This window comes from Papaver somniferum, chromosome 2, assembly GCF_003573695.1.
Source record: "Papaver somniferum cultivar HN1 chromosome 2, ASM357369v1, whole genome shotgun sequence".
NCBI lineage: Eukaryota > Viridiplantae > Streptophyta > Magnoliopsida > Ranunculales > Papaveraceae > Papaver > Papaver somniferum.
This window is the reverse complement of record NC_039359.1, coordinates 189,130,634-189,202,722: the sequence shown is the minus strand read 5'-3', so window position 1 is coordinate 189,202,722 and position 72,089 is coordinate 189,130,634. Positions and strand designations below refer to the sequence as shown.

The 72,089-nt window shown below is 36.1% G+C and overlaps 1 protein-coding gene across 5 annotated transcripts; it reads left to right on the top strand.

The window, feature by feature from the left end:
- Positions 1-51,467: 51,467 nt before the first annotated feature.
- On the top strand, positions 51,468-58,656 carry LOC113350044. 5 transcript variants are annotated; one of them, XR_003360580.1, is made up of 7 exons: positions 51,468-51,593; positions 51,715-51,811; positions 52,226-52,406; positions 56,228-56,377; positions 57,195-57,313; positions 57,532-57,611; positions 58,320-58,656. XR_003360580.1 is itself a non-coding variant. In XM_026594115.1 (4 exons), the coding sequence occupies exons 2-4, from the start codon at positions 51,740-51,742 to the stop codon at positions 58,412-58,414; spliced, it is 348 nt and encodes a 115-aa protein (XP_026449900.1). In that variant the 5' UTR covers positions 51,468-51,593; positions 51,715-51,739; the 3' UTR covers positions 58,415-58,656. The 5 variants fall into 5 exon arrangements, 1 of the variants encoding a protein (XP_026449900.1); XR_003360578.1 differs by lacking the exon at positions 57,532-57,611; XR_003360579.1 differs by having other exon boundaries at positions 57,195-57,611.
- The last annotated feature ends 13,433 nt before the right edge of the window (positions 58,657-72,089 follow it).

Here is a 72,089-nt window from a genome sequence, read left to right as displayed (position 1 = left end):
AATGTTTGGGACCGGCTCTTTGAAAGTCTTAGGTCCGGCCTTGGTCAGTCAAGGCAGCATGCCCGTGTCACCACGGTGTCCGTGTCTCAGTCATGAGAGTTTTGGTATTTTCTGACGAGCGTTCGAGCAATATTTTGAATTTTCAGAAGAGTTTGATCTTGACTGAAACTCTTAATTTTGCTCGAGTGAGAAAAAAGAACTTTGCTCGTGCGACAGTTAACTTTGAAAATATTAAAATAATATTATAATTTTTACATGGGAAGCCTGTGGTCGTTCGTATGACCGTTTGACCTTTTGGCTTTTCCATGGTTTGAGCAATATTTGAGAAAATATTGAAAAACTAGGGTTTTCGGTCAAACGATGGAGTTCCATGGGATGATGGAAATAATAATATGTGAAAATAAGGAATTGTGAGGTGTGGGACCGTCCAAGGTTGGGGCATGGACGTCTAGGTAGCCAGGTCCCGTGACACCTTTTCCCTATTTTTGTTCGATGAAAGCATGGAAACCCAAGAGTTTCTCACAAACGAGGGAGTTTGCTCAAGTGATGGAATCTCTGTGAGATGAGGGAATCTCTGTGAGATGAGAGAGAAAATAAAAATATCAGTGAAAATAAAATAAAGGAAGGACCGGCATGGCATGACTGGCCGACCGACCGGTGGGCCCGCCCCCACGCCTTTCCTTATTTTAGTAATCATTGTTTTATTTCCATGGGTCGCTCGTTCGTCTATACTTTTATAGTTCTTTCGTGTGTCTGGGTGCTCGTTTGTGCATTATTTGTCGAGTACACATGCACCATTTTTTCAGGACTTACTCGATGACGGTCAGACGCCCAGTTGTTGAGTATTTATTACTAATTTATGAAATTCAGTGGAGAATGATTCATGAAACTGAGTAATAAAGATGAATAGTTATTTATTATCAACCCATAGGATCAGCCGTGGATTCGACTATGGATTCAGAATAATAAAAGTATCTATTACCATTCCATGGGATCGTCCATGGATTCGACCATGGAATCGGAGTAATGAGATAAAATAGATTATCTTCTAGGAATTCAATGGTGAATGTCACGGTAGAATTAATTTATTGCAGAATCGAGATATGAGATAGTTGAAGCATCATACTCATTCTGAAAGGTGTATAGTCAGGGAACAAAGTGCAGCGTTGTTAACGTCCTGAAGGCGTTTTGCCCTCACAACAAACAATTATGTATGGAGAACCACCTGAATATATACACGGTCTCTCTACATAGTCAGGGAATAGCGAATGAGTGTCACCGACGTCCTGAAGGCGTTTTTCCCTCTCAACAAACAATTATGTATGGAGGACCGCCAATCGTTCTTATATGTAGAGGAAGGTCTCTCTATGTAGTCAGGGAACAACAAGTGTCACCGACGTCCTGAAGGCGTTTTTCCCTCTCAACAAACAATTATGTATGGAGGACCGCCCAATATTTCTTCTACATAGAGAAGCACGATGAAATGCGCAGCATCGAACGCTCAGCAAGTGGGAGGCCTTTCGAGAATCATATTCATCGTGGCTCTGAGAGGTACTCGATCAGAGATCGTGAAAACGGTTCACGAATCGTAAAAACACAAATCGTCACATGCGTTCCTGAAGCCGAGTCAGAAACATGCAGTATCATGATTTTACGATTTTATCCCTTGCTGAAAATCCACCATCAACATTAAGTCCCCTGCTTAGTGAGGGACAGTCATGTTCCGCGGTAAGCATTAGATGGTGATTTTCCAGTTAAACGAGATAATCAGTCAGACTTAGTCGTATAAAGGCATTTCAGAATCCTCAGTTTGCTCCAATGGTGTCATGTACGAACAAAACATAGGTGAGGACCTGAATTGTGATAGAGCGTCGTCTCGTGGTTACGGAGAAACGAAGCACTGCTGATTCGGACGGTCAGACGTTCAGTTTTGGTCGGTTTAGTGTTTGCAGGTCCAGGCCCAAAAGGGAAATCCTTGTTTTAGGAATAGACGTTTGTTCGTTAGTTTAAGAAACAAACAATGATCCCTAGCATAAGAGATATTTTTTTTTTTAACAAAAAATTTGTGAGATTTCACAAAATGGAATAAACTCTCGTTTCAAAGGTGGATGCTTGCACGAGAAAGTTTTTTTTTTCTTAATAGACGCGTGTATGTTAGTAATAAAAAATTTTGTCTATGAGCTTTCATGAAAAAACTTATTTTCGATACATGATCCTTTACAAATTTTTGAAAATATACTCTTATTTCAAAGACGTATGCTCACGTGAGGGAGCAGAAATGTATATTCTCACGTTAAAATACATTTTTGTAAAATCAATGTTTTTATTTTGAACAATTGTTGAAAGTAGACAATTATACAAGGTGAGATAATGTCTGTATGTGAGTTTTCACAATTCTAGAATGAACGTCTGTCCAATTTTTGAAAACCCAGTGAATGTTCGCACAAATTTATGTGAAATAAAATTTTGATTTTCAACAATTGCTAGAAGTAAACAATTTTTGATAAAATATTGTTTGTATGGATTTTGTGATCTGATAGCGTATGCACAAAAACCAATGAGTGTTCACCTAGTGGAGTCGCTCACAGGGTTAAAATTATGTGAATTGTTCACATGACAGGAGTTTCGTGAATTGCTCACAGTTTTGTGAAAATCATGTTATGATTTCAAATAATGAATTTTTTATTCTTCTCTGTAGGTTTGAAGAGACGAACAAATTATAGGGATTTTGCATCGTAATCACTACATCTAGTGAAACTGTAAGCAGGTAAGAGTCCGAGAGTTACCATTTTAACGCATATTGTGGCCTGTTTGTTTTGACTCCGCGTTTTTGGAAGCAGATAATGGCAGCTCCTGGTGATGACTATGTCTATGAATCTTCCGGGAAATGTTCGAGAAACATTAAACCACAGATGAAGAATTCAGCGGACGCTCGTGTGGAAGCAGATCAACCTTTTAGAGATGCTAGAAATCACATACGTGGTATGTCTCTTGATGCTAAGGATGAGGTTCGACTGCGTCCTGATGGTGTAGCTTCCGATTCCGATGCTGAGGGAGTTGAATCTATCTGGAAGCTTTCATAACATAGAGTTAAGACATATCTACCGGGTATGAGAGTTGATCGGTTGGCCAAGGAGGATCTTCGAGCATAGTATAAAGAATATGAATATTTAGATGAAATGTATGGCGATCCCGAAGACCAATTGGAAGAAGTCCCCAGTAAGGGTTCTGACTTTGAGGGAGAGCTTGAAGAGAATTCCATGGAGGATGATGATCGTGAATCCGATGACTCTGATGATTAGTCTTACTCGCAATCATTCTGAAGATTGATTGTTTTGTTTCACATTGAAGTAGATATCATTGTGATCGTTTGAGCAATTTAATTTCATGTGTAGAAATTATAATTCCTCAGCGGGCTATCGTCTGTTCGCCCTTTCGACTGCAGACATTGAGAACGTGTGAAGTGCACGAATGACCGTCTTTAATTAGGTATTGTTGACCATATCTACATAGCCACAGATTATCAGTTCCCAAATGGATTAGAAACCCTTCAAGTAAGTATGAAATTGCTGAATTGTGAATGAATGAATGAGAATCCATGTGAATGCACGAGAAATTTTGCTGTCCCCAGAAAATCCAGAATTCAGCCTCTTAGCAAAAACGCTGTAGAATCTTCGTCTGATGTCGGATTTTCACGATCTAACCATGTATCCTTATGCCCAGGAAACTTCCAAGCTTTAGCAAAGAATATTTTTGAGTTTCGAGCACGTTTAAGGGGAGAAATCAGTGAAACAGTAAACTTCCAGGAGACCTTCAGAAAATTTTCAACTGGCATGTATTTCAATGTTTTGGCGACATCCTTTTGATCGTTCATCCAATTGCTGTGAATTTTGGATATGTTGTAGAGGACATCTATATGAAGAGAATGACATATGAATCAACCTTATATTCTTCACCAATTGCTCCTAGATTACTTCTTTGTACATGGAAGTGTAAAATCGTCTCAGACGAGCTTGTTGTAAAGCGCCCCGGTTGTGTCTTTAGACCATTTTCTTTTGTCTCGAACGCTTGATGAAGGATTTCAATGTCATTTATTAATTTGAAATATGAGACCCTTGGTTGATACATGATCCTGGTGCTTGCAGTACCAATTTTTGTTTCTGTCAGTCGTAGAAACATCACTTCCGAAACCCACGGGACCATAACTGAGGTTGCTCTCAAGAAGGGATGATGTAATAACCATGGTTGCATGTCTCAGTTGTAGCATTCGTTTTATGATGAATGATTAGCACAGGTGAGTCCGGTGCCACGTGTCATGGACTTGACGATGGACTTAGTGGAGAGTCCTAGTGAACACCGATCGACTGTGGAGCTTATGAATCCCGTCTAAGAATTGCTGCTTGCATGTTGTATGCTCTGGAAGTTGTTGGAACCTCATACGATGTCGGAGTTCGGTGCTTGACCCAAACTTTTGAAACTAAGAGACTGAGTTATCATATGAGAAAATAATCACTCAATTTGGAGTTGTGTAGGTCACCCAACGAAGCTTGGACATTTGTAATTTGTAATCCCGTACAAAACTTTCAGATTTCATGAACCTGACAGTAAAGGCCATATCTTTCAGCTCGTATGCCCAATTGATGCGCCCTTTTGGTATGTTGTATAAGTGACATAGACGAACATCTTTAGTTGAGGAAGTATTGTCCCATTACTCACACATTGGTACGTTTTTGTAAACCCATGGCCTGAAGTGTGTTGTACCTCATTTGTAGAGGTGATGAGAACATCTTGTAGAAGACTTTGGATTGTTCCCGCCAGTCGTACAAGCTTTGAGAAGAATTTCATGTGAAAATGTTATCATGTCTACAGATCTTGATATGAATCATTAGTTCTTGGAGAAGTCCGTTTCACGTGTAACACTTCATAGAATGGTTAGTTGATAAAGCCCTGTCATGAGGATGTTGCTCCTGAGACCGTTGTTGATGCTGATATCACGATTGAATTTTCTCCATACATTCTTGTTGATACTGATACTATTGACGAAGTTCGAAAAAGCTAGAACCATGATTTATCGACATAGTCTTTGCTCCTCCATCCAATGAGCCTTTACATTCACGAACTAGTTGAGGGGTTGAGCATTCTTAAGATGAAGTTGTATTGGGAGTTCAACCCAAATTCTCCTGAATATGACTTTACTGTGAAGTGGCTTCATCAGGGAATTATGTTATTGTGGCAGATAGGAGCAGCAGTCTCCATTATGGATGTGATTGGTGAAGATAGGAAATTCCTCAGTCGCGCAGAGGATTGTGATGTAGAGAGGTTCCGTTGATGATGTTTCATGGAATCACATCAGATCATAATGACTTTTTATGTCTTGAATCTTGTCCAATAATACCAAATCCCCGGTGTATGTTAAAGGGGTTTGTGCCATCCATGGATGAATGAAGTTGCATCTGATTCAGAAGTCTTATCATGGGATAATGAATACTTATCGATTATAGTTCAGTTACACTCTGATCGTGTTGTTGTTGAATCAGTGTGTCGTCGAGATATTTGTGCTAAAGTCAGATGCGCCATTATTGAAGGTGTACTATTTGATTGTGAGTAAAATTTGAAGGCTTCTTAGATGCTTGAGAGTTGAAGCGTCATATCCGTTAAGCTTCGAATGTCTTAGGCTTGATCGTCTCAGCCCCAAGTATCTTCTGTTTATTCGGTATTTCTTTCGTTGCTGTAGTGGGATTCAACACTTGTGCTAACATCAGAGCTTTCTAATTTTGTGGCACACAAGGACACTCCTTCAAGGCTATGGAGAAACGCCCAAAGTGTTATTTGACATGCTTGGAATCATCTCAGTAATGAATGTCTCAGTGTGATGCTCGATTCGGAGAGGTGTCAGATTCAACCACTTGGTAAAATATTAATGTAGTGAAGCTACCCATTCATAACATCTTGCAATAGCAGAGTTGCTGGCAGAATTGAGTCCCCATGCTAGGATAGCATGTGAGGAAATAAACGACATAGAAATGCGAGGAATGAAACTTGCCTGAGTGTCGAACCTCTTGATGAGTGTCTATGTATATTTTTTAGGTTCTTGCTTTGACCTCGTCAAAGTTCGAAATTCCTCCAAGTGCTCTGATGATGGAATGTCCGCCAAATCTTCTGGATCAGAACTTTCTTCATTGGAGAGATGTACAACCAAAGGCGCTTTGTCAGTACCCATCTTTTTAGCATGGATCCACGCTCGTATGAAGAGCATGTCATATCCTGGATCTTCCTGATTATGTGAAACTTGATTTCTGTCCAGGTTGAACTTATGTTGAGAGTGATGTATCCATAAGTATTTCCCAACGTTCCCTCAAGGTATCTGATTGAGATGGGATTACTAGTAGTTTCTTGTCGAGTGGTGCCTGCGGCTCTGAGAGTTTTCAGTTGAATGATGTGAATAGCAATGCATCGATCAACATTCTTCTGAATTCAATTCCTCTGAGATGGACTATGGTTAGCAGTCCCCAATCGTGTATCTCCTTGTATGTGGATGAAGGTTCAAGGAGTATTTCTGGGATAGAAAGATGCCTGACACAATGTAGTTCGGTGTTGTGAACATGTATTTCCTTTGTGCCTTAGGCAGATAGAGCAATTCACAGATATGCTCGATCAACGATTGAACTGCTTCTTTGACTGGTTTTTCAGAGAGTGTAAAGGTTCTGACTGGGAGATGATTCTTGTGTACTCCTTCAGTCCCCAGTTGAAGCTATTATGGATCAACCTTCTCTTTGAAGATGTGCTTCAAAATATTGCAGTTACTTGTTGGATGATCGATGAACCTATGAAGGCGACCTGGGATTCTTCATTTCTTCTTCAGTTGGCTCTCTCCTGAAAAACGACAACTTGATTACACCATCTTGAACCCAGGCTTCCAGTAACTCGATCACTCCTTCATGAGAAGAGAGAAGTTGAGTTTGTTTGATCATTTCCCCGTTCGTTGATGCCGGGTCGAGGTTGATGAGCACGCAAGTGTGACGCATTTTCACCCATAACTACATTCGCTATGACTAATTTAATCACTAATAATCTTGTTTTAAGTCTTTTTAAGGAAATAATCTCTTTTGGAAAAAATAGCTCGAAAAAGTGTTAAAGGCAACCATAGGAACTGATAAAGGCACCCATCATTTCAGATACAGGCACCCAACAAATGGATAGAGGCACCCTCTTCTTCTTCTTCATTTGAAACAGATTCACATAATTTATGGGAGATCTCAAAGATTTAAGAGATATCTTCTTGCCTATTATACATGAAGTTTTCGTATCTTGAAGTGAAAACAGATAATATGTTGATGAGTTTGTTTTTATAGAAAAGGAGAAAGAAAATCTGTGGTTTTATTTATAAATAAAAAAAGATAATATCCCCAGGATTTTATTCTAGCAAATAGAGGAAGATGTGTGATAAATGGAGAAATAAATTATTCCTGAGATATCTTTCATTAAAGAGAGGATCTGGTGGAGTTATGGAAGAATATTTTGAAAAGATCTTTGAGTAATGGGTTGTTGTGTATAAATAGAGTGCTAATAGGACCAAACAGGCATCCGGAGAGGGGGGAGTTTTGGAAGAGAAAAATAGTTGCGTTTAATTTTTCTTCATTTTCACCATTGTAAACACTTTTCGAGCAATAAAATAATCTTTTAAGAGTGTCTACAACATGATGATCTAGACCCCAACACTGGGTCGACGGAGGAATCCGAATTTCATACATGCGTAAATTTATTTTATTTTTCTATTTGATTTTTGCACTAACTAAAATAGAATTATGATTTGAATTAATTAGTTATCATTTTATTTGATGGGTCATGCTTGCTTAGATGTTTGATGTCCCATGCTTACAATTTATAACTAATATTTTGAGAATCTACTTTGGCAAAAATAAGAGTCCATGTTATTTTATTTATTAAACGATAACTGTTGAGAATAAATAATTGAGCCTTATGATATGAATTCGGTGGAATCCTAGTCCCAGTAACTCTCGCCTTTGTTTATTATTTTCGTTAAATCTTTAAATTTAATCTTCACAAGTCTTAGATTTCGAATCCTTATTACTACAACAACTTCAAAAATCACATCATTTTGGCGCGGCCGACGCGGATTTGTTTTTAGATTAATTTTTTAGGTTTATTATTATTTATTTTGTATAGTATTTTCATTCCATTTTAGATTTTATTTTTTCCTTTTTATGCATTTCTTTTTGTATTTGTTTTCAGGGACTTTTTGAGGATGATGACCTCTTCCGAGGAGACGTCACCTAAGATGACGCTTGCGGAATATAAGCTTAGAAAGTCAAATTATCAGGAAACCTCATCTGAGATGACGCTTGCTGAATATAAGCATAGCAACGGTATGGAGTTTCTTCTCCACATGAGGTAAGTGAAGAATCACCTTTAACAATATATGAGAAGTATTACAAACACACACCGCCTAGTTTGGAGCAAATATTGAGAGTTCTTGAATGTCAAAGATTATATGCTGATGAGGATGAATCTTGTAGTGACTCTCTGTTCCAAACAGAACATATAGATGACCCTGTGGATGATTGTGTGGATGATTTGCATGATTCCATAGATGAATCCATCTCACAAGATAATTCACCCAACTTAGAGGTTGTTTCTAGACCCCTAAACTTCCAAAAGTTGCCTAATTTAGGGTTAGAATTGCGTGCTTCTAAAGTGTTGTTGTATTACTTTGCATCTAAGTACCCAGAGGACTTGCTTATTCCTGATATCGTGCATGAACCAATTGATATTTCCCCAGTCCCAATAGTATCCCCATATTTTTTCTATACTCACTTCAATGTGAAGTAAAAAATAGGTTTGGGGGTAATCTTCTATTTCAGACAGTTCCAATGTCACCATTTTTTCATAGCATAATTGTGAAGCTGTCGTTTGTAAGTACTGTATTTTGGGTTGATCACCAAATTTTCAGGCTGTTAATTTCTGGGGATCCATTTCTGTACATTCCAATAAGTATATCTATTTTATTTTATTTTTATTTTGGTTTACTTTTTACATTTCCCAACTTAATATTTGCGTTGGATGACTCAATTACATTGAGGACAATGTAATGTTTAAGTGTGGGGAGAGGTTAACTTTTTACTTTATTTTTTTTCTAGGAACTTCCTTGCAAATCATGACCAGCTGTGTAGCGGGTCTGTTCCTTTTTCTTGCATGTTATGACCAGCTGTGTAGCGGGTCTAAAAAAAAATAAAATAAAAAAATAAAAAAATATAAAATCAAATAAAATAAAATAATAATAATTTGATTGTTAGGGTTATGACTAGCTGTGTAGCGGGTCTTTTCTTTTTTTTCTTGCATTATATGACCATCTGTGTAGCGGGTCTAAAAATATATATAAAAAAAATATATGACCAACTATGTAGCGGGTCTCTTTCTCTCTATCTTATTATATGACCAGCTGTGTAGCGGGTCAATTTTATATTTTCCTCGAGGACTAGCAAAATGTAAGTGTGGGAGAATTTGATGAGCACGCAAGTGTGACGCATTTTCACCCATAACTACATTCGCTATGACTAATTTAATCATTAATAATCTTGTTTAAGTCTTTTCAAGGAAATAAGCTCTTTTGGAAAAATAGCTCGAAAAAGTGTTAAAGGCAACAAAAGAAACTGATAAATGCACCCATCATTTCAGACGCGGGGACCCAACAAATGGATAGAGGCACCCTCTTCTTCTTCATTTGAAACAGATTCACATAATTTATGGGAGATCTCAAAGATTTAAGGAAAAGATATCTTCTTTCCTATTATACAAGAAGTTTTCATATCTCGAAGTTAAAAGAGATAATATATTGATGAGTTTGTTTTTATTGAAAAGGTGCAAGAAAATCTTTGGTTTTATTTATAAATAAAAAAAGATAATATTCCCAGGATTTTATTCTAGCAAATAGAGGAAGATGTGTGATAAATGGAGAAAGAAATTATTCCTGAGATATCTTTCATTAAAGAGAGGATCTGGTGGAGTTATGGAAGAATATTTTGAAAAGATGTTTGAGTAATGGGTTGTTGTGTATAAATAGGGGTGCTAATAGGACCAAACAGGCATCGGAGAGGGGGGAGTTTTGAAAGAGCAAAATAGTTGCGTTTAATTTTTCTTCATTTTCACCATTGTAAACACTTTTCGAGCAATAAAATAATCTTTTAAGAGTGTCTACAACATGATGAGCTAGACCCCTACACTGGGTCGGCGGAGGAATCCGAATTTCATACATGGGTAAATTTATTTTATTTTTCTATTTGACTTTTGCACTAACTAAAATAGAATTACGATTTGAATTAATTAGTTATCATTTTATTTGATGGGTCGTGCTTGCTTAGATGTTTGATGTCCCATGCTTACAATTTATAACTAATATTTTGAGAATCTACTTTGGCAAAAATAAGAGTCCATGTTATTTTATTTATTAAGCGATAATTGTTGAGAATAAATAATTGAGCCTTATGATATGAATTCAGTGGAATCCTAGTCCCAGTAACTCTCGCCTTTGTTTATTATTTTCATTGAATCTTTAAATTTAATCTTCACAAGTCTTAGAGTTCGAATCCTTATTACTACAACAACTTCAAAAATCACATCATTTTGGCGCGGCCGACGCGGATTTGTTTTTAGATTAATTTTTTAGGTTTATTATTATTTATTTTGTATAGTATTTTCATTCCATTTTAGATTTTATTTTTTCCTTTTTATGCATTTCTTTTTGTATTTGTTTTCAGGGACTTTTTGAGGATGATGACCTCTTCCGAGGAGACGTCACCTAAGATGACGCTTGCGGAATATAAGCTTAGAAAGTCAAATTATCAGGAAACCTCATCTGAGATGACGCTTGCTGAATATAAGCATAGCAACGGTATGGAGTTTCTTCTCCACATGAGGTAAGTGAAGAATCACCTTTAACAATATATGAGAAGTATTACAAACACACACCGCCTAGTTTGGAGCAAATATTGAGAGTTCTTGAATGTCAAAGATTATATGCTGATGAGGATGAATCTTGTAGTGACTCTCTGTTCAAAACAGAACATATAGATGACCCTGTGGATGATTGTGTGGATGATTTGCATGATTCCATAGATGAATCCATCTCACAAGATAATTCACCCAACTTAGAGGTTGTTTCTAGACCCCTAAACTTCCAAAAGTTGCCTAATTTAGGGTTAGAATTGCGTGCTTCTAAAGTGTTGTTGTATTACTTTGCATCTAAGTACCCAGAGGACTTGCTTATTCCTGATATCGTGCATGAACCAATTGATATTTCCCCAGTCCCAATAGTATCCCCATATTTTTTCTATACTCACTTCAATGTGAAGTAAAAAATAGGTTTGGGGGTAATCTTCTATTTCAGACAGTTCCAATGTCACCATTTTTTCATAGCATAATTGTGAAGCTGTCGTTTGTAAGTACTGTATTTTGGGTTGATCACCAAATTTTCAGGCTGTTAATTTCTGGGGATCCATTTCTGTACATTCCAATAAGTATATCTATTTTATTTTATTTTTATTTTGGTTTACTTTTTACATTTCCCAACTTAATATTTGCGTTGGATGACTCAATTACATTGAGGACAATGTAATGTTTAAGTGTGGGGAGAGGTTAACTTTTTACTTTATTTTTTTTCTAGGAACTTCCTTGCAAATCATGACCAGCTGTGTAGCGGGTCTGTTCCTTTTTCTTGCATGTTATGACCAGCTGTGTAGCGGGTCTAAAAAAAAATAAAATAAAAAAATAAAAAAATATAAAATCAAATAAAATAAAATAATAATAATTTGATTGTTAGGGTTATGACTAGCTGTGTAGCGGGTCTTTTCTTTTTTTTCTTGCATTATATGACCATCTGTGTAGCGGGTCTAAAAATATATATAAAAAAAATATATGACCAACTATGTAGCGGGTCTCTTTCTCTCTATCTTATTATATGACCAGCTGTGTAGCGGGTCAATTTTATATTTTCCTCGAGGACTAGCAAAATGTAAGTGTGGGAGAATTTGATGAGCACGCAAGTGTGACGCATTTTCACCCATAACTACATTCGCTATGACTAATTTAATCATTAATAATCTTGTTTAAGTCTTTTCAAGGAAATAAGCTCTTTTGGAAAAATAGCTCGAAAAAGTGTTAAAGGCAACAAAAGAAACTGATAAATGCACCCATCATTTCAGACGCGGGGACCCAACAAATGGATAGAGGCACCCTCTTCTTCTTCATTTGAAACAGATTCACATAATTTATGGGAGATCTCAAAGATTTAAGGAAAAGATATCTTCTTTCCTATTATACAAGAAGTTTTCATATCTCGAAGTTAAAAGAGATAATATATGATGAGTTTGTTTTTATTGAAAAGGTGCAAGAAAATCTTTGGTTTTATTTATAAATAAAAAAAGATAATATTCCCAGGATTTTATTCTAGCAAATAGAGGAAGATGTGTGATAAATGAGAGAAGAAATTATTCCTGAGATATCTTTCATTAAAGAGAGGATCTGGTGGAGTTATGGAAGAATATTTTGAAAAGATGTTTGAGTAATGGGTTGTTGTGTATAAATAGGGGTGCTAATAGGACCAAACAGGCATCGGAGAGGGGGGGAGTTTTGAAAGAGCAAATAGTTGCGTTTAATTTTTCTTCATTTTCACCATTGTAAACACTTTTCGAGCAATAAAATAATCTTTAAGAGTGTCTACAACATGATGAGCTAGACCCCTACACTGGGTCGGCGGGGAGGAATCCGAATTTCATACATGGGTAAATTTATTTTATTTTTCTATTTGACTTTTGCACTAACTAAAATAGAATTACGATTTGAATTAATTAGTTATCATTTTATTTGATGGGTCGTGCTTGCTTAGATGTTTGATGTCCCATGCTTACAATTTATAACTAATATTTTGAGAATCTACTTTGGCAAAAATAAGAGTCCATGTTATTTTATTTATTAAGCGATAATTGTTGAGAATAAATAATTGAGCCTTATGATATGAATTCAGTGGAATCCTAGTCCCAGTAACTCGCCTTTGTTTATTATTTTCATTGAATCTTTAAATTTAATCTTCACAAGTCTTAGAGTTCGAATCCTTATTACTACAACAACTTCAAAATCACATCATTTTGGCGCGGCCGACGCGGATTTGTTTTTAGATTAATTTTTTAGGTTTATTATTTATTTTGTATAGTATTTTCATTCCATTTTAGATTTTATTTTTTCCTTTTATGCATTTCTTTTTGTATTTGTTTTCAGGGACTTTTTGAGGATGATGACCTCTTCCGAGGAGACGTCACCTAAGATGACGCTTGCGGAATATAAGCTTAGAAAGTCAAATTATCAGGAAACCTCATCTGAGATGACGCTTGCTGAATATAAGCATAGCAACGGTATGGAGTTTCTTCTCCACATGAGGTAAGTGAAGAATCACCTTTAACAATATATGAGAAGTATTACAAACACACACCGCCTAGTTTGGAGCAAATATTGAGAGTTCTTGAATGTCAAAGATTATATGCTGATGAGGATGAATCTTGTAGTGACTCTCTGTTCAAAACAGAACATATAGATGACCCTGTGGATGATTGTGTGGATGATTGCATGATTCCATAGATGATCCATCTCACAAGATAATTCACCCAACTTAGAGGTTGTTTCTAGACCCCTAAACTTCCAAAGTTGCCTAATTTAGGGTTAGAATTGCGTGCTTCTAAAGTGTTGTTGTATTACTTTGCATCTAAGTACCCAGAGGACTTGCTTATTCCTGATATCGTGCATGAACCAATTGATATTTCCCCAGTCCCAATAGTATCCCCATATTTTTCTATACTCACTTCAATGTGAAGTAAAAATAGGTTTGGGGTAATCTTCTATTTCAGACAGTTCCAATGTCACCATTTTTCATAGCATAATTGTGAAGCTGTCGTTTGTAAGTACTGTATTTTGGGTTGATCACCAAATTTTCAGGCTGTTAATTTCTGGGGATCCATTTCTGTACATTCCAATAAGTATATCTATTTTATTTTATTTTTATTTGGTTTACTTTTTACATTTCCCAACTTAATATTTGCGTTGGATGACTCAATTACATTGAGGACAATGTAATGTTTAAGTGTGGGGAGAGGTTAACTTTTTACTTTTTTTTTCTAGGAACTTCCTTGCAAATCATGACCAGCTGTGTAGCGGGTCTGTTCCTTTTTCTGCATGTTATGACCAGCTGTGTAGCGGGTCTAAAAAAATAATAAAAAAAAAAATATAAAATCAAATAAAATAAATAATAATAATTTGATTGTTAGGGTTATGACTAGCTGTGTAGTGCGGTCTTTTCTTTTTTTTCTTCATTATATGACCATCTGTGTAGCGGGTCTAAAAATATATATAAAAAAAATATATGACCAACTATGTAGCGGGTCTCTTTCTCTCTATCTTATTATATGACCAGCTGTGTAGCGGGTCAATTTTATATTTTCCTCGAGGACTAGCAAAATGTAAGTGTGGGAGAATTTGATGAGCACGCAAGTGTGACGCATTTTCACCCATAACTACATTCGCTATGACTAATTTAATCATTAATAATCTTGTTTAAGTCTTTTCAAGGAAATAAGCTCTTTTGGAAAAATAGCTCGAAAAAGTGTTAAAGGCAACAAAAGAAACTGATAAATGCACCCATCATTTCAGACGCGGGGACCCAACAAATGGATAGAGGCACCCTCTTCTTCTTCATTTGAAACAGATTCACATAATTTATGGGAGATCTCAAAGATTTAAGGAAAAGATATCTTCTTTCCTATTATACAAGAAGTTTTCATATCTCGAAGTTAAAAGAGATAATATATTGATGAGTTTGTTTTTATTGAAAAGGTGCAAGAAAATCTTTGGTTTTATTTATAAATAAAAAAAGATAATATTCCCAGGATTTTATTCTAGCAAATAGAGGAAGATGTGTGATAAATGGAGAAAGAAATTATTCCTGAGATATCTTTCATTAAAGAGAGGATCTGGTGGAGTTATGGAAGAATATTTTGAAAAGATGTTTGAGTAATGGGTTGTTGTGTATAAATAGGGGTGCTAATAGGACCAAACAGGCATCGGAGAGGGGGGAGTTTTGAAAGAGCAAAATAGTTGCGTTTAATTTTTCTTCATTTTCACCATTGTAAACACTTTTCGAGCAATAAAATAATCTTTTAAGAGTGTCTACAACATGATGAGCTAGACCCCTACACTGGGTCGGCGGAGGAATCCGAATTTCATACATGGGTAAATTTATTTTATTTTTCTATTTGACTTTTGCACTAACTAAAATAGAATTACGATTTGAATTAATTAGTTATCATTTTATTTGATGGGTCGTGCTTGCTTAGATGTTTGATGTCCCATGCTTACAATTTATAACTAATATTTTGAGAATCTACTTTGGCAAAAATAAGAGTCCATGTTATTTTATTTATTAAGCGATAATTGTTGAGAATAAATAATTGAGCCTTATGATATGAATTCAGTGGAATCCTAGTCCCAGTAACTCTCGCCTTTGTTTATTATTTTCATTGAATCTTTAAATTTAATCTTCACAAGTCTTAGAGTTCGAATCCTTATTACTACAACAACTTCAAAAATCACATCATTTTGGCGCCGTCGACGCGGATTTGTTTTTAGATTCATTTTTTAGGTTTATTTTTATTTATTTTGTATAGTATTTTCATTTCATTTTAGATTTTATTTTTTCCTTTTTATGCGTTTCTTTTTGTATTTTTTTTCAGGGACTTTTTGAGGATGATGACCTCTTCTGAGGAGACGTCACCTAAGATGACGCTGGCGGAATATAAGCTTAGAAAGTCAAATTATCAGGAAACCTCATCTGAGATGACGCTTGCTGAATATAAGCGTAGGAAACGGTATGGAGTTTCTGCTCCAGATGAGGTAAGTGAAGAATCACCTTGAACAATATATGAAAAGTATTACAAACACACACCGCCTAGTTTAGAGCAAAGATTGAGAGTTCTTGAATGTCAAAGATTAAATGTTGATGAGGATGAATCTTGTAGTGACTCTCTGTTCCAAATAAAACATATAGATGACCCTGTGGATGATTATGTGGATGATTTTCCTAATTCCATAAATGAATCCATCTCACAAGATAATTCACCCAACTTAGAGGTTGTTTATAGACCCCTAAACTTCCAAAAGTTGCCTAATTTAGGGTTAGAATTGCGTGCTTCTAAAGTGTTGTTGGATTACTTTGCATCTAAGTACCCAAAGGACTTGCCTATTCCTGATATCGTGCATGAACCAATTGATATTTTCCCAGTCCCAATAGTATCCCCATACTTTGTTCTATACTCACTTCCATGTGAAGTAAAAACTTGGTTTGGGGGTAATCCTCTATTTCAAACAGTTTCAATGTCACCAGTTTTTCATAGCATAATTGTGAAGCTGTCGTTTGTAAGTACTGTATTTTGGGTTGATCCCCAAATTTTCAGGCTGTTAATTTTTGGGGATCCATTTCTTTACATTCCAGTAGGTATATTTATTTTATTTTATTTTTATTTTGGTTTACTTTTTACATTTCCCATCTCAATATTTGCGTTGGATGACTCAATTACATTGAGGACAATGTAATGTTTAAGTGCGGGGGAAAGGTTAACTTTTTACTTTATTTTTTTCCAGGAAATTCCTTGCAAATCATGACCAGCTGTGTAGCGGGTCTGTTCCTTTTTCTTGCATGTTATGACCAGCTGTGTAGCGGGTCTGAAAAAAAATGAAAAAAAAAATGAAAAAATATAAAATGAAAATAATAATAATAATAATTTGATTGTTAGGGTTATGACCAGCTGTGTAGCGGGTCTTTTATTTTTTCTTGCATTGTATGACCAGTTGCGTAGCGGGTCTAAATAAATATATAAAAAAATATATGACCAGCTATGTAGCGGGTCTCTTTCTCTCTATCTTATTATATGACCAGCTGTGTAGCGGGTCAATTTTCTGTTTTGCTCGAGGACTAGAAAAATGTAAGTGTGGGGGAATTTGATGAGCACGCAAGTGTGACGCATTTTCACCCATAACTACATTCGCTATGACTAATTTAATCACTAATAATCTTGTTTTAAGTCTTTTCAAGGAAATGAGCTCTTTTGGAAAAATAGCTCGAAAAAGTGTTAAAGGCAACCAGAGGAACTGATAAAGGCACCCATCATTTCAGATACGGGCACCCAACAAATGGATAGAGGCGCACTCTTCTTCTTCATTTGAAACAGATTCACATAATTTATGGGAGATCTCAAAGATTTAAGGAAAAGATATCTTCTTTCCTATTATACAAGAAGTTTTCATATCTTGAAGTTAAAAGAGATAATATATTGATGAGTTTGTTTTTATTGAAAAGGAGAAATAAAATCTGTGGTTTTATTTATAAATAAAAAAAGATAATATCCCCAGGATTTTATTCTAGCAAATAGAGGAATATGTGTGATAAATGGAGAAAGAAATTATTCCTGAGATATCTTTCATTAAAGAGAAGATCTGGTGGAGTTATGGAAGAATATTTTGAAAAGATGTTTGAGTAGTGGGTTGTTGTTTATAAATAGGGTGCTAATAGGACCAAACAGGCATCCGGAGAGGGGGGAGTTTTGGAAGAGCAAAATAGTTGTGTTTAATTTTTCTTTATTTTCACAATTGTAAACAATTTTCGAGCAATAAAATAATCTTTTAAGAGTGTATACAACATGATGAGCTAGACCCCTACACTGGGCGACGGAGGAATCCGAATTTCATACATGCGTAAATTTATTTTATTTTTCTATTTGACTTTTGCACTAACTAAAATAGAATTATGATTTGATGGGTCATGCTTGCTTAGATGTTTGATGTCTCATGCTTACAATTAATAACTAATATTTTGAGAATCTACTTTGGCAAAAATAAGAGTCCATGTTATTTTATTTATTAAGTGATAATTGTTGAGAATAAATAATTGAGCCTTATGATATGAATTCGGTGGAATCCTAGTCCCAGTAACTCTCGCCTTTGTTTATTATTTTCATTAAATCTTTAAATTTAATCTTCACGAGTCTTAGAGTTCGAATCCTTATTACTACAACAACTTCAAAAATCACATCAGAGGTTTGTGAATTTCAGGATTGGTTATCTTTTCTTTGCGCCTTCAGAGGAGCCTGGGATTTTGGAGAAGCGCTCTGATGTTGTGTCTCGGCTTTCCTTTCATTCTTTTCAGCAACAATGTTTGTTGAAAGCTGGAGACTGTACTGTTTTTTTATTAGGCGTCTGACACTTCCTCAAGCTTCTCGCGGTTCCTCGACTTTTGTAGCTCTGGTTCTTTCCAGTAAGGCCGGAGAAGTAATTGCTGATCGCTTGGCTGCTTCATGGACTTCTGAGAAAGTTTGGAACCAGAGGTTTCCAGCAAGGCTCTGTAGACCGGATAATTCCGTCGGTACACAAGTCCACCAGTTGTTGTTCAGTGACATTCGGGTCATGACAATACAAAGCTTGGAATATGAACCACTTCACATAATCGTTCGAATGTTCATTGTTCTTCTGAGACATTCTTCCTAAATCATAGAGAGTGATATGCTCTGAGACGAAGAAGTATTTCCGGTAGAAGACGTTAACCATTTTTCCCCAGCCAGTGATGCTACCTGGTGCAATGTTGTTGTACCAAGTATATGCTCGGCCTTTCAGAGACTTTGAGAACTCCTTCAAACGGACGACATGATTGTGTTCATGTTCTCCTAGCGCTTCCAAGAATCGAGAAACATGTTCTCGAGCGTTCCCCGTTCCGTTGTACAGTGTGAACATTGGAGAGGTGTAACCCTTCAGAAGAGGAATTCTTTGAGTAGCAGCAGGATATGGAGGTTGATGACGGTGGACAGATTGATAAGTGCATAATTCACATGATTTTAGCGTCAATTCCATGTTTGTAATTGCATCTATTCTTGAAAATTGTTGTATATTACGTTGTTTTCTCTTATTTGTGTTTCATTAGGAGAATTGTCCAAAAAAGAAGTGAATTTGCACTTAATTGTGCAATAAAAGAAGCAAGCTACAAGTGGAGAAAGAACCAAATACTAAGAGAAACTCGTTCAAACCCGGGAGTTCTTGCTATCACGTTGAAGATGGTGAAAATACAAAATCAACAGCGAAAGAACGGAGTCATTTTGAATTCGTATGAAGAAGCTATGAGCAAAACCAGAATTTGGAAGGACAAAGGGAAAAATGGTCATATTACATGAAAGTATTATTGACAGACTCATATGCTACTCGTGGAACCAAATTTGTTCTGGTTATTTATCGAACATTGGGACAAAAATGAAGTGGCACCACCTTAATTAATCAAAAAACAAAATGTAAATGGAATCTACTGATTTCTTTTACACTTGAAACAAGGTGGGACCATGCCAAGACACAATGAGCAAGAGAAGTGTTTGGCGCATGCAAAACTTAAGTGGAGTCCATGGAGTAACCTTTCATGCAAAAACAACAAAAAAGGGATATTTTCTCATGTGATACACTTATTCTCTCATGCGATGACGGATGCACTTATTCTCTCATGCAGAAACGTTCTGAATTTGGCAAACAATCGGATAAATAAGAAATAACGTGGCATTTGTTTATTGGACCATGAGGTAAATGGAGATGGTTATGGATGCTATAAATATCAAAGAAAAATTCATTCTTCGACACACATTCTTTTACTATTCAGTTTTTGGGAGGAGAAAAATAGAGAGAAAGAGAGAATAGAAGACGATTTAGAGAGAAGTTTCCGACTTTCATTTGGTTTGCAAATTTTACACTAAGTGTTTCTCTTTTATTTAAATATTGAAAACTCCATAGTTATGTCTAGCTAAAATTCTAATTGATAAGGGATGATTTCAAATTCCTGAACCATGAAGCATTATTTTCTTTAACCACGTTTATTCCAACTTTTATTTTATTGTTGATTATCTTTATTATTTTTATTATCTAAGCATATTGAGGGGTTATTTAAAATGATCAATTAAATTAACCAATCAATATTTCTTCTACTATTTTAGGGTTGTGTGATGAAAAAGCGGGGGTCTAACAACACCACCCAATATTTCGATTAGCAATCTGTATGGACTAACTCCAATATACTTTGCTAGAGAATCAACTAGACAGTCAGACTCAATCTAGCTTAAAGTATATAAAGGAGTTAATATCTCTCTCTTGTTTTGATTTACTCGAGCTAATAAAAATCAGCGAGTCTTTAATCAAACACAAGGAATAACTTGGATGGTACCAAAGACCAATATCCAAGGATCAATCAATGACAATCAAAAACCAAAGGTTGGATTACTCTAATTTATAATCTAACGCACAACCTGTATTATTTCAATTATAAATATAAAACAATATAATGCGGAAATTGAAATAACACAGACACCAGAAATTTTGTTAACGAGGAAACCGCAAATGCAGAAACACCCCGGGACCTAGTCCATATTGAACACACATTGTACTAAGCCGCTACAGACACTAGAATTACTCCAAGCTAACTTCGGACTGGACTGTAGTCGAACCTAAATCAGTCTCCCACTGATCCAAGATACAGTTATGCTCCTATGCCTTTGATCCCAGCAGGATACTGCGCACTTGATTCACTTAGCTGATCTCACCCACAACTAAGAGTTGCTACGACCCAAAATCGCAGACTTTGATAATAAACGAATCTGTCTCACACATACAAGTCTATCAAAGGATCAATCTGTCTTCCACAGATAAACCCTAAAGGTTTTGTTCTGTATTTTGATAATAATCAAGGTGAACAGGAACCAATTGATAATCTGGTCTTATATTCCCGAAGAACAGCCTAGAGTTATCAATCACCTCACAACAATCATAAACGTATGGTAGCGAAACAAGATGTTGTGGAATCACAAACAATGAGACGAAGATGTTTGTGATTACTTTTTATATCTTGCCTATCGGAGATATCAATCTTAAGCCAATCAATATGATTGTACTCGTACGATAGAAGATGCAAGATCAGATCACACAACTACGATAAAAGTATTATCGGTCTGGATTCACAATCCCAATGAAGTCTTTAAGTCGTTAACCTGGTTTTAGAAGAAGAAAACTAAAGGTTAAAGGAGAATCGACTCTAGCACGCAAACTAGTATCACACGTAAGGTGTGGGGATTAGTTTTGTACAATACTAGATGTCTCCTTTATATAATCTTTCAAATCAGGGTTTGCGATCAATGTTAGCTTAGTAACAAAGCATTCAATATTCACTGTGAGATGAAAACCTGATTTAGATTCAAGCTGATTTTCTCAACCGTTAGATCGAAAACTTAGCTTGTTACACACACTTGACAATGCACGCTTCTAGGTTTTTTAAACGTACCCAAACGTATGCACTTGTTGGTTCAACAATAGTTAACCAAATGGTTAGCCATATGAGCATTTCATATCAACCATGTTCTTCTTCACCATAACTAGTTCAAATGACTTCAAATTATCTAGTTAGAGAGTTGTTTAATTGCAAGAAAATCTTATGTACTACACAAGACACAATTGAAGCAAAGATGATTTGATTCACTTTAATCGGTTTATGAACTTTTATAGCCACGGTTTGAAAACTGCATTCCTTAGTCTTTTTAAGTTGAAGTTCAGAAATCATCTTCAGATATATAACCTTCTCAAGTTCGCAGACTAGGTTCACGGACATAAGTTACCGGGCAGAGTTTACAAACTCCAACAGAAATTCTCGGGTATGAGAATTTCGCCGGTTCGTGGACTGGGTTCGCGGACTTAGATTCATGCAAGTAGTTTGTCAACTCCAGCAGAAATTCTCGAGTTTGAGAACTTTGGCAGTTCGCAGACTTGGCTCACGCCATTCTTCCGGTTCTCTTGATCAACAAAGTTCCCAAACTTTGGTTCAAGGAATTGGACTTATACATAAATGTGTTTCCACAACAATGCTTATGTCCACCATTGGTTATGTAATCTAAACTCTCATTTCAATTTCAAACATTCTTAGAGGAAGTTATATAGTTGTTACACCATTTCTCGTCAATGCAATTTTCAAGATGATTGAAACATATCATGACTTTCGTCACTAGGTAAAGATAAACTTGATAGAAGTGGAAAGCTTACCAACACATATTTCGAGATATAGATAGGAGAGGTATACTCGGCTCGAAATACCAAATATGTATAATCCAAGTCTATATATATAGCATACGACTTCTAGTCTCAAAGAGTAGGAGATAGAGTAGATAGACTTTTGAGTGATAAATAAGTTCAATTCTTCACATACCGTTTTGTCAAGAAGTTCCACCAGTTCCTTGAGTAGTTCTTCTACTTGTATGATGAATCACCATGAATTCCTCTAGATCAACTACACTTTCTACCCTAGTCTGAGACTTAGATATAATAGATTAGAAATCAAGACTTATAGTTTTGATCACTAACATTGACAAACATGCTTGAGATAGCAACGCATGCGAGTTCGACCGAGAAATGCTCTAACAATCTCCCCCTTTGTCAATTTTAGTGACAAAACTATCAATACATATGGAATACAAAAAAGATAAAGAAACTTTAGTAGCTCCTATTCCACATGTCTAATCTTCACCATTCCTCAAAATCTTCGTCACTTCCAAGTACTCCAATGATCCCAAAGGTTGTAAATTTAGCATCACCGCTGTTGAGGATCCGTAGCTATAACAATGAGAAAACATAGTTCTCGATCATTTTTATACAGTGTCATAGTATTATTACACAGCGTCAGAGTTCAATTGTATCACAACTTCAATAATAATACTATGGTGATATGTATCACTCCCCCTTAGTCAATACTCCATCTCACATGGAAACCACTCCCCCTTACACAATGGTCCGAAAACCATATGTATTTGTAGTGTGAACCACATATTAATTCTCCCCCTTATTGTCAATAAAATTGGCAAAGGTACAAGAACGGGATCATAATGAAATTTCCGAGAGAGACATTTCATGACAAAAGGAAAAAAAATACATACCAACTAATTTAGATGCAATCATAAAGCCAAAGCTAAATGCATTCATCAAGGAGTTTAAAGATACAAGATAACCCCTCTAAAATTCTACAGCCGCACACCCCTCAAGATATGACCATTAAGCACAAGTTCAAAAGAACTCTCCCCCATTAGATGTCATTCCCGAAAGAACAACAAGAGCGACCTTAATTTCAAAAGGAAAGAAGGATTTTTGGAACAAAAATGACACTAACAAGACAAAAACAACTCTTCAGAAACTGAACTGGAGTAAACCTACTGGAGTTTCAAACTCAATTTCCCAAAAGATAAAGATAAGCATAGGGGCAAGAGTTATAGAGATGTTTTAATGAACCAAAACAACACCAATAGACTGCCGCAAGTGTTGAAACGTAGCAGTGTCTATTGGTTGGGTAAGAATATCAGCCAATTATTGTTCGGAAGGCAGAAATTCCATACTTATGATACCATTTTCATAGAGATCAAGAATAAAATGGTACCTTATGTCAATGTGCTTTGTTCTTGAGTGCTCAACGGGATTCTCAGTGATTCGAATCACACTAGAGTTATCACAAAAAATCTTCATTATTCCAGTACCAACTCCATAATCAGCTAGCATTTGTTTCATCCATAGGAGTTGAGTACAACATGATCCAACAACAATATATTCTGCCTCACATGTAGACAGGTATTGAGAATTTTGCTTCTTGCTATGACAAGCTACAAGATTTAGTCCTACATAGTAGAAACCCCCTGATGTACTTTTTCTGTCTTCTACATATCTTTCCCAATCAACATTTGAATAAGAATATAGATCAATGTTAATATCAAAAGTGTAAGATAAACCATACCCGATAGTTTGATTAATATATCGAATGATCCTTTTTACAGCTGCAAGATGAGATTCCTTTGGATTTGCCTGAAACCTGGCACAACAATCAACACTGAAACAAATATCAGGTCTAGTGGATATAAGATACAAAAGGCTACCAATAATAGATCGATACAACTTTTGATCCTTTCTCGTATCTATGTAGTTTACCAGTAGTGGGCATCGGTGTCAATTTTGGTGAAGATTTATTCAGACCGAACATTGTCACAAGGTCTCGAGCATACTTCTCTTGGGATAAGTAGATTATATCCTTATGTTGTTGAATTTTTAATCCTACTAATAATTTTAGTTCACCAACATTGCTCATTTCAAATTCCTTATCAAGAGAGACTTGGAAGTCCTTTGCAAATTTTTAAGAAGTTGATCCATAGATGATATCATCTACATAGATTTGAGCAATAACCACATCTTTCCCACTCCATTTGGTAAACAAAGTTTTATCAGCTCCGCCTCTTGAAAAAAAAATTTCTAATGAGAGAAGTGGTAAGTTTTTCAAACCAGGCTCTAGGTGCTTGTTTCAACCCATACAATGCCTTTTTGAGTTTTAGCACATGATCTGGGAAATCAGGGTTTTCAAACCCCTTAGGTTGAGCGACATAGACTTCCTCCTTTAAAATTCCGTTTAGGAATACGGATTTTATGTCCATTTGAAACATCTTAACCTTAAGAAAACAAGCATGAGATAACAAAAGACGAATGGACTCAAGGCGTTCCACAGGAGAAAAGGTCTCTTCAAAGTCAATCCCTTCAATCTGTGAATACCCTTGAGCGACAAGTCTAGCTTTGTTTCTGACAATCGTGCCAAATTCATCAGACTTATTCTTGAATATCCATTTGGTACCAACAATTTTGATATTGGAGGGACAAGGTTCAAGTTCCCACACATCTTGTCTTTGAATTGATTTAACTCTTCATGCATTGCATTCACCCAAAAGGGATCATTCAGAGCTTCATCAATATTCCTTGGTTCTACTTGTGAAAGATAACAACCAAAATTGCACATATATTGAAGTTGTCCTCTTGTTTTGGATGTAGAATCTCTTCCTCCAATAATATTGTTGGGATCATGATTCCTTTGAACCCAGAGATGTCATAGAGGGACATGTTCTTATTCGCCAGGAATGGCTTGATCAGTGCTCTTCTCCTCGTCACTAGAAATGTCAGGATCAGTAACCGTTGGGATAACTTCGACTGATTCTGGAATTTCTTTGACTTTCTCAATTGTCTCGGTTGGAGGCAATTCAGCAGGAGGATTATCCTGAAGAAATTTACTAATGTCGTCGATGATAACATTAGAAGATTCCATCATGACTTGTGTTCTGAGATTAAACACTCGAAAACCACGACTATCAGAAGCATAGCCAAGAAAGATACATTCATCACTTTTGGTGTCGAATTTCCCTTTCTGTTCTCGATCTTTCATAATATAACACTTACTTCCAAACACCCTGAGATAGTGTAGGTTGGGTTTTCTTCCGTACCACAACTCATAAGGAGTGTTAAGGGTTTTAGACCGTAAATACACACGGTTGATCAAGTAACATGCTGTAAAAATAACTTCTCCCAAAAATATTAATGGTAAGTTTTTGTTATGGAGCATTATCCTGGCCATTTCCTGAATATTCATATTCTTTATTTCAGCAACTCCATTAGCTTGAGGTGTGATAGGTAGTGAGTATTGTTGAATGATCCCCAGTTCGTCACAGAATTCAAATACCTTGGTGTCTTTGAATTCAGTTCCACGATCGCTTCTAATTTTCTTTAGTTTGCGACCTTGTTCGTTCTGGATCCTTTTACAATAATCTGGAATTCACCAAGAGTTTCATTCTTATGAGATAGAAATGCAACCCAAGTGAATCTGGTGTAAAAATATACCATAACTAAAGCATACTTCTTACCAGTAACAGTGGGTTGTTGAATTGGTCCAAAGAGATCCATATGAATTAAATCAAGTGGAGCTTTAGTGAGAATATCTCGAGATGATTTGTGGTGAACTTTCGTTTGCTTACCCTTTTGACAGGCACCACATACACCTTCAATCTTTGCATTGATTTTGGGAATGCCTCTAACAAGTTTTTTGTTAATGATCTTAGTTAGAAGACGATAATTGATGTGACCAAAATGCTCGTGCCAAAGATGCGTAGATTCCACCTTAGTCAAATTGCAACAGTTGCTAAACTGAGTATCAAGTAGATAGCAGTTGTTTTTACCACGAATTCCTTGAAAAAATCCTTTCCCAATTTTGTCTACAATGTCACATCCATTTGCATTGAAGACAACTCGATGGCCTTTGTCACAAATTTGACTAATAGAAAGAAGATTAGCAGTCATACCTTTTATGTATACTACATCATGGATTTATGGAACACCGGGAAGTTTGATCGTTCCCTTCTTTCTGATGTAGCAACAAATCCCATCTCCAAACGTTACAGGACCTTCTTCATAGACAATAGACGAAACAAACCATGTGAGATCACCTGTCATATGTCTACTACATCCACTATCAAGAAACCATTGAAAAGGAGACATAGATCTTAAAGCAAAGGCACCCATACTATTAGTACTTCTCTGTTTAGAGTTTCCTGATAGTTTTGTATGTCCTTTCAGAGTATCAAAAAGTTGTTCAGTTTTCTTACAAAGATTACTTGCAATATTCAGACTCTTTTGAAACGACATACAAACTTGTTGAAGGTGATTGGAGGAATCATAAAAACAATACGGGCCAAAACCTTGAACTTTGTCTGAGTGGTTCCTAGTCATATCAGTTTTCACAACAACCGGTCGTTGATTACTATCTGATTTACGACTATTCTTTAAAGAAGAACAACTGGAGCTTCTCAGATTCACCAAGGGACTATTACCAGATATCAAATCCTTAAGAATTGCAATTTCTACAACAAGACCATAGTTGATCTGGATATGTTCATCCAACCCTTTTTGAAGAGTAGCCAGTTTATCAGACTTTTTTCTACGGTTGGTTTTTAAACCTGGTGAAGCTTCAATTGAGATTTATGGTCCATATAGTCAGATCGCTACGAACACAGACTTTTTAAGGTCTTGAACGAGTTTTCCAGCTTTGATACCAATTGAAAAAGAGGGGGTCTAACAACACCACCCAATACTTCGATTAGCAATCCGTATGGACTAACTCCAATATACTTTGCTAGAGAATCAACTAGATAGTCAGACTCAATCTAGCTTAAAGTATATCAAGGAGTTAATATCTCTCTCTTGTTTTGATTTACTCGAGCTAATAGAAATCAGCGAGTCTTTAATCAAACACAAGGAATAACTTGGATGGTACCAAAGAACAATGTCCAAGGATCAATCAATGACAATCAACAACCAAAGGTTGGATTACTCTAATTGATGATCTAACGCACAACCTGTATTATTTAAATTATAAAGATATAACAATATAATGCAGAAATTGAAATAACACAGACACCAGAAATTTTATTAACGAGGAAACCGCAAATGCAGAAAAACCCCGGGACCTAGTCCAGATTGAACACACACTATATTAAGCCGCTATAAACACTAGCCTACTCCAAGCTAACTTCGGACTGTACTGTATTTGAACCCCAATCAATCTCCCACTGATCCAAGGTACAGTTATGATCCTACGCCTCTGATCCCAGCAGGATACTGCGCACTTGATTCCCTTAGCTGATCTCACCCACAACTAAGAGTTGCTACCACCAAAAATCGCAGGCTTTGACAATAAACAAATTTGTATTACAAAGACAAGTCTATCAAAGGATCATTCTGTCTCCCAAAGATAAACCCTAAAGGTTTTGTTCCGTCTTTTGATAATAATCAAGGTGAACAGGAACCAATTGATAATCCGGTCTTATATTCCCGAAGAACAGCCTAGAGTTATCAATCACCTCACAACAATCTTAATTGTATGGTACCGAAACAAGATGTTACAGAATCACAAACAATGAGATGAAGATGTTTGTGATTACTTTTTATATCTTGCCTATCGGAGATATCAATCTCAAGCCAATCAATCTGATTTTACTCGTACGATAGAAGATGCAAGATCAGATCACACAACTACGATAAAAGTAGTATCGGTCTGGCTTCACAATCCCAATGAAGTCTTTAAGTCGTTAACCTGGTTTTAGAAGAAGAAAACTAAAGGTTAATGGAGAATCGACTCTAGCACGCAAACTAGTATCACACGTAAGGTGTGGGGATTAGTTTTGTACAATACTAGATGTTTCCTTTATATAGTCTTTCAAAATCAGGGTTTATAATCAATGTTAGCTTAGAAACAAAGCATTCAATATTCATCGTTAGATGAAAACCTGATTTAGATTCAAACTAATGTTTCTCAACCGTTAGATAGAGTACTTAGCTTGTTGCATACACTTGACAATGCACGCTTCTAGGTTTGTTAACCGTACCCAAACGTATGCACTTGTTGGTTCTACAATAGTTAACCAAATGGTTAGACATATGAGCATTTCATATCAACCATGTTCTTCTTCACCATAACTAGTTCAAATGACTTCAAATGAACTAGTTCGAGAGTTGTTCAATTGCAAGAAAATCTTATGTACTACACAAGACACAATTGAAGCAAAGATGATTTGATTCACTTGAATCGGTTCATGAACTTTTATAGCCACGGTTTGCAAACTGTATTCCTTAGTCATTTTAAGTTTAAGTTCAGAAATCATCTTCAGATATATAACCTTCTCAAGTTCGCAGACTAGGTTCGCGGACTTAAGTTACCGGGCAGAGTTTACAAACTCCAACAGAAATTTTCGGGTATGAGAACTTCGCCAGTTCACGGACATAGCTTCACGCAAGTAGTTTGTCAACTCCAGCAAAAATTATCGGGTTTGATAACTTCGGCAGTTCGCGGACATGGCTCACGTCATTCTTCCGTTTCTCTTGATCAAAAAGTTCACAAACTTTGTTTCAAGGAATAAGACTTATACATAAATGTGTTTCCATAACAATGCTTATGTCCACCATTGGTTATATAATCTAAAATCTCATTTCAATTATTGAAACATTCTTAGAGGGCGTTATACGGTTGTTACACCATTTCTCGTCAAAGAAATTTTCAAGATGATTGAAACATATCATGACTTTCGTCACTAGGTAAAGATAAACTTGATCGAAGCGAAAAGCTTACCAACACATATTTCGAGATATAGATAAGCGAGGTATACTCGGCTCGAAATACCAAATGTGTATAATCCAAGTCTATATATATAGCATACGACTTCTTGTCTCAAAGAGTAGGAGATAGAGTAGATAAACTTTTGAGTGATAGATAAGTTCAAGTCTTCACATACATTTTTGTCGAGAAGTTCCACCGGTTCCTTGAGTAGTTCTGCTACTTTTATGATGAATCGCCATGAAGTCCTTAAGCTCAACTACACTTTCTATCCTAGTCCGAGACTTAGTTATAATAGACTAGAAATCAAGACTTATAGTTTTGATTACTAACATTGACAAACATGCTTGAGATAGCAACGCATGCGAGTTCGACCGAACAATGCTCTAACATGTGCTACGAGTAATTGTCACATCAACTTTATAAGCAAGTAGTAAATTGCAAGAGCTGACAGAGGGATTTTGTTAAACAATTGTGTGTAAAGATAACACTAATAAGCAGGCCGAGCCTATGCTTATGATGCTGGGATCAACCTGATTCACATAGTGTAAAGCATCGACTAACTTACACCTGGAGAGATTATTCTTGTTGGGTTAGTTGGATAGAAGCTGGTAGTCGAGCGCTTCCGTATCCAGTGACAGTAGGAATCCGGGGGATAGCAGAGCTTATTGATATTCTACGGTTGGTAACAATATAAATTTAAAAAGAGATAAACTTCTATTTAATTAAGCTTCGGTTCAGTGACGGTGAATGATTTCCTAATCATCTTTCTCCTTATTAATTTAAACCAATATTTATTATTTTCGTTTTATTAGTTACTTTGATTAACATCTAAAAAAAAAACTTTCAGTTACTTTTTGACAGCTAAAATCTCCCTGCTCTTCGTGGGAACGAACTCCTTGCCATTATATTACCAGTTAATTGTGTGAAAAGAAGTAATTAATTTGTCGCGTAAACGACGAGCACCACAGATGGTGTCTTGTCTTTTCCTCGATCCTCCATGAAGCATTCCAGGTCTCATGAGTGATGAAGCCTGCAGGTTCCTTTGTTGGTGGGTTATCTGCATCCTTGTAGACTTCATCATCGTCTACTACACTGATTTGAGTGACTTAGATGAAGTTGTTTCTTTGGCTTTTGCTTTCTCTTGAGTTTTCTCTGACATCTTTTCGGTGAGAGTTTTGAGATAATTACACAGCTCTTTCTGTGTTGCAGCCATGTCAACCTGAATTTTGGCGAGAGTCTCTTGCAACTTCATGAGATCCGCTATGGTGGGTGGATTTTCTCTGACTTCCTCAAGGTAGCGAACGAACATGGGATGGCCTTCGATGTTGGTTTGAGGAGGAGTGATATCACCACCATTATTGGAAGCAGGAATGGTTTCCAGGATACCATCATTGGTGTTGTTGCTAGTGCTAGCATCGTTTGTATTGGGACTTGTGACTAACCCAGACCTAAGACCAGCCATATTTGTGAAATTTGAGATTGCAACCGAGAGATTAATGTCCCACTGTGGACGCCAATCTGTAGATGGGGGAAAACGGTTCGCTGGTTTTTTAGTGAATGAAGAGACGATCGAGCGATCGAAGACTCCTCAATCGAGAAAACTGCCTATCCTCAAACAGATGCATTGCACGGGAGTGCTTTTAAGTTCGAGATATCAATCTATAGGACTCCGTCCTAAACCAAGTCAATGGCCGTTCCAGAGTTAATTCGGTCACAAAGAGGGAAGAGGGTTGATCGGTAGGAGGGAATCTGAGAAGTGTGTGAGATCAATGGTGATTTGTGAATGTGTTGTGGGTTTCTGAAAATGATGAATAAGTCTGAGTGATTGACATAGTGTTTCTCACATGATGATTCTTGGTTAGACGATGGATTGTCTGTTCAGTATCTCGTGGATTTTCTATGTGTTTTTCGTACTTGTCGTATCATGGACTCAGAGACTTATTTATATTGTCGGAAAGTGTAAAATCGTGGTTTCACTAATTCCTCCTACGTGAGAGGGTTGATTAATTGTCAACCCACTACTTTACTAACTACCTCAACTGCTTGCACGACTTACTCACATTTCTCATCGTGGATCAACACATGTGTTGTAGGCCGTCAGTCCAAACCCTAATGGATATCCCCCATGTGACGTGATTGATTGTTTCATGAACGTGGATTTGACTAGTCAGTCATTTGATTTATTTAGACGACGGGTCTAAGTTTTGTTTAGTGGACCATGATAATCGAATGCTCTATGACTCATGGATCGTGCGTCTGCTAGGACAAATGAATGTGATAGTCTGAGTAAATATTACTCCAGTAACTAATCGATAAATTACTAAATATAAATATATGAATCAAGCGTCTGAGCAAGTATTGCTCAGTCGATTGATAGATGGATCAAGATTTGAGAAATCGAGCGAGTATTGCTTGTTCAGTGAATTACTGAATATTGATAGTTGGATCAATATTCAAGCAATTAAGCAAGTATTCCTCATTCGATATTATTAGTAGTATGACCAAATAATAATTAATTAAAATATTGGCAGGGCCGAATATTATATAATTAATTTAGATGTTGATTGCTGAATCAATCATAAAATTATTAGTGTTTGAACTACTCAGAATTATGATTCAACGAGCGTTTGTTCGAAACCCTTATTTTTCGATCAATTGTTCGTCAATTGATGAATTACTGAAAACAGGCTATTGAGTAAAGGAGGGACCGACCACATGGGATGATGGACGACCATGTGGTTCCCAAGTGCTCGACTGAGAATGCTCCAGGGTCCTTTGTTGACCGGCTGGTGAAAGAATGATAAAATGCTAGTGTTGATTATTTATTAGAATAGTGCTCGAGTGAGTGTTAGGCAGTAAAACCTAACTGTGGAGAGATGAGACACCGACCAAGGAGGCATGGGACCGAACCTTGGTATTTGTAGGACCGGCTGCCAGTCGTTTGAGCGAGTCCCAAGTTGGTTGAAGAGAGTTTGGACCCAATTTGAGCAAGCAAATTAGGTCAAAACCGTAAGAATGTGTGGGACCGGCTCCTTGCAAGCCTTAGGGATGACCTTGGTCGGTCAAGGCATCATGCTTGTGTCACCACGGTGTCCGTGTCTCAGTCATGAGAGTTTTGTTATCTTCTGACGAGCGTTCGAGCAATATTTTGAATTTTCAGAAGAGTTTGATCTTGACTGAAACTCTTAAATTTTGCTCGAGTGAGCAAAAGAACTTTGCTCGTGCGACAGATAAATTTGAAAATATTAAAATAATATTTTAATTTTGACGTGGGAAGCATGTGGTAGGTCGTATGACCGTTTGACCTTTTGGCTTTTCCATGGTTTGAGCAATATTTGAGAAAATATTGAAAAACTAGGGTTTTCGGTCAAACGATAGAGTTCCATGAGATGATGGAAATAATAATATGTGAAAATAAGGAATTGGGAGGTGTGGGACCGGTCAAGGCTAGGGCATGGCCGGCCGGCTAGGTAGCCCGGTCCCGTGACACCTTTTCCCTATTTTTGTTCGATGAAAGCATGGAAACCCAAGAGTTTCTCACAAACGAGGGAGTTTGCTCAAGTGACGGAAACTATGTGAGATGAGGGAATCTCTGTGAGATGAGAGAGAAAATAAAAATATTAGTGAAAATAAAATAAGGGAGGGACCGTCCACGGCATGACCAGCCGTCCGGTGGGCCCGGCCTCACGCCTTTCCTTATTTTATTAATTATTGTTTTATTTCCATGGGTCGCTCGTTCGTCCATTTTTTGATAGTTCGTTCGTGTGTTTGGGTGCTCGTTTGTGCATTATTTTTCGAGTACACACGCACCATTTTCTCAGGACTTACTCGATGACGGTCAGACTCTCAGTTGTTGAGTATTCATTACTAATTTATGAAATCCAGTGGAGAATTATTCATGAAACTGAGTAATAAAGATGAATAGTTATTTATTATCAATCCACAAGATCAGCCGTGCATTCAACTATGGATTCGGAATAATAAAATTAGCTATTACCATTCCATGGGATCGGCCATGGATTCGACCATGGAATCGGAGTAATGAGATAAAATAGATTATCTTCTAGGAATTCAATAGTGAATGTCACAATAGAATTAATCTATTATAGAATCGAGATATGAGATAGTTGAAGCATCATACTCGTTCTGAAAGGTGCATAGTCAGGGAACAACGTGCAGCGTTGTTAACGTCCTGAAGGCGTTTTTCCCTCACAACAAACAATTATGTATGGAGAACCGCCTGAATCTATACACGGTCTCTCTACATAGTCAGGGAACATCGAATGAGTGTCGTCGACTTCCTGAAGGCGTTTTTCCCTCTCAACAAACAATTATGTATGGAGGACCGCCCAATCTTTCTTCTATGTAGAGGCAGGTCTCTCTATGTAGTCAGGGAACAACAAGTGTCGCCGACGTCTTGATGGCGTTTTACCATCTCAACAAACAATTATGTATGGAGGACCTCCCAATCATTCTTCTATATAGAGAGGCACGATGAAATGCGCAGCATCGAACACTCAGCAAGTGGGAGGCCTTTCGAGAATCATATTCATTGTGGCTCTGAGAGGTACTCGAACAGAGATCGTGAAAACGGTTCACGAATCGTAAAAACACAAATCATCACATGCGTTCCTGAAGTCGAGTCAGAAACATGCAGTATCATGATCAGGGGTCTAACAACCTCACCCAATATTTCGATTAGCAATCTGTATGGACTAACTCCAATATACTTTTGTTGATGGTGGTTTTTAGTTCGGGGTCAAAATCGTAAAACCCTATATTTAGCACCATGATCCTGCAAAGGAATAAAGGCCATTTGAAAGTGATGAGTGCTAAAACCTCTTTACTTACACATGTACTGAACAAACTCAGTATATATGAGATTCATTCAGAATGGTGCGCACAGTAGTAACCCCAAGTATTATGTGAATCCTATTTTATGCCAGCATTATTAACTAATGCATGACTCGCCTGATATTTTGTCGTGCTATGTTCCCATTATAACTCTCAATGCTGACATGACATGACGATCAATGCTCACTCTCAGAAGAGTAGCATGAATCTCCCGAAGTGTTAGTATTGAGATCTGTACAAAAAATACTCATACGAGTTACATCTCTCTGACAAAGAGATCGATATGTGTTCATGCACTTTAATTAAAGTTAGTGTTATTAAACACACATTTATTCTTAAAGAAAATCTAGAATGTTAATGTCAGTCTCAGAAACAATCACGACCACACAAATTGGTCGCATGATTTAACAAACATAGCTTACTCCTAGCAGGATCGGGCGATCACCGTAGCAACCACCGACAGGCCCACCCATCCTCTAGTTTATCGATCCCCATGTTGCTCATTTAAGAGCACTTCAAACGTTGATCCGAACGTGAGCGACTGCGCTGCGTAAAACCAAGCTCGAATGAGCCAAGACCGTAGAAAACGGTCTCAAAAGCTATCATACCCTTCCAACTTCGCCAGCCTAGTTGGACGGATTAGATCATCCCATGAATGATTGGCGAAGCGCTAATACACAAGTTGGCAGGACCACTCTACCCTTACTCAATCGATTTGCTCACTACATGGTCATGGAGCAATGAACGTTTGCTCAAAACATGGCAAGCATGATGCTTTCAAGGGTCGCAGAAGTCCACTAGTGTCTTAAATCGATCACAACCATCCAACTTAGCCAGCATATTTGGATGGCTTAGATCGCGCCTAAGACCATCAGGAAGGTGCACATATGTTCACGGTCAGCCCGATGTGGACCCCACACGATCGGTCTCTCCAAAGGAGAAGCATAGCTCGCCAAACCGTTTGGCCAAAGTCACGTGTACGTGACTGTTTCAAAACCCTAATTAGGGTTTTGCGGTGATGCATATCTGTCGTAGTTCGATCACGACCATCCATCTTTGACATCCTGGACGGAGGGTGTAGATATAGACTTAAGAGGTCCCAAGAGTGTCAACGTGATCACTGTGGGCCCACCTTTGAATATGGCCAACCGGCTTAGGCATACTAGGACCTGGCACCTAGAAACGCACGCCCCAAAGTGGCATTCCACGCGGCCTTTTATTCTTTTGCGGCAACACGTTTATGTCGCAAATCAATCACGACCACTCATCTTTTCCGGTCAAATTGAGTGGCCAAGATCGAATATTCATGGGATCAAGAAGGGGAGACATGCACGATGGAGAGCCATATTCACGCATGCCCAAACGATTCACCCAAAATCGGCACCCATGTGTGGATTCGGTTAAGCCAAAGAGGGATGCTTGCGCACCTATTAAAAACGCTAAAATTCCATTAACGGTCGCAAATATATGCCGTAAACCATCTCATCCTTCCAACTTTTCCAGCTTGGTCGGACAGACTAGGTTAAAAACTAGGCAACCAGTGAAGCACCTCGATGATCATCATCCACCACTCTGCCACAGGGAGTAATCGACCAGGGGATGGCTCGCCCATGCGGCCCCCAAACGATCACTCGGAGATGGTTGGACATGATGCTTTTTTAAGACGCTTAATCCGCGACTTATTGAGTCAAGCTTTAAAACAACGATGCTTCATGTATATCGATTGTTTTGAGTTGCTTGCGTGAAAACGATGCATTACATGCATCGAGCATACACGATATTTCATGAATATCGATTTCTTAAATAACGTAGTTATTTAACTTAATAGCGTCGTATGCTATTCCCTGCGGTGGGTCCCACGATCCGCTCATTCGAGACATCAAGCATGTCACAAGCTGGGGGATACTTACTGGGGTATTTTTCTGGCGGCTTACAGCGTGCAGCGTACAACGCGCCATTACAAGAACGTGTCAGGAAAGGGTGGACGGTTAATAGTGATGAGGGAAGTGGGAAAATATGTGATCGTGTGACAATCACCACCCATACACGACCCCACTACTCAATCACTTCACCTCCTCCACTTCCTACGATATGAGGATTGCGCTCAATGAATTGTATAAATAGGTTCTCCGACCTATTTTCAAACACAGAAAAACCAAGTGTTGTCACAGTATTCAGAAAACACCCAGAACTGATAGCTTACATTGTGCAAGCCAGTTCAACATTCTGATACAAGTCATAAACTGCCAACACCTTCACAATCTCAACACCTTCTTCGCTTCCCTTCCTAAGATCAACCCTTCTCCTTGACCTTGTGACCGAATTGAATCTGGAATGGCCATTTCTTGGTTTAGTCCAGAGTCTTATAGATTGATTTATCGAACCTAAAATCACTCCCGTGCAGTGCATTTGTTTAGGTCTTGAACTCGTTTCTCATCAACACACCCCAAATTACCAAAAACAGCAGAATCAGTTTTCACCCATAAACAACAGGCGACCATAGCGGGAGATTAATCTCTCGGTTGCAAGATCAATTTTCAATTTCATATCAATCTTCTCAGGGTGGATTTTAGGTTTAAACACATTTTGTTAATCCAATTTCATTTCAATCACAAAGTGAACAGGTGAACAGGAACCAACCGATAACCCACATTTATATTCCCGAAAAACAGCCTAGAATTATCAATCACCTCACAATAATCTAAATCGTATGGTATCTGATAAGTGCATAATTCATATGATTTTAGTGTCCATTCCATACTTGCTTTAGCTATTATTCTTGCATGTATTCGTATTATTACTCTTGTTTTCTCTTATTTGTCTCAATTAGGTGAATCATCCAAAAATTAGCTACAAAGTGCTGAAAAGAGCTAGGAAGATAAGTATTCCAAGTATCCAAGTGCCCAAGTCCAAGAGAAGTTGAAGAAGTGCGACAAAAAGAAGCAAAACGCTCAAAATCAAGAGAAGGGCCAAAGACGGATCTTAACTCATTCAAATTAAGGATTTCTCATCATCATCTTGAATCGAATTGAAAGATAAAAAGAATGCAAAAATAATAAGGTCATTTCGATTTTGGATGAAGAAGTTGTGGTCAAAACAGTTTATATCAAATACCGAGGACAGTGAAGTCCGCGAACTAGGTTTGCAGACTTAATTCCAAAACTTTCTGCTGGATTTTGAAGTTTGCGGACTGGGCTCGCGCACTTATCAAATTGGAAACGTGTATTCACACTTTGGAAGACCTAAGGGCACTTTTGTATTCGTTAGTTCGTTATTTCGGGTTGGGTTCTTGAACCCAACTAAATACTTGGACGCCAAGTAATGTAAACCTATAAAAATGTATTAGGTTATGTAAAAGAGATGATAGAATCGAGTCTCATATCACAAGTTCTATAACAAAACCTAGGGTTTACCCCTTTTGGGGGAAGCCACCATTATTCATCTTCTTTGTAATATGAGTAGCTAATTCCTTTGTTGATTAAGGATGAATTCAATGTTCTAAGCGTGAAGCTTTATTATTAATAGAAATTTATTGAGAGTTTTTATCATCATCGTTTGTCTTTGCCATATCTAGGGTTTATGAGTGATTCTTATATTGATTTGGGAGGCCTACTAGATCAGTATAAAGATTGTTCTATTGCTAGTGGAAGTTATGAGATAAGTAATCGTCGATTAACTCTCTACACAAGTAGAAAACGCGAGACCTTAAAGAGGGATTCTGTGTAGCAATCGTGTGTGAAAACAACACCAGCAAGTAAACCTTGAGCTAAGAGTTTAACTACTGGGATCAACCTAATTCACAAAGCTTAAAGCATTCGATTGGATTACACCTTGAGTGAGCTACTACTTGGTGGTTTGGTTGAATAGAATCTGATATTGAAGAGCTTTCGTATCCGTGGTAAAAGGAGTTTTGGGGATAACACTGAGCTAGATGATATTCTACGGTTGGTGATGAATGGTTCTTACGAATGATAGATAAGTTTACTAATCCAGATATCGCTTGGTAACGGAGAAGGATTCCCTAATCATTCCTTTTCTTTATTATTGTCTTTATATTTCTTAAAACCAAAACCCCCTTTGTGTTTTACTTTATTTTGCTAATACAAATAACCTATCAATTACACAGCTCTTTGTGGGAACGATCTCTTACTACCCCTATATTACCAGTTAATTAGTGGGAAATATATTTATTAATTTGTTGAGCCTACGACAGCCCATACAAATTTTGGCGCCGTTTCCGGGGAGCAGTTGCTAATTGATTTTTTATTTGTTTATCTTGTTTTTATTTTATTTTTAGATTTTTGTTTTGATTTTCTTTTTTTTTGTGAGTCGTCATGTTTCCTTACGGAAATAACATGTACGGAGCACAAGATTACACATATAACAGTGGTGATCAATATGGTTTTCAATCTCACTCATATGACAACTACCAACCATCCTATGGGTATAATCAAAACCAATCTTTTGGCTATGATCAATATCCTACGGAACCTTACGGATATTCTCATACATATCAACAGCCTTATGACGGGCATGTAAGTGAACAATCACAAGGATGGGAGGATAGTTATGCTTCTAATCCTATTTCTTCAATTGTTACAGAACAAAGGTGTACCAGGATGCAAGATCTTTATGTGCAAATAGAAAAATATTATGAAGGATTAAAGCAACATCAACAAAGGTTTCTTACAATTGGACAGAAACAGTACGAGCAACTTCTGGAAATTCAAACGAATGTGGACAACTTAAAAATACAAATTGCTCAACTCAAGGAGACAAGGAATGAAGAAAAAATATGGTTCCAAAACCAAAACAATTCTGAAATTCCTATGGAGGATGAAGATTCTGATGAAGATGAGCACCCTTTTGAAAGTCCTTTCAATAATGATACGATTATCCCAACTCCAGATTATAGTAACGATCATTCACCTATTCAAAAGGAGGAGATTGGGTATGACATATCTATTGTTATAAATGGTGCAACGTACTCAAACGGAGAAATTAGGAGTTGCACCAATGAACTAGACTTTTGGGGGGAAGATTTTGATTCCGAAAAATAGGTTGACGAAAAGATAGAGATTGAGAATGAAACCAAATTGATTCAAGTCGTGGAAGACCCAATTGAGCTAGATAATAATAGTTCGATAGAGGACCGCGATATAATTGAGGTAAATAATTCAATGCTAATTAAGAACGATAAGGATCACGTACAAGGTTTGTCTAATCCTTTGCATAATTCTATACCTATTGATCCTTTTCCTCCAATTGAAGTAGCTTCTCAAAGAGTTGTTAACCCAACTTTTAAGAAAATACCTCACTTAGGATTGGAGTTGTGGGATTCCAAAGTTTTAACAGATTATTTTGCTTCTAAGTATCCACCACTTGATGTGTTTGATTCGAGCATTGTGCAGATTCACCGAGCTGAGGAACCTTTTGAAGTTCCCGAATTCTATGTTCTCTATCCACTTCCGAGTGTATAAAGGACTAAGTGTGGGGGAAACTTCAACAAAGTGATAGCTTCAATATTTATGTTTTGTGCTAACGTTTTTGTGAAGCTATTATTTGAATTGCAGATTGTTATTTGGAAGGATTACCAAATCTTCAGATTATTGGTGTACGGACGATAACAATAACGTCGGGCTTTGACGACGTTAAACCAAGCGCTTCGTGGGAGGCGACCCATCGGTTTTGTATCTCTATCCCTTTTGTTTTTAGTTTTTTTAAGTTTTTTCATATCATACTAGATTTTATGCTAGTGCTACGCCCGGGCTGCTCCACAAACCAAGTACATGTTGTAGATAATAAAACTATGCAAAGCTATGCAAATAATCAAAAATTATGCACACTTAATAGAAAACTCATAAAACCATTGTTGCATAACTTAACAAAAACTAATAAAGTACCAAAACCATAATAAATCCATTGTTGGATAACTTAACAAAAACCAAGAAAGTACCCAAACCATAATAAAGGTGTCTTTAAAATAAGCAAATCTTAGAAGAAAAGTGTGTTTGATTTCAAGGACCATTATGGCCTGCTTTTCCGCGGCTTCTAATTCTGCCAATGCCGCCTCATCCTCCAAGTTTTCATTGTCACCATGCTGGCCAGTTTCCGGCAAGTTCTCCCTTTCCGCTGCTTTTTCCGCGGCATCTAATTCTTCCAATGCCGCCTCATCCTCCAAGTTTTCATTGTCACCATGCTGGCCAGTTTCCGGCAAGTTTTCCCTTTCCAGTCTCTGCGGCATATATTCACCCTTTTCATTATCAACATGATTGCCAGTCTCCGTGGCATCGTTGTTTTGTAATCCTTTTTCTGCCAAGTCCGCCAATGCTATGATTTCTTCCATATTTTCACCTCTGTCCATATTAGCAGTTATGTTGATTGGTAATACCTGCAGCCAAATTTAATCCGTTATTTTTTCCCCTTATATCTGATTAGAAATATATTTTGTCTTTGAATTTTTTTACATGCTGCATATTGCAGAGTTCATATTTAGCTTTCAGATCATAATTTATCGGATACAGTTTCCTGATCGAAAAATTACTGTAGCCAAATAATTTCTCATGCAGGTGCACTTTAAATATGAATGACCTTCCCAGCGTATCCACTATTTCGGGAACAAACTCTGCCATATTTTCCTATTTTTACAATGTAACTGTTAGATTAATTTAGTATATGCGATTTACTTAGAACCTAAGAGAGAATGTACTTCATACCTTTATGTCAATGCTGCCGATTTCCATGAGTTTTGATACTCTTACATTATCGAGTAGTGGTTTAGCAGCTGGTCCCGGAACTATTATGACAGCTTTCGTGGCATTGTCTGTCACTATGAGATGCAATTTGTATCGTGGAGCTGGATTTCTCACTTTTTTCTCGCAACGTTTGCACCATGGATATCCATATTTCATGATGTGTGCCTTGGTACATCTTGGACATGACATGTAGAAACAAGTCGATCTTTCTACGATACCGATCACTGTTACCTTGATTGTGAAAGTTGTTCCCTGTCATGAATATATATAATGGTTAGGATATTGTTTTAAATAGATAACCAATTGTTCTTGCATTTATATATGTATATGTTACATTATTAGTTGAATCCTGTAGCAGTTGAAGCCCCTCAATTACAGTGATTTTGTTTCCAAAAAGTAATGACTCAATGGACTCTATTTCCTTTTTGTTGTTATCAATAACAACTGCTTGAGTTGAATCTGCAAATCTGTTTCATCACTGGGTTAGTAATGATATTAGGTTTAACATTGTTTTTGTAATTGTATGTACATTCACGTATACTTACTTTGATCTCATTTCATGAACTTGTTGTATGTCCAGATCCACATATACGGAGGTCGACTTTGTTATCTTTAAGTAATATTTATATAAGGAAATTTGTATGTTAGTATAGGAGGTATCCTGAAATAATTATAATTTTTTCTTTACATGTTTTGGTTTTGGTTACCTGAAAACTTATCCATTATTAGACCGGTTGCAATCACCATCACATTCTGACCTTCAGTTATTGTCTTTGAATTATGAATTGGGTTTTCCATGTCTCCCCACAAAGCTATTTTTTTTCGTGCTCCCCTTTCATTTTCTATTGTGATGTCAGTTTTGAGGGCATCTACATCTGACCTTCCTCGGTTTTCCAATGACATCTGACAGAAAAACAATACATGACTAATTAATATACATGTTACCTTCCATAGAGGTAAAATATCTTGTCCCCTTCCATGACTAATTAATATACATGTTGTAATTTTATCTGTGTATAATAATGTTACCTGTAGTGTAGGTTATTTTCCCATATCTTTTCTGCAATTGATCCATGTCATCTAGGTCAGTCAAGATGAATCTCTAGGTTGGGATATCCTTAGTATCTTCAGTTTCCAGTTTCACTTTTGTGAAAGCGTTGAAGTAGAACCTTATATCTAAAGGCATTGGTCTATAAGCTTTTGATGATGGAGTGAGCTTGAAAAACTGTAGTGATATCACGTTCTGGTCTATTAGTTTGTCTCTGTGCATGTCAAACTGGGTAGGTGTGAGCTCACATAGTATTTGATCTCCCTGATATATTAAACAAAATATATATTAACTATTTCAAATTTCATTATGCATATATATTAATAAAGTGTATATTTTGATTGTTGTAATATTGCTATCAAATAAATCAGTTCTGTAAATGTGACAGGCAGATTATGACCATGAAAATATATTCAAAAAAACTTACAGTTGGATCCATTAAAATCATGTAATGATGGTAAAGCTTTCCTGTATTTATATCCTTTTCTTCCCATGTACGCATAATCCTCAGTTTTCCGAAGACTTTAATTTCTCCTGGAGTCATGTGACATAAATCCGGAAGGTGCCGATCAACTGGAAATAAGTTTCTTGTATAATGACATTAATAGATTAGTATATTTGATAATACATGGAGTGAAAGTTTATTCGTATGAATAGATATTACTCTGTTTTTGTTTCTTTGATTTTTTTGATATAGTCGAGTCTTCATTTGAACTTACATCTCCTTCACAAAACAAAAACAACAGTGTCAAGTATAGGAATACACGGAACATTAACATAATAATTTTATGAACTTACTTTTTTTGTTGTTTTCTTGTTTTGACGGTGTGATTGGCATGAGTATAACAAATTAGTTATTTAGATTATGGATTAATACCACGGGAATTAACTAAAACTTGGATACAAACATGATGATAAATAAAAGAAAAGTAATAGGTACCATAGTAATGTAACAAACAGATTCATAGCACTATATCAAAATATTTTTGTAGTTTTAATTTGTATTTGAACTCAGGTAGTATTCTCACCATCTGATTCGATGCTCATTGAGATTTCTTCTTCAACCATGGATAAATCGTCACTTGTTTATTAGTCTTCTCTGCATATACATTTTTTTTTGTTATGTTTTTAGTTTTTCTGAAAAAATAAGAGTAACAAGTTTAAGATATCATACCTTTGGTTTTTCTCTTTGAACCACCCAATCTCTTGTTTCTTCCCATCGTTGTTGTATTAAGTTCTAGGAAGTTCTAGATGTCATGTATCTTTTTGTGCGTGATGTATATATACGTGTATTGAATTAGGTTTTTATCTATTTTAGTTTTCTTGGTGATTAATCCAACTAAAATAGGTAGATTTTTATTTTCGTTAAAATTAGTCAGGAAAATCTATCTTTACCAAGAAAATCAATAAAACGTTTCTATGTGAAATTGCATGTCATGCTGAAAATCTATTTATATTTCTTGGAATTTAATCTAAATTATTTGTTTACGACTAATGTACATCTATTTTTGTTAAGAAAAATCTATTCTTAATTGCTTAGGATGAATGTAGCTAAAATAGTTCGATTCGTATATGATCAGTTAGATTTGTTTTTCAGTAGGTTTGCATCAATTGTGTTCGGTCAGTCCCTTGGCCGAATCTTGGAAATTACAAACCCAAATGAAGCTTCATCGTGCATGGCCATCATGGCTGAGCATTCGAGCCATGTACAATGCATCATATGTTTTTGCCAAGTCACCAGAATCATTTGTACGTAATTGTGCTCGGTTTGGAAGTTCTCTGTTTCTCGGTTTGGCAAGTCACCAGGTGTACATTGGTGTGGAATGATTTACAATGCATCATATTTGCTTGGGTAGGCAAGTCACCAGAATCATTTGTAATGTGGTCTGTTTGGTAGTTTATAACATTTTCAGTATGGATTATGTATTGGATGAACATAGTTTGTGTATTAGAAATACCTTTATTTTATCACATTACCATGAATAATATTCGTCCATCTTCAAATTAACCACGCGGTTAGGTTTAGGGTTATGGTATGTGATATTAGGGTTTTCATGTATATACTAATGGATACAAATTGATAGATTGCAAATTAATGAACCTTATTAAACTTCTTTAAAGAACATACTAAAAAAAATTACGTAACAAAGAAAAAAAAACAATTATCATCGTCTGCTAAACAAAGAAAATATTAAGAATGATAAAAAAAATACTAAGAATTATTAAAAAAAATATCCTAATTCTCATTGTCTGATATGATCACCACTTCCGGATGTTTGGTTTCTTATGATTCACTGTCAGATATCATGATTAGCTTCCTGTGACATTTTTTCTTGGAAGGTGTCTCCGGAGAAATTACATCGGAGTCGGTATATCTTTCATCCGAGTCACTGTCGGTATCAGATAAGACTTGTCTTCGCTTTGATATCTTAGGAAGAGTAACCTGTAAATACAACTTGTTAGTAACCTTTTTAAGGAATTGTTTGTATTAGAATTAGTATCTGATGTGATGTAGGGTTTGGGGTATTCACCTTGACAATTTTTTCCACACCGAAACATTTAGCCCCCCATGTTATCTTAGTCACCTCAAGCTTAAAGATACATTTGTATCCTCTAATCTTCGCAGTTATTCTGCGTCTTAAGTCGCGTTGTTTTTCTTTCTTTTTTTTTCGTCTATGCATGCTTTGATCTCATTCAGCTGGATAACAGTTAGTTGTTCAGTTGTTTCTACATGCACAACAAATATCGCTGCATCATGTTCATCTTCTACCCTTATCTTTAATAACAACCTGCAAGTACATTTTGTTTTAGTTTTTTTTTCCAAACCATACATATTCTTTTTTTAGTTTACCCTAAGCCATATTGTATTAATCAGTTCTCTGTGCTTTAATATTTTACTTACCTGGTCTCTGGGGATTTGACTTCCTCTTCGCAGTTGTAGCACCACGGTGTGTTGTCCAGTATTGCATGCCTTCCTTTGCATTTCTGGCAAGCAGAATAGTACCACTCTGATGATTTCTTGATGCCCTTGATCGTAGATTTGCAGTTGATTGAGTAACTCTGTTTAGAAAACAAAAATCAAAAAACATCAGTTTATGACATATTTACTTATACATATACAATAAATAAATATCTGCTGAACTTACGGTTTTTTTGTTTTGGAGATTTTTTTTCTCTAGAAGCCTAGAGGCTTGAAGTATGTTTTTTTCCCAATATTGATTAGCTTTGACATCTTTCCTTCTCTTCACGGAATTTGTATTTCGTGTTTTTTTAATCTCATAGTTTCCAGTTTATATAGCTTTCAGTTTTTCCGTGTTAATTTAGGTTTTTTCTTTTTAGCCACGACAAAATATTTTAGATTTCGATTTACATTTCTTTAGATAGGATACAATTGGATAATTATGGTCACAAAATCTGTTTAATATAGTATAGCCATATTTAGATTTGCTTAGATTCATTTAACTAATTTAGTTAGATTCGTAAGTCCATGAAAGTGGTTGTTTTGTTTCACCTAGACAAGTCTTTAAGACGGGTATTATATAGCATTGTTTTCCATTGTCTTTTCCACTGTGGCATTTAATGGTAATAGTTTACTACCTGCGCTTATTAACTGAGTATATGGAACAAACATATAAGTTCTCTAAATGATAACAATTAAAATATATAAAGAGCATCATCCATTATGCCCAAAATCAAACCAAAGTAAGCAAAGAAAATCTATAAAGAACATATACGAAAGTAAGAAAATAAAATCATCCATTGATCTTCGGTTTTGCATTCCGAACATTAAGTGTGTATATGACCTTTTTGTATTTGTCTTTATCGTTGTTGTCTTCTATAATTATCATTTTCATGTCGCTCTTGTCTTCTACATTTTGCAGGGCCTGTGCTTTGCTATCTTCTATATGGCATGCATAGAAATTTTAATTGGGAATTTCCTTCTACTGAAATTCGTTTGAGATGCATCATCCATCTTAGCAGTCCGAACCCTTAATAAGTCAACTATTTTTCCAGATTGTCTACCTGTCAGTACTCGAGCTTGAATTACCGCACTTTGTAATAGGGTCACACATAGTCTGGTACCTCTTAGAAGTTCTTCACCGTGCATGTCTTCTAACAGCAATATTGGTACCCCAACTTTTAATCGGATCACATGAGATGGGAATCCTGGGTACTCCAATTTGTTCAGGATGTTCTGATGGTTATAATATTCCATTTTGTTGTAATTTTGTTTTCTTTTGTTGACCTGTAAATTTTCTCTTACATATATGTGCTCGTCTAATGACAAAGAGACATTACATGGGTATTGATTCTGTCTACGTTTTCAGCAGTATGTGCAACGATAATTGTATTTTTTAGATATTGAGGATCTTTTGTATGTTCTTGTATGTTTGGATAGGCGGTGTTGACAACAACTTCAAAATATTCCTTTTCACATCTTAGATGAACTTCACCTTGTTCTTTAATGGCATCGACGTTTGTGAAAAATTGGCATATATATTCGATAACGCAGGTAATGCTATTATTATTTTTCCAAGGAATCCTTGTGTACGATTTATTTTGATCCTCCATGGAAAGCTTTCTGAATTAGGTAAATCAATTTTCTTAAGATGGGGTTTTCTATCGAAAGATCTCAGATTGTGCATGGAATTTATACCACGTATCTTTATGAGCAAGAAATGTTATTAGGATTTAGGGTTTAGGTCGTCGTAACCCTAACCGTATCTTTATGAGCACCCAGTATTATCACACATAAATAATAATGAATTATTCAAAGGAAAATACACAAAAAATTAATATAGAAGATTTGACCTCAAAATTTAAAAAAAAAATTGAAAAAAAAAGAAAAAAAAAAATCAAACCTAAGTATGCTCAAAATATTAAATCTTATTTGACCTCCAGTCTCCTAGCCATCCGTTGTTTTCGCATGAGTCATGATCTGGTCGATAGCATCATCTATGAACTGTACATTCTCATAGTTTTGCTTGTATACAGTGGATCTCGTATAGTGATTTGCTGGATGTTCCTTCTTATAATTGTAATATCCAAATTTGAACTCCCGTACATTGCCTCTTTTGTCGAAACACCCATGTACTTTGGATGCTGACTATAAGATCCAGTGTTTAAGTAGAACCCAGCGTTTCGCAGGTTTTGGTCCCTGCCAGACTCGATTGTCATTGTGAAGCATACTTTAATAGGAAATTGATACCTGATAATCTGCAGTGTTTTGTCCAATATCATTGGCTTTCGTCGTATTATTGTCATGTTACCAGCAGCAGAACCGGTTAGGACTTCTGCTATAATTTCCTCTGGCCCTAATTCTGTTATAACCAAACGTGTACCTTCAACAACGTCTTCTCTCATGTTGATTTTTTTGAGAAGAACAATTGGTACTCCAACTTTCAATTGTAGTCTATGACTTGGCATATGTGTATACTCCAGTTGATTCAGCAGTACTCGAGGATACAGTTCTACACTGGCATTGTAATTTTCAGAAGCAAGTGATATGTAATCCGTGCTCAGATATACATATCCTTTCCCCCGAAACAATGATACCATATTTTTTTTTTATATCCATGACTTTTTCAGGTTGAAGGGTCAAGATGCTTGTCTGAGCCAAATATTTGTTTTGGAATTTGTTTTCCAAAAGATTCACAGATGAGATGGCAGTCATTGTGTGTACATATTTCATCATCAAACACGTGTATGTGAGAAGACACGTGGAGAGCATGCGGACCAAGTCATCAAAACATGATGACACACGCCCACAGCCAAGAAGCCCATCCCGTCGACGTCGGATCATTCGCCCGAACAAATCCAAGGGTAGAAGTTAAAGGATGTACCAAAAGCACGGTGTACTGCGGAGCACCAAATAACTCCTGAAGAGTTGCTTTATCTCATCCCCAAAAGAATCCAAGATCAACGGTGAAGAGAAGGTTGACTGACATGGACGTGACAGGGGCAGAAGACACTTGTCTGACACGAGCATGCGTCTCAACTACCCGCATTAAACACTCTGAGCAGTGTACGTGTCGATCAACCCGTGGAACGAACGAGGATGACTCTGCGTGATCAAGCAATGAACGAAGACCTCTGCGTGATAGACACAAAGCACAAGAAGATAAGGTTCCAACGGCTCTCAGAAACGGGTCCCACACTCTAACCCTATAAATACCCCCTCTCCGCCAAGAGAGGGGGATGGAAAAATAGAGAGAGGTTTAGAGAGAAGTCGAGAGAGAAGAATTGTTAGTGTAAGTTTACCTTTTAAAATTCGCAGACCTATGTAAACTCCAAAGTCATTCGACTACCTCTGTAATCATCAAATGCATAGTGAAAACGACAACCTCGTGGATGTAGGCCTTAGTGCTGAACCACGTAAATCCCAGTCTTATTTACATTTCAGCACTTTACATCCATTTCATACTCCACGAGTTTTACTTTTACACTTCGTTTTCTTTATCTTCCTCTATGTGAACGCCTCTGGTGATACTATTAGACGAGGCAATGATAAACCCGAAGGTTTTGAGTCAAGGAATCAATACAATCGTCTCATCAGTGCGAGCATGTGTATAGAATGCGAACATTGTTTGTGAACATATAGATGCCTTCGTGATTTACGTGTTCATAGTCACCATATTCAGTAATTCATCCTCAGTTGATATGATCAAATCCATTTCATTGTAATCACCAACCTTTTCACTATGAACATCATTCCTTCTTAGAATCTCTTCATCAATATACTCTTGAAGTTGATTCACTGTCATGTCTGCATTTGGTTTGAGAGTCACATCCGATTTATCTATATATAATACTGGTTTGTGACTTAACCCTAACGTGGAAGTTAAGATTTGTATAAGACTTATACCGGCATATTGGATAAATATGGTAAAAACTTGTAGAAAACTCAAAGAGTATGTAAGATTTTTCCGCAATCGGATAAGTATGGTAAAAGAAATCGTTTAATTAGGTGTTAATATAGATTCGTTTTTTTACTTTTGGTAGATTCGGAAAAAATGGATAACTATGGTAAAAACTTGTAGAAAACCCAAACAAAAACTTGTATAAAACGTATGGCATTTCAACCCATTTTAGTGGAAGGACTTTGATGGAAGAATTATTGGTCATTAAATTGTAATGAAATGTAAAAAAAAATTCAATAGTATATAAAACAATGTAAAAATGGATAAATTTATTTCATAATAACTAAAGAAATTGTAATTTTTTTTTCTCCCCTAATAGGCTAAAAGTATTGGAAACTTCCTTCGATAAATAATATTCATTCCAACCATTACATAGTAGTATATCTTGAATACAATTATCGGTATGAAAATAATTTCACCAGCGTCTTCTCCGGTTAGTATCCTAGCTTCAATAACTTTCGAAGGCAATCGAGTCACCAGAAGTGTGCTTATGTTGGGCAATGTCAACAATCTTCGAATAATAATTATTATCATGCCTGTTTGGAGTCTAATAAGATGTTGTCGGACATTGTCGAACTCCAAAGTGTTTAAAAACCCTGTAGCATACGGAAAAGAAGATACATCGACTGTGTTTATGCTCGCATATTCTTGTTCTTCAGCCATATTTTATGTTTCTTTATGCATATCAACATCAAAATAAAGTATTAATTTAGGTGTTACCCACGACTATAAGAAAAAAAAAGGAAAAAAGCAGCAGAAAAGCTATGCTATTACCTTTGTAATATGAGATTAGGGTTCCAGTCTTTTAGTTTATTAGAGGTATATATAGCTTTTAAACTGAATCCATTCGACGGATATTCGATCAGACTTAGGTTTGTGCCCATGGACTCAGATTTTCGGAAATGTACTTATTCATAATGGACATAAGGCGTGGTGAACTTTCGATAGAATAAGCCCTTTACATTCATAATGGACATAGGCGTATTGAACTTCCACCAGCCTCTTGCGTATTGATTCATAATGAATAATCCCCGTAACCAACATTCACAATTCAGAAATTTCATAAAAACTTTTCTTGGCATTATAAACTGGAAAATTTCATTCCTAAACAATATGAAAGTAAAACATTTCCAAAACAATTGATACTTCTTAAAAAATAAAAGAAAGTAAGTTTCTGTTGCTCCCATCTTTAATAGATTATAAACTGGGTCTCATCTTGGCCATTTGGAAACATGTTATTCTCTTTTGTTTTTGTATTCCTTTCCGCTGTTTCTCCCATTGTTCATGGACTTTTATAGGAAACTGCCTCCTGTGTAGGACAAATTGCAATGATTCGCAATATGCGTAGGATGTTTGTCTGTCCATGTATACACGGTCACCACCTCCACGCAATTTCTTAGCACCGATATAGACATCATTCAGTTCCACAATTGTAAGTACATCACCGATATTGGCTACTGGTTCATCCGGTATAACTAAATATAACTCTTTGGCCTGTATTATCTCTACCCTGGATCCAATGCGTAATTCGAATTTTCGCTTAGGCACACCTTCAAATTGTTGGCTGTCAAGGAATTCGACTGGAAATCCTACCTCAGGTAATTCATAGAGAGTGTTTAGCTTCAGTACGTCTTCGTTGTAATATGTTTGTTCCTTAAATTTTACGTAAGAATTCCTTTGTAGTTGTTTTCCTTATGAAGTATTGTTGATTCCCAAGTTTGCATTAAGTTTTTTTACTGTGGGTGGCAGATTTGGTAGGCAAGGAAGCTACACATTAGATACAACAGTATACATGAGTTAATTAGTTTGAAACCAAATAGTATTTTTAAAAGCAGCATGAGATTTAGTCAGAAAAACGTACCTCTTGTAAGGATTTGAAAACAAAGTAACATGTAAATGTTTGATAATTAATAATACAGGAACCTTTTCTGGTTGGTTTTTTGAATTTGCGCTGCGTAATTCTATCTTCGCCCCATATCCTGTTAATGTTGGTTCTGTACTTCTCCTCTAAGTATTTTTTTAATTTGTTCAAGTCTTTTTCTTGGACCATGTCTAATTCCTGAATCCGCTCGTGCACCCATTGTATGTGATCATGTTTTTGACTTAAAGATCCCATAAATGGAAAATATTGGATAAGATAATACTTAGTGCGCTCTAATTCGCGGTGTTTTTGATCTAGTAACTGCATAATTTCATAGTTGATAAAACTCAGGATGTTTTTTCTGAGAACTATTGTTGGAAGTCCAAAATTGTATAGTTTTTTAGGGTTGTAAAGATATGGCTTTAGTCCTGTAGCATCACAAACAAATAATTCTTTGGCATCACTTTCTTCGTTCTTATCTATTTGAGTATTCATGAAATCAATACTTGGATTGGATATGTTAAATAACAAATCTACGGATTGGAGCACGCTCATCTGTTGAATATTTTGGGTTCAAATCACAAAGTAACTCACATTAACATGCTAAATAGATTAAAATTCTTAAACAAAAATTCGATAAAGATAAAGAAGTTATTGTCATACCTCTGGAATACATGCGCAAAGGACTTGTTAGTAGTTCTTTTGATATACGTCGACTCAGTTGGGAAGCCATCAGAAATATATAGTTTTTCGAAGTGATATAAAATTAGGGTTTTAGCATATTCTCATGCAAATCACATTAAATTGTAAATGGGTTGAAGATGGGCCCATGGAATAAACTTTATTATTGGACTATGATTTCGTCTACGTGTAGGGAATGGATACGGGATTGGTAAATGGACTATGCTTTTTCGGTATTGGTTCCTACTTACATAGAATAAGCCCTCTCTGAAGTTCCTATTTCGTTAGAATAAGCTCTCTGTCATTTTTGAAAATGAAAACTGAGTTAACAATTGAATCTGTCGACAAGACATGATCTGAATGAAGAATTGGATACACTATTTTGTATAATCAGGTAACCCACTATGAATAAATTTGTAGAATTTGCCTCTTTCATATCAGATTTAGATTATTTTTAAATCTGTAGAATTCGCAAGAATTTTTAACCTAATTTCGTTATTTTATTTTCTTATTAGTTTGGGGTTTTACATTATTCGATCAATGGAATCGTTGCTGGAAATGAGGAATCTTCGAATTAAGAATTGGATGCATCCTTTAATTGATAATAATCAGGTATCAATTACAATTTTTTGTGTAATTTTATTTTAATTGATATGAAATTATAGAAAAAGTTTTAACATATGGTTGGATAATTTAAACTAATTCTCAAACCCAAATAGAAAACGATGATTCAAACTAATAGATAAAATCTATAATATCAAGATATGTTAAATCTAGTATAATTCCTCCATTGATTCTATCGCATCACAACTTGCTTTCGGAAAGGCATGTTCATCTCCATCTGCATCTTTCTGTGATTTGTAAGCTTCCCTGATTTCAACCATCCAAGGCATCATTTGTTTTTCGAAAATTCCATAATGATTTATTGTTTCAGTGATAACATTGTTCTTCTCTTCAGTGCTGGTTTCTTTAGACCATTCTTGATAGAATAAGTCTGCTGCATCATCTATCTTCTTTTCTTTACAGGTCTTCCAATCTGGAAACTGTCTCAGTAACATATTCTGGTATGCCTCATCTCTAGCAACGATTTGTTGTCGATGCCATTCATGCCATGTAGCGGTGTGCTCATCCTTCAGTCCTTCCGTTGTCATATCCAATGATATGTTTTTCTTTTCATCGGGAGTAGCCTCCTTAAATCGCACTGCTGGTATGTTTCTTTCTCCGTTCTTCTCCATCAGGATATGTATTGTACCTGCACGAAGTATTGAACTGTTATATCAACTAACACAATATATAGAGGAAAAAAGAATAACACAAATTTCATAGAGAGTTTTTTTCAAGATCTTACCTAAGAAGGCGAGTTTTTATGCTGTATTGCTGCTGAATGAGATGTTTATATATTTTTTTTTAGGGTTATGTTTTTATGGGTTTAGGGTAATTGTATTCCTATTATATTCATAGTTATCTTAAATATATACTTATCATATTTAAATTCATACTTATCATATTAAAATCGATATAATAGCAAATATATGGATTTGCTCAAATCTATAACTGATAGTTTTCAAATTAGTTGGTTGGAGTCATATGTTATGGTTTAGCAGTTTGAATTTGAACAAATATGCATTATACGTCAATTGTATTTGAACAATAGTATTTCATGAAAGAGAGCTTTCTGAAAGCCTAAAATAATCTTAGTTAATTTGTAATTTGAACCCAAAATATTCAACAAAATTAAAAATAAGGATCAAATGATCTCATTAATTTAAGAAATGTTTGAAATATCTCTTCAAACATAATATTTTGTGTATACCCATCAGGTTCTTTCGTATTCTTCTTGATCAATATTTTTAAGCCTTGTCTTCTGGTGGTTCTTGAAATCGCCACATAAAGTTGGCCATGCGAAAAAACAGGTTCTTCCAAGTAAACCCCCACATTTGGTAGGCTCTGTCCCTGACTCTTATTTATTGTCATGGCATAGCAAATTCTTACTGGAAATTGTCTTCTATGTAGATTAAATGGTAAACATGTCTCAGGTGTAGTCATAAGTATCCTTGGTATGAAAACTGTGTTTCCAGTTCGCATACCTGTGAGTATTTCAGCTTCAATGACCGTTTCTCCTAATTGGGTGACAATTAACCTTGTTCCATTGCATAGACCATCAGCGTTGCTAAGATTCCTCATAAGCATAATTGGTATTCCAACCTTTAGAGTTAATTTGTGACTTTCCATCCCAGATTCCTCATGCTTGTTGAGGAATTCTTTGTCGTAGATAACAACACTTGAGTGATATTCCGATGATTCTGGTCCAATCGAATATGCACTTAAATACGTATGCTCTTTTCCTGGCATACATGATACAATATGTGAATAATAATATATAAATGCAGATGGAATAGTAGATTGATTTTATGAGTTAAGCAGGAACATTCCTTACCTGGTACAGATGATAAGACATGTGTATTTATTTTGTGAACATACTCATTTGTGGGCGTCAGCACACTCTGTTCAGCAAGGTAATTCTTATCCTTCATTTTATTCAAAAAATCTGGATACATGGTGTCTACTATTGTTTGAATGTGATTCTCTTTACAGTGAATCAGTAAATATGATGGTATCTGTATCCAATCCTTGTCTTCCGATCCATCCAAGCTGATTGCTGGTGCTTTACCATTTCCAACATCAAGAATCCATTTTGCGAACTCCTCTATTTCATCTTTATTTTCCTGTGATGTATCTCCAGTGGATAGTCTCATATTTTCTGTCAGTTCAAAAACTGTAAAGTGTTTGCACAATCTGGATTTGCTTATAGAAGCATTTACTATATCTTCTCTAGTTCCTTCCTCAATCACAAGCAGAATTTGTCGGAAATCACCGTCCAACACCAGTGTTTTTTTCCCGAATAATAACTTACCGTTATTTGCTTCCATCATTAAATCAGCAAGAGCTCTTTAAACTGCCTCAAGTCCATTTTTGTGTATCATTGGTGCTTCATCCCATATAATCAAATCTATTTTGCACAATAACTCTGCTAGGGGTGTTTTCTTAAATAGATTGCAGCACAATGTTTCATTGAGTTTCATAAGAATTTTGAACCTGGAATGAGTTGTACGACCACCTGGTAGCAGCAGTGACGCTATTACCGAATAAGCAACCACTAGCACAATCTTACCCTGTGACCGTAGCGAAGAAATAAGGGTTCTCCAAAGGTAAGTCTTACTTGTCTCACCGCTTCCATATACAAAAAAATAGCCGTCCATCCTTGTTTTCAACTGATCTTGAAATCTCGTTAAACGCTAATGCTTGTTTTGTGTTTAACCCCTTCTTCAACGTCTCTGCATCTGCCATTAGAATATCCCTGTCATAGTTCAGCTCTTGATGAATCAGGGTGTTGTTAGGAACCTTTAATTCAGACATGTCTGGGTAGGGTATATCCTTAAACTCATCCTCCTTTAAGGTTCGATTATGTTTCCAGAAAATCATCTCAATTTCTTGTAGTGTATAGTTTTGCAAGACTTCATCCCTTAGGTTTCGTGCTGATTCTCCATAAAACTTCCCTTGTTCGTACTTAATGTCTTCTGCTAAAAGACTCCAATTATCATTCCACAGTTTTTTAGGTTCTGTTACTTTACAATTCAGCAATACTATGATGAACAATTCACGTAACCTCTTGCCTGTATGTGTTTCTGCTGCTTCCTGGATGGCTCTGTGCCATTCGTCGCCATCTTCCAACAATCCTATTGCCAAAACGCGTCTTTGAATGTAAGATGAATTGTCCCACCCGCTGTTTTAATATCGTCATAGGTTTGGCAGCCTCTTTGTATATTCAATAAAATACGCATGTAGTATTTATCACCTGCAGATGGATGGACATAGTAGATACGTCCAATTTTGGTTCCTCTCCGCCTTTTTGTCCATGTTTTTTTCCCTTGGTCCCATCTCCAATACTTAGGAAACTCTACGTATGTCCATTGTCTTGCAAGAACATTTTCTCTATTAGTTTTCATCCATTGCATGAATTTTGATGCATCTGGATCCGCCTTGTCTAGAACATCTCTTAAATCACCGGCATCGTTGTGGTAGACTAATTGTTCCTCTTCGAGATGTAATGGTAACCTTTCTACGCTTAGATTTCGATAATAAATCTCGAAACCAAGCGTCCTCCATATACATTCGTATCCTGATAGGTATCGACCCTCGAGATATGTATTGACCTCGTCCTTACTTGTTTTCTGTATTTCTTCAACATCACCATTGTTGCTTGAATTTTTGTTATTTGTGCTGCTCGAAATTTTTTTATTTTCTGGAATTACTGCAACAATAGCATTTATCATGTCTTTTCCTTTGTGGATGTACTTGAATAAATATTTAATAGTCATACCCCTACACTTGCAGATCTCAACGTTGATGTGTGCATCATATCTCATTATCAAGTCCAGATTGTATGGCACAACCCATTTATTATCTAGCTTGATTTCATCCTTTTCCGGTCCCCAATCTTCCTGACGCCTCTTATAAACTACAAACCCCGTATCATCAACATATGTTTTGTTACTATATTTCTTTGGAAATTTCTTCATACACTTTTTATCGCGAATGCATGGAGAGTTAGGTTTTGCATGTCCGCACGGACCATGGAGCATATATTGGTAGACTGCATCATAGGCATCCTTGTTTTCGTTTGGGTTTGGAATTTCCACGGATATAATTGAATCAATATGTGATGCGGATCTTGGTTTTTCATCAGGTTTAAGCCACAAAAATATGTGTGCATGGGGTAATCCTCGTTTTTGAAATTTGACAGTATAGAGAGCTGCAATTTCAAACAAAATATTTAGAAGGAAGCAAATATATGTAGATAATATCATGTATTTATTTTTCTTTGGTTTTCAAATGTATGGTTTTGAAATATACCTCCTTCCACTTCTCTGAAATGCCTGCTTCCAACCAAATCCGACATTAACTATTTGAGTTTTATGTGAAATACGCGACTGATTATGTCTAGTCTATCACTTGGTTTTTGTCCAGGGAACATTTTGATAGCTTCTGCAATTTCTGTCCAATTTGGATTACATGTGAATGTAATAAATAAGTCAGGGGGACCCAACTCTCTGCATATGGCTATGGCATCTTGGTAATGCTGAATCATATATCTTGGTCCGCCTGTAAAAGTTGATGGTAAGATTACTCGACATGTGCTATCTGGTTTGGTGTCTCCAGCTCTTACCGCTTCTTTTATGTCGTTATATAAATCACAACGTATTTCCTTCTGATGGCTTTTAACCCAATGAAATCTGCTTTGCTCAATTGTAGCATAAGCATCAACTACATACTGTTGGAATAGTCGCCCTCCCCGGAGAAGAGTCTGACCTTCACCTGCTCTTTACTGTAATCTGAATGCATAGTATTCCCTCATATTTATGTTTTTTCTCTTCTTTTCATCACCTATTTCATCGTCGCGTATAATGTTAGTTTTCTTATTATATGGAATATCAATATGAAAACCATCTTCACCATAAGGAAACAACAGCAGATACTGCAATGCCATGTAACTTGGATGCAACTCGAATATATCTTTCAGTAAACCATCTTGTTTCTGAATAATTATATCCCTCTTTCCATCTGACTTCAGATCATCAACTACAATTCCTGCAATTTCAGATGTGGTTGGAAGATCATATTTCCTTGCATCCATTTTCGTGTACCAATAAGACGTAGTTCAACCTTGCTCAATTCATTTTGTTTGTACCTGTCCCTCCACATCCTGAATTTCTGGCATAGCCAGTTGTGTGTGTCTAGCATTTTAGCTAATCCAGCAACAGTGATTTCATTCAATTTACTGGTGCTTTTCTTCCCATATTCATCTATGGCCCTCATTGATGATTCAGCTGCTGAATTTCCATCTTGTTTTCCACCTTTTTCATCCTAGAAATAGCATTCATCCTATTTTTGACTTCATTTTCAGTGTTTATAACGTATAGTTGCAAAAATGCAGGTTGCCTGCCATCAAGTGGCAATAAAGACCCCATCAAATGACGATTAAGCCCATACATTGTAAATACCTACGGCGCTGAACCATTGTTCCGTTCTTTTGACACTTTGGCTCCCTGCGAGGTAAATGCAAACATTGAATTATATGCCCTGATGTCGAGTCTGTAATTTGATGCTTCTAGCCCCCCATCTATATATTGCAATAGATTTTTTAGAAATTCTGGTGCCTCCCTGAGCAATGGTAATTGACAGCTTCTTTCCCACAACAAATGGCAAATTATGGTGGTTTATTTTTCTGGCTCTTGTTTACCCTCTCATCATCCCACATCATTGCTTGACAGTGAGGGCATGTTGCAGTTGGCCCTCCAATATTATGCCTTGCCAACTCCATCACTGGTTAACATTAAATTCCGTCAGGATGGTAAGACTCAGATGTTAAGACTGTATTAAACATGAAGGTGTTTCTTAGATTCAATATAATACACTTACGTGTATATGGGAACTCTTCCTCTGATTCATAATCCCCATTCTTTTCTTCATTATTGTCGCCTTATTTTCCACATAATGATGAAAACAATACCAATTCAAATCAATGAATTACACAGGAACAACAACATGAATTCATGAAATATGTATGATTAATATGTAAACTTCATTCCTTTTTAACAACAAAGACACATAATGTTAGTTAGCTGAGATGTGTTACCATTCATGTAATTGGCTGCGAATGTTTTTGCTTGTTTCCTAGTTCTCTTTGAGATATGTCCTCCTGGAATAATGCTGGTACGAAACTTCAAATGTCAGTAAGAAAACATATATGAACCTATAAGAATCTAACTGTCATAAAATTGTATATGAACCTAAATCATCAATGTGTATACCTTTTCTCTTTTTTTTTGCTTGTTTTTACCACGTAATCTTCTTATTAACTTTTTCCTGTGTGTCCTGCATCTCTGGTCCATTGTTTTACTTGGAGTTTGTTTTTCTGCACGAACTCTAGGTTTCAAAGCATGTTTGAGCTGATGTTTGAGAGATTTAATTTGCTTCCTTATAAATCTTCTAGCAGCTGTGTGGTTTTCTTGGATACCATTGTTTGTTGGCCTTTTAATGGAATCATGATTGTGTGTAGGGCATGACGATGTAGCAGCTTGGGGAATTCCTAGGACATCATTGTTTGTTGGGTGGTTATCATGTTATAGTCTGATAGACCTCAAATGGAGATAGAATGGCTTGGTCAGTAGAATGGAAAGTCTCAAGCTCCGCGAAAGTTTTTGGTTTCTGGATTGCAGTATTGTTCTATGGATTGGAAGCATATCATTCGTCGTTTGAAGTCTGGAAGATCTCATATGCGCATAGAACGTCTTCCCGAGTAAAAGATAAAGTCGTTGATTCCTAGCAAGCTGTTTTTATTTTCTCTGTATCATGATTAATAAATTTTTTATAGAATAAGTGATCTTATTTGTTAACAGTTTTGTTCGTAGGGTTTGATCTTACGGTTTTCATGAACGGAATAAGTTTATATTATGTTTGTGAAGGGTTTTTTTGGCATTTTTGTGAGAGAAATCCTTGTTTTTCTCTCCGTTGAGGAAAAGGGGAACGGAGCAATTCCAAGAGTAGGTGAGGTTCACCGTTGAAAGAAGAGGGGGTACTCCCACCGTGCAACTGGGGGGCCTATACGACTTAGGCTTCTAAAGGAGTTAGATATTGCATTCCCATATTAGATTTTACATGTCCTATATCTATAATGAAAGTTTTGACGAATTCTCGTCAGAAAATTCTGACTGCGCAGTTGTCACGAAAATAGCTCTCGAGACTTCATACGGAGTCCGATTTGAGTGGTTGACCCCAACTTTTAAACAGGACAGACATACCTTTCTTTTCAAAAAAGAAAATCTGAATTTGGAGTCTGTTAATTTGGAGCGATAGGCCTGGACATTTGAGTTTGGTATTTTCCAGAACTTTTTCAGATTGCATGTCAGTCAGTCAGGAGGCCATCAAAGTCAGACCGTTTATCGAAACACTGTGCCCTTTTGACACCTTATATAAAAGACGTAGGCGAACAACTTTAATTTAGGATGTTTTTCCTATTTCCCTACCCATTTGTACAGTTTTCGAGTTTAATTTGTTGTTACGTCAGAAATCAGAATTTTCAGTTTTGAACATTGAGGACAATGTTGAGTTTAAGTGTGGGGGAGTAGTTAAGCATGTTTGGCTTGCATAAAAGGAAAAAAAATATCATACTCTTTGATTTCTTGCATACTTGAGACTTTATCTTTTGGAGTTAATTTTGAGCTATTTAGGATGACACTCTAAACCTTTTAAGGTTGAAACTGTTCTTACGGCTATAGATTAAGTTCCATTTATTTCAATCCTTAAATATATGCGTTCATAATTGAATGCGAAACTAAGCTATGGTAGTCGTTTAAAAGATTTATCCTCGCAATTAATCATTACTGAATCACTTTCTTTTTATTTTTGCAGTTATATGCTTCTCTAAAGTGATTTGGTGGGATCCTGATACTACCATGGATGTTGTAGCAAGGTAATCATTGGTTGAGTATATAAAATCCCCATAAGACAATTGTCTTACACTCATAAAGAGTGAGCCAAAAAAAGAAAAAAAAAAAAAATAAGGCTCCTCTTCTTTTATCGACACTAATAAATGATAGGTCCGGAATTGCGGACTAATCATAGTCGATGAAACAAAAACCATATCATCATTATATAGAAAGTCAAAATTACTATTGATGAGGTTCTTGACACTTGGATAGCAATATGTGTGAAACGTTGTCCCTATCTCCGTCTCCTAAGCAAGAGTGGAATGCAGGATCCAAGGCAACTATCATGTACTTGCTGAAAAGAAACATGCGCTTAGAGTATATAATCATGTGGTCGAGTTAAATGGGTGCTTCTCTCAACTATTGCGCTATAAATCAAAATATGATTTAAGCAATTTATGTTCATTGGTTCTTAGCAATCTTAGTTCGAAACAATTTATTGTTCAAAAACTATTTGTGTTATATGGATTATTTGAAAATTGCCCAAATAATATTTATACCCGTGGATATTGAGAATATTTAAACATCAAAAGAGAGTGTTTTAGAGATAATTTAATTTGGAATCAAGGTAGGTTGGAAACCACTTCGCAAACCATGGATATCTGATGTGCTAAATATAGGAGGGTTGATGAACCAGTTCGCAAATTTCAAAGTTCAGAATGAGAAAATTCCTGAACCCAGTTCATGAACTGTGGTGATCTGAACTTGTGAAATAGCAAAAGTTCACGAACCTAATTCACTAACCGTAGACATCTGAGTTCGAGAATTGCAGAACGGTTCACGGACTGTAGCGCCCTAAATTCGCGAACTGGCTAACGGTTCATGTACCATTTCACAAACCGTCCAGTGAATATTAGCAGATGCTCAAAGATAATTTTTATAAACTTGATTAGCATTGCTATGACTCTCATAAACACCTCTAATATATCATTTATCACTAAAAAATCTTGTATATGTGCATTATAATTCAAGTATGAAGTGTTTAAATGAACACAATATTGCTTACTACTTCAAAAGTCATATTTTCCGAAAACAATCAGTATACACGATTCTAGAACCCCGACCATAATGTACATTCTTCTATATGATTTCAAGACAATCATTTCACATGCTTACTTGAGACCCTAATTAGAGTCTCATGTAAATTGAGAAGTTATTAAAATTTATTGTAAATTTTAATTTGAGATAATATGACTTAATACAGAGTTAATATAATCAGTCTGTTATTAGTGATTGGATTATCTTATGGATCTGTTTTTTACATATGAACTGCAGAGTGTTGCAACCTGGCAAGCTAAATGGACGTGTAGATACTAGTTACACATGCTAATTATATGTGTAACTTCTAGGTACACAAGCTAAACGGATGTGTAGCTACTAGTTACACATGCTAATTAGATGTGTAATTTATAGATACACATGTTAATTGGACATAATATAAAGTCTACGTTTTTTTATTAAAGCTCTTATGAAATGGGATATCATGCATACTTCAAATTTTTATTTTTGTCATCCCATTGTAAATAGTAGTATTACACTCTATTTAGAGACCTCGAGAGTGTTGGGTGAACTTCTAACAAGTTGTTGAGTTTCAGCCTTTAAGCTGTTATACCTAATATTGGAATCTATTAATTCCGACATATAATGGTGTGTCACTTCACGTCACCTCAAGATAGCCAGGTTGGTTGTGGAGATGAGTGTATGCATAGGCTTCTTAGTGTGTTCATGGGACCTATCCTTCTGGCAATCTACGTTCAAATCAGCAAGTAAGTTCAGCAACTGCTACCTTTTCTCATGTATATCTTTATTGAATGGGGGTATTTTGACTTTGGGTACGGAAAAGTGACCAGAGTTGTGTTTAGGTCACCAAAAATTTTTAATTAGAGTTTGGTCACAAGACCATTGTTGACTGCATTGACAGTTAGGAAAGTTAGTTAAAAAATAAAATGACCAAAATTCAGGTTTTGATTTATTTACTAACTTTGCCACTTGTTTAATCTTAACGGACGTAAGATCTTATCTTAAAACCCTAATCTCTTTTGTAAACCATTAACGTCTCCTTCCACACCTCCAAAAAAATCATTTATATCGATATTCTAAAAACCTTCATCAATTGAAGTAAAAATCATAAACCCCTTCTCATGGGTGGTTTTATATCTTTCCTAACCTTGATGTACGAGTACAAGAGCAACAACAATGAAATATTAAACACCCAAATCATCAAAACTGAATAGAACTTCACCACCGCTACCAATAGCCAGAACACCCCCATCATTAGAATATCATAGCTTCTATATCCTCTCATATAGAAATGGTTGACCTGAAACAAGAAACTTTAACTTCAATTTCTAAACTCTCGTACAGAGACAATCCAATTTGTAATTGAAGACCTAGAAAAAATATCATCCAAACCCTAACCCAGCGTTATTAAAGATGATCATGTTTCGGTTTTCTTAAATTGCCTTAATGATTCTACTATGATCCAAACCCATGGTAAAAAAAATAAACATGTACATCTTTTAAAGTCTCTATGCGTTTTCCTACTAATTTTTACATCTAACTCATCTCTCTAAAGTCATTTTATTGTAAGATCGAAAATTCTAATTCAATTGTCAGTTGTGATACAATCGGAACATTATCTTGTTTGTAGTGAATGGTGATAATGAAAATGTTGGGCCTGATTTTTTCTTTTTCTTGAAGTTATGTGTAAACATAATATAGTATGAGTATCCAATCTGATTCGGTATTGGCATGTTAAGGATGATTAAAATTGGGGTTTTGCTTGAAATTACTTCACGCCTAGTAGTTTCCATTGGATTTAGGTATCATCATCAGAATTCTTTTAGTTCATGAATTTTCTTTCAAGTGAAATTTAATTCCGCTGTAACATGTATTTCCTTATTTAACCGAAAGAGATGGTATGCAACTGAAGGTGTTAAATGAAAAAAATAAATCAAAAACGAAAATAATTCCTAGCTGTCAAGACGGTCAACGACGGTCTTGTGTCCCAAACTCTATTTAAAAAATTTTGGTGACCTAAACGCAAATATGATCACTTTTTTGTGACCCAAAGTCAAAATATCCTCATTGAATATAACAATCTATATATATGCTTGTTGGCAATTCCAGAAACACACGTTACAGATGAATGCATAACTTCTAGTTACAGATATTATAGGCGTGTGTAAGTGCTGATTACATATGCATTTTGTATGCTTACCAGCATATTACATATGTATTTTGTATGTGTATCAGTGAATTTTGGTAGTAACGGTGTTATTAGGGTAAGTGGTTAACTTTTTTGATTAGTGATTTAAATATAGTTGACTTCTAATTAGACATTTATCTTCTTAGTCTTACTTTTCTGATTAATTTAAGTTGGATATGGTATACTCCTGCAATTCTATTTCTTTCTTTTTTTTTCATCCCAACCTAATCTCATGGTAAAGTAATTCATGTATCTTTGTACGTTTTTTTATGTGTAACTTTTGGGGTATACATGCCATGTGGATGTGTAATTTCTGAGTACACATGAGAAATGCATGTGTAACTCCAAACTACACTATATGGATGCATGTGTAACTTCCAGTTTAATCGTTAACTCGTTTTGTTTGAAAATTGGTCCAAATCGGCAAATTTGTCCGCATTAATCGCTAAAAATCGGAAATGGTTTGGAATTAGCGATTACTTGACGAGTAATCGGTCGGAGAGCATTTTTGACTACACTGGTAAATGACGATTACTATAATTGATAAACAGAGAAATTATTGTAAATGAGCATTAAAGAAATACATGTATTTTTTGTATGTTTCTTTCTGATTATATAACTTATGGATACACATGTCATATGGATGTGTAATTTCTAGATACAGATGCGATATGCATGTGTGACTTCGCCATATGCACGTGTAACTTCTAATTACACATGTCATAATAGATGTGTAACTTCGCCATATAAATATGTAACTTCTGGGGACACATGCGGTATGAATGTGTAACTTCTCATTACACATTCCATATTAATGTATAACTGATAAGTACACATCCATATGTTGGTGGTGGTGGAGGCGATGGTGGTCGGTGTTGGTTGTCGGCGCGATGATGGTTGGAGTGGTGGGCGGTGGTAGTGGTCGGCCGTGGTGGTGGTCGACGGAGGGGGCGGTGGTCGGCCGTGGTGGGTTGTGGTGATGGTTGCTGGTGGGTGGGTGGTGGTGGCGAGCGGTGGTTGGTCGGTGATAGTGGTCGGAGGTGGTGGTGGTTAGTGTGATGGGTGACAGTGGTTTCGGGCGGTGGTGGTTGGTGGTGGAGACATCATTTTATTATATTTTATTAATTTTGGTTTTAAAATGAAATTTTGTTTGATTAGAGGCTTGATAATATAGATAAGGGTGTGAAAGTTTTTTCTTTAATTAAGGGCTTAATATTATGGATAATTCATGGGTGGGGCCGTAGCCTAAGTTCCATAATATTTTAATTTTATTTCCCTCTTATATCTATAAGATTTTGGCTCTGGTCTCATTTATAGGAAAATTTGACTTTCTATTTTTCAGTATTGATAGACTTTAAATTAACCTGGCTAATTTGGGGCCTAGTGTGATTATTTTGGACTACAAGATAAAAAAGAACATTTTGAAGTAAAATGGATAATCCCTTATCCAACTATTTTACTAAATGGCAAAACTACCCCTGATTAATTAGTGTTAATTTGGGTGATTATATGATGTTTAAAGTTAAATCCCGATATCAACTACCGTTAATTCACCATCAAAACTTGAAAAAAAAATTAATTTTTTTTCCAAAAACTCGAACCAAAATCGGTTGATGTTAGTGCAGTTGTAAACCGATTCTTGGTTGAGTTTTCGAAAAAAACAATGTAAACCCAGAATTGGGTTTTTTCAATACTCACATAAACCGATTATCAGAATCGGTATTTAGGGATGTCCGCATAATCAGATTATACCTCACTTTCAGAAACAAAATATTCATTACATAGTTTAGTATGATTATCGAATTACATATATATAGGATTCAGTACAGGAATTCTAGAATTTGACACATCAAATGTTCGTCAATGAACCTCCGAGCACGTCGGTACAACGTCGTATATTCTTTGTGGTGAAATGAACTTAGTTTCCCCATTACGAATTCTTCATAGCAAATTAAAACATTCCAACTTAAATTCAATGAATTTGTAAATGTTAGTATGCCAACTTTTAACGATGACATAAGTATAAATATTACCGGATTACTCACTTTTTCCCTAATGCATAAATTTGGCATTGTTTGGCCTGTAGAATACGGAGATAAGCGTCAAACAACAATGGAATTGAATCATAAATTTGAATTCAAGGTATACAATCGGTTTACTCGATACACATTTAAAATACGATCCTAACATAACACCTCACAATCAGATTATATAAGTGCTCATGTAATCCGATTCCAACAAGAAAAAGTAACAGAAAAAATTGGGCATTTTTTCTTACAAGATTCGGTTTACATGATACACATGTAAAATCTGTTACACATCAACAAACGGTTTTTATAAGTGCTCGTGTAATCCAATTATGGGCTAAGCAGATAAGAATTCAAAGGCTACACAATCGGTTTACGTGGACACATATGTAATCAAATTCTAACAAAAAAAAGTTACAGAAAAACGATTATCCCTACAGTAACTTAATCGGGCTATGTGGATATTAACATTGTCCGATTTTGGTTCAAATTTCTCGAACCAGAAAACACATGCAGGACAATTGGGGTATGTGGACATGAACATCAACCGTTTCTAAAAACGGTCGGTTCACAAGTACATTAACATCAACTGATTCTGGGAAACCCGAAAACTTTTGATTTCAAAAATTTTGATTTTTGAGCGATTGCATGTTACTAAAACCTAATTTAGAGTGTTGGGTTGATAGAAAAATACCCGATTCGACCCATTTCCTCCTCTTATGCGATCAAAGATGGTTCGTCTTCCTCAAACGTTTTCTTCTTCGCTTTGTTTCCAATCGCTTCAATAATTCTGGGATTACTCGCACTAGGATAGTTCCGGTTAGTAGCATGCTTCACTCGTTTCGTCATTATATAGAAGAAAAAAACACTGATTAATCGTTTTTGGATCGTCGATGATCGACGATGTTTTGGTTTCAAAAAAAAAGGGAGAAGAAGAGAAGAAGAATCGGTTTTTAAGTTGAATTAAAACTGATTTTAGTTTTAGGTTTTATTATTAAGAGTTAATGAGGGTAAATTGGTAGTATTAATATTTTTTTAAAAGGTAAATTGGTAGTTTCAGCAAATTTAGACCTCCTTTATCATTTCCTATTGGATAGATGAAGTAACTTATAGGCCCAAGTTATCACACTAGGCCCCAAATTATCGAGGTAAATTAACTGGAGCAAAAGAAGAAAAGGACTAAAGGAGTGCCTTTGAATTCAAGGTTCGGTATTCACCTTTAGAGTCTCACGGTATTCAACTTTAGAGTCTTAGAATGTGGTTGCCTCAAATTTTCAGTACCACCTGATTTGGGATCATATAAGAGTTGATGTATAGCGGGAAAATCACAATGAGCAAATCACAAGAAAGGAACTAATTATAGTTTTTTGCACAAATCCAATATGATCTTTCAAAAATACTCCCTACTTTATGAATTTTGGATCGACAATTTTAAGCATGAAGAACATATGAGTAAGACTTTCAATTTTTGTTATGCAAGTCAAAACATTAGTTAGAGTGGCTAAGAGCAAGGGTTATGAGGTAGACTTTAAATGAGTTTATGCCTTTCAAAATGAACGAGTCTCGCTCTGAACGAGTGAAAAATCATCCGTGGGATACAGTGAGGAGAGACTACACGGGACTGCATTAACTGTTTAATTAAAAGAACCAAATCATACAGGATATTGTTCCCCGTTTGTTATTTTATAAAAACAAAAATCCATACAATACAGTCAATGAAAAACCGTATATAGACCAGACTGTTTTCCATATAAAGCTCATAAATATACAAACGGGCAATGAAAATCCGTTTGAAGAGAATACAATTTAAACGGGGAATGGTTTCCTTTTTCTCTTCATTTTTCTTATTTACGGCAAACGGTTTGACATTTTTCCTATATTTACTACCAACAGAAAAATATCAGCCATATAGGGAAAACTTTCCTGCACTCTTTTGGATGAACGAGAAGCTGATTAAGTTTGGAGTGAAAGGGGTTTACCCTCTATCCATAGTATGATCTTTTTTTTTTGAAAGAAAACCTAAAGATTTTCATTGAGAGTCTGATGGCAAATTAAGAGGTACAAGAGAGTTTTTCAACTTCAAGCTTGACACTAACACAGTATGGAAGATACACATTTCATTTACTACTACAATTATCGATCCTAGAAAACCTAGCAAGAAGGCATGTCACTTGATTACACTTTCTACTCGTAAAACACACCACAACACTACCTAAACAATGCATCAGGTGCCTACCATATTTGATGAGGTTACTGTCTTCCCAGGGAGATATATAACTCAGGCCATTAATGTTATCCATAACTTTTCTGTTATCACCTTCCACAATGACATTCTGAATTTGAAGTTGAGCAATCCATTGAAGAGCTTTAAGAGCAGCAACAACTTCTGCCTGAGTCACATCTCTAACTCTCTTTACCAATATCCATGCCTCCACCAATTGACCTGTAAAATCTCTAATGATTAGTGCAATTCCAGCAGTATGATTACCAGGTAAAATAGAAGCATCAATATTAATTTTCAGCTTTCCTCTGTTATGAGGAATCCAGCTATTTAAGTTTAGTCTCCTATTCTCCACTGCCATGTTACTATTGGTTAGGACCTGAATCTGATTCAATTTTCTGTTGGTTCGGATTTTGTTTTCATTGCAGAAAGAAATTATTCTGGTTTTCATGCTGTTAACGGAGCATCTTTTGCCTTCAAAGACCATCTCACACCTAGATTTCCTTATAAACCACATTGTGATCACAATGAGGTTTACATTGTCCTGTTTTCCAAAGTTTATTCTTGAGTTCCTATTATCCCAGGACTTTAACCAATGCTGAATATTTTGGATGTTGCTGATTTCTTGAGAAATGTCTGGAGAAATGGCATGCCAAACCCTTCTTGCAAAGTTGCGATGAACTAGCATATGTGTAGTGGTTTCATCGGCTTCTTGGCATCTTAAACAACTGTTTTCTTGTCTTTGGTTAAATCTGTTCAATGTTTGGTTAACAGGGAGGATGTCTTGAGCAACTTTCCAGAGAAATAGCTAACATTTGTGAGGAATCTTGAGATGCCATAATCCTAGCCAAAATTTGGCTTCCCCTTCTTTGTTGTTGAGGCTTTGGTTGTAATGACAGAGAATAGCTTCATATGTAGAATTTACAGTAAACATGCCATTGCTGGTGAGAGACCACTGAAGACTGTCTTCATGCTGGATGGGTCTTCATGATGGATGGAAGCTTTTATGTTTGATATTCTTTCCATTTGATCCTGGGTGAAGTATCTTTGTAGCAGACCAACATTCCAGTTTCTTGTATTCATATCAAAGAAATCAGCAACCTTCATGTGGTAAGGAATATCTTTATTCTGATTGAAATTTTCTTGAATTTGCTGAGCTGTATAGCCCTGAATCCAGTTGTCTCTAAAAGCATAAACTGTTTTTCCATCTCTAATCAACCATATATGAAACTATTTAATCCATTCAATACCTTTGCAAATGCTTTTCCATATAGCAGTTCCCTTGTCTGAAATGTCGTCTTGAAGGATATTGTCTTTCCTGAAGTATTTTGATTCAAGAATAATGGCCCATTTTTGTCTTTCTACTGAATTAATCTCCAAGCTAGCTTTGTGATGATAACTTCATTGAATATTTTCAGATTTTTAAATCCTAAGCCTACCCGTCTTTTTGGAATTGAAACAGCACCCCAAGAAATGAAGTAATAACCTTTACCATTACTCTTATTCCACCAATATTTTATTTGAACTTCTTCTAGATGATTTATAGTTTGCTATGGAAGAATGAAACACCCCATATGGAATTGAACCATTGAGTTGGTGACTGATTGAATTTGTGTGCTTCTGCCTGCTTGGTTACCATTCCAGCTTGCCACTGTTGAATTCTTTTTCCCATATTTTCTTGAATATTATTGAAGCATTTAGTTTTCCTTCTACCAATGAACATATCAATACCCAGATACTTCTCATCCAATGGCATAGTCTTCGTATCCATCATTTCACTAACGTCATCCTTAATTCCTTTATTTATTCTTTTGCTGAAGTGCAGACTTGACTTGTTAAGATTAACCATCTGACTTGAGGCTTTACAAAATTTATGAATGACCTTTTTTAAGTTTTCTATGGATTGTCTTTTGGCAGTAGAAAACAGAATGCAGTCATCTGCAAAGAATAAGTGAGAAACTGGAGGACCATATCTAGCAGGGTAAATGGGACAAATTTCCTTTCTTTCCACTTCAATATGAATTATTCTGCCCAATCCTTCCATGCACATTATGAAGAGATATGGAGATAGACTATCACCTTGTCTCAGCCTTCTTGATGGAACCATTGTTTCTATAGGCGAGCCATTGAGAAGAATTGAAATTGTAGTAGTTGAGATGCATTGATTAACTAGCTGACACCATTTATCACAAAATCCAAGCCTATGCATAATTTTTATGATGAAGCTCCATTCCATTCTGTCAAATGCTTTTGACATGTCCAACTTCACAGCAACAACTCCATGGTAGGCTCTTGTATTCTTCATATATTGTATAATCTCGTGGCCAATGATGCTGTTATATATGATATTTCTGCCAGGAACATATGCTGCTTTCCAAGGGGAAATGATTCTATGAAGAATTGGTTTTAGTCTGTTTGTGAGGATTTTGGAGATGATTTTATATGAGATGTTGCATAAACTTATAGGTTTAAAAACAGAAGGGGTTTGAACACAGTTATGCTTTGGTATGAGAGTTTGAAAGGTGTGATTTAATTCTTTAAGGAGTTTACCATTTATAAAGAATTCCTGCACCATCTGGATGACATCATTGCCAACTATCTCCCAGTTTTGCTGGTAGAAACCTTCTTGGAACCCACCTGGTCCTGGGGCAGACCAAGCTTTTATCTAGAACAAATTTTTCTTGAAGATGGAACTTTAGTCAGCCTGTTGTTTTCTTCTGTAGAGATGCATGGGGTTATAAGACTCATAATCTCTTCATCCTCCTCGGGATTTGAAGTGGTAGTTATCTCTTGAAAATGCTCCAACAGTATTCTTGATATGTCTTCCCTTGTATTCTTCCAATCACCATTATTTGTCTTTAATGAGTGAATTTGATTACATCTTCTCCTATATTTGGCTTGAGCATGAAAGATTTTTGAATTTCTATCTTGATATTTTATAGCATTCTCTCTTGAGTGTTGGTAGGAAGTTTTGTTTTTTACTTCATATAGAGCTTTCAGTTGTTGTTGACATCTTTGGTGCTCTTCCATATTTATTTGAGGCTGACTGATGATTTGTTGCAGTTGAACCTGAGTATCTTTTATTTTCTTATCAGTATCTCTATATTCTTTGATTATCCGGATTTTCAGACCCCTTTTAGCTTCTTTTAATTTGTTTGTGAATTTGAAAGCTTCAGAACCCTTTTTTGAGCAACTTCATCTTCTCCTGATCTCCTCTTTGCAGGTGTTGTTTGAGAGCCAGTGTTCATAAAATCTAAACGGTTTGCTGAGGTTTTCATTTTGAGGGTTTGTGTTTAGAAAAATGGGTGCATGATCTGAACCACAAGGGAGGAGGTTATTTATGATTGCATTGGGGAAAATGTTCATCCAAGTAGATAGACATAAAGCTCTGTCTAGACTTTTTCTAACTTGGCTGAGATGATTTTTTTTGTTTGACCATGTGAAAGGGCTACCAGTGAATAGGATGTCTATAAGTCCCAGTTCAGAGACTGTGTTGGTGATGATTGGATGAAACTGAGTTGGATGTATTGAATAACTTTGTCTCTCATAACTGTAGATAGTTGAGTTGAAATCACCTATTATAACCCATGGTAGATTCATATTTTCACCCATTTCATGTATAAACCTTCATTGTACCTTCCTTTCATTGTCACAAGAAGAACTATACAAACAGGTAAGGAACCATTCAATAATATTTTCATTGTTCTTTATAATAAGGTTGACCATGTAATCTGAAGAATGTTTGAACTCAAAGGCAATCCCATCTTTCCATAATAAAGCAAGACCACCAACTCTAATTCTATCCTCATTGCACGAAATATTAGGATATCTCACTTGTTTTAGCAGGAAATTTTCTTTTTTGGTTGTAGATTTGGTTTCAGATAAAAACATGATATCTGGGCTGTAGTTAAAAATACAATTCTTTAGGTGGTCTTTAGTTAATTTGTTTCCAAGGCCTTGTAAGTTCCAACTAAGGGTTCTCATCTCTATGATATAATGAGGGTAGTTCTTAATTTTTCTAATATGTGCAGGAAATTTAAAGTAAAAAGAGAGTGTGAGATTTGAATAGTTACCATTGAATTTCCTTGTCCTGCCTCTGGTCCTTAGTAGTTTGCAATGTGCTTGTCCCAATCACCAACTCCTTGAGCATTCAGCTGTTGATCTTTCTCTTCTTCTTCTTCAATTGGTTCAGTCATGTTATTGGATCCATCTCTGGATCTCTCTGCTTCTCTAGTTCTCTTGAACCTTCTTATGCCTCCCCTCCTACTACTTTCTCCTCCCTGACTGGCGGAGAAAGCAGTAGAATTCTCCTCATTCCCATCATGTTCGGAGTAAACAGAGTTGCAGTACTGACCATCCTCAGGCCTAACAAATAAACCATGTTGGCTCTCCTGCTTTTGTTGCTCTTTTTTGGAGAGATTCTTTTGGGAGCCTCATTAAGATTCCAATACTCATTTGTTGTCATGATGTATGGAATCTTTTCAAGGAATCTACACAACTTCTGAGATAGATCCCTCACCTCCTTAGCCTTATTCTTGCAGTTGTCATTGTCATGGTCGATAATGAAGCACGAATGACAAAGTTGATGTGGTTGTTTTTGATAATAGAAGGGGATTCACTGAGTACAATCAGCAGCATTCTGGCTTAAGACTCCTCAGATCAGCGGCTTTGCAATATCAATTTCAATGAGAGCACCAACATCATTAGTCTCAACTGGTTTTGCATGATCCAATTCCAACGCATTCCCAAGAATTTTCCCCATTTCATTAGCAACAAACATTCATAAATTCCTGAGGAAGGTCCTTGAATATTACCCAAAATTGTTGTTTGTCAAAAGACATATCTCTGTAATTAAGGGTTGGATTCCATGGTTTGATGATCCACA

Excerpts from the sequence above, each read along its gene's own strand:
- LOC113350044 (XM_026594115.1), top strand. The coding sequence starts at position 51,740 with ATGGAATCGTTGCTGGAAATGAGGAATCTTCGAATTAAGAATTGGATG. Across the intron at positions 51,812-52,225 it reads CTTTAATTGATAATAATCAG|GTCTTCCAATCTGGAAACTG; the intron begins GTATCAATTACA and ends TTTTCTTTACAG. Across the intron at positions 52,407-58,319 it reads CTCCTTAAATCGCACTGCTG|GGCATGACGATGTAGCAGCT; the intron begins GTATGTTTCTTT and ends GATTGTGTGTAG.